The sequence below is a fragment of the Ovis canadensis genome, chromosome 7 (assembly GCF_042477335.2).
Source record: "Ovis canadensis isolate MfBH-ARS-UI-01 breed Bighorn chromosome 7, ARS-UI_OviCan_v2, whole genome shotgun sequence".
NCBI lineage: Eukaryota > Metazoa > Chordata > Mammalia > Artiodactyla > Bovidae > Ovis > Ovis canadensis.
Window position 1 is genome coordinate 98,492,327 of NC_091251.1, and position 71,226 is coordinate 98,563,552.

The window sequence follows — 71,226 nt, forward strand, 5'->3', positions numbered from 1 at the left end:
CATCAGGGTCTTTTCCAATGAGTCAGCTCTTCGCATCAGGTGGCCAAAGTATTGGAGTTTCAGCTTCAGCCCTCAGTCCTTCCAATGAACACTCAGGACTGTTCTCCTTTAGGATGGACTGGTTGGATCTCCTGTATATTACCATATGTAAAATAGATAGCCAATGGAAATTTGCTGTATGTCCCAGGGAACTTAAACAGGGTCTCTGTATCAACCTGGAGGGGTGGGATGGGGAGGGACATGGGAGGGAGGTTCAAGAGGGAGGGGACATATGTATACCTATGGCTGATTCATCTTGATATTTGACGGAAAACAACAAAATTCTGTAAAGCAATGATCCTTCAATTAAAAAGTAAATAAGTTTTTTTAAGTCTAAAATGGTCAAACAAACAAAAAGACTCCGCGATTCCAAGGCTGGGGACTTGAGTTCGATCTCTGGTTGGGGAGCTAGGATCCCACCTGCCATGGAGCTACTAAGTCCACGTGCTGCAACTACTGAACCCGTGCCCTCTGGAGCGCTCAGGCTACAACTAGGGAGTCTGTGTGCTGCAGTGAAAGATCCTGAGTGCAGCAACAAACATCTCATGGCTGCACCTAAGACCCGATGCAGGCAAATAAATAATTTTTTTAAAAACCCTCCTTGAAGGATCTCTCTGGTGATCCAGTGGTTAAGACTCTGTGCTTCCAACGCAGGGAGTGCAAGTTCAATCCCTGGTCTGGGAACTAACATGTCACATGCTACCCAGCACAGCCAAAAACAAAAATTGTTTTTGTCCTGAAAATACAGTCAAACTCCATAGCATAGCACTAAAGACCCTTCATTACTGCCCTCCACTCACCTCCCATCTCATCTCTCAGCTCTTCCTTCCCACCACAATTCCTCTGCAGGGAGGATCACACTCCAGCCTTGCTGGAGACTGTAACTTGCTGTCAAGACTTTTACATGCTTTTTTCTCAGCCACATATACCTCTCCTTCTCTACCGGGCCTACCCTTCCCTCTGCCTTCACCTAATTACTGCCTAACAGACCTTCAAGTTTCAGCCTAGACTTTCCTTCCTCAAGAAAGCATTTCCAGGTCTCTAACACCCACCCACCTACAGACACATGACTGCCCGCATCTGGACCACAGCCCTCCTTCTTTGTTTCTGAAACATCCTCGCTTACTCTGGGTTCGATACGGTCACGGTTTGCTTACTCATCAGTATCTCTCAGTATACTGTATACTTCATGCTGTTCCCCACTCTGTCCCCATCGCCCAGCGGTTACCCTTCAATTAAAAATAAATACTTTAAAAAAGTTATAACATGGTAAAAACAAACAAAAAGACTGCACAGCAAAGGAAACAGTAAACGAGGTAAAAAGACAACCCTCAGCATGGAAGAAAATAATAGCAGATGAAGCCACTGAGAAAGGATTAATTTCCAAAATATACGAGCAGCTTACACAACTCAATACCAGAAAAACAGACAACCCAATCAAAAAATGGGAAAAAGACCTAAACAGACATTTCTCCAAAGAAGACAGACAGATATTCAGAACCAGGATATTAACACATTCATTCATTAATAATTAATTAATGAGAAATCCTTCTTTCTGAAGAGCTCCGGTTCCCAAGGAAACCAAGCATAATAAAACCCAAACTTGCAGAAGCAGACAAGTAATGGGGAACTTCTTTGTATTTTGCAAAGGTTTATTTGCTTTACAAAATAATTCTGAAAGTGCCTTTCTTTCAGAGTCTCCCACATACTTGAAATCCAATTTGATTTGCAGTTGCCATTTAAAGAAAACCAGCCCTTACATAAAATTGGGTATTATTACACCTAATAATGAAGGCTCTGTTTCTTTCTGTGCTTCTGCTTCCTCCTCCTGCCTGCTCACATGATTTCTGCCTGCTATCCTTGACCCTTGGCTCTCCATTCTTTCCTACGGAATATTAGGACCTTCGGTAGTTATCCCATGCTAACGGTCATCAAACACAACAGCAAACTTTTTCCTAAAGGACCAGATAGAAAATGTTTTTGGTTTTGCCGGCCGTGGATCTCTGTAGCAACTGCTTGACTTCACCATTGTAGCGTGAAAACAGGCACAGAAATACCTAAACGAGTGATCACAGCTGTGCTTCAACAGAACTTTATTACAAAAAAAAACAATGGATAAAGACTGGGTCCTCAGACTTTAATTTGCCAACTCTTGAAATACATAACCTGAGTACAGACCCTCCTCTGAACCATGAACAGCAGCTGCCTTGAGTGGAGGACAACCTTGTCTTGTTCAAGGAATGGCAAGAGGGTCCGTGTAGAGAGGCAGCAGCCAGACTGAATTCACTTATATCCCAGTTCTAGCTGTGTGACCTTGAGCCAGTAACTTAACCTCTCTGTGCTGTTTCCTCATCTATAAAATGGGAATAAAAATAGCATCTCATAATAGCTGTTAGACAATTTGAATGTGTTTATACATGTAAGGGGACTTCCCTCATAGCTCAGCTGGTAAAGAATCTGCCTGCAATGCGGGAGACCTGGGTTCGATCCCTGAGTTGGGAAGATCCCCTGGAGAAGGGAAAGGCTATCCACTCCAGTATTCTGGCCTGGAGAATTCCATTGACCGTATAGTGCATGGGGTCTCAAAGAGTCGGACCCAACTGAGTGAAAAATTGAAATACATGTGAGGACCACAGAGCAATACCAGCATTTATAAGGGCCGTATAAATGGTTATAGGATAGTAAAGGGTCCCTCTGCCATGATTGCCACTAACGAATAGATTGTAACATGAATATTGGCAATAAAGAAGAAAATAGTCATTCCCTTAGTATTCGGCCATACCTTGCTCTGGGTGGCTTTCTCACTGACTCATTTTTTATCAAAATCACAGTTCCCTCCCCCCAGAGGCAGTCTCTCTTGCCCCACTCTGTGGATTGACTGTAGAGCCAGTTTACTGCCTACCTACTAAGTGCCTTAGGCCCACCTCCCAGCACCATAGCAGCTTATCTCACAAACTAGTAGCTTAAAGTACACTCTGGTTAGATGCTGATTATGTGGTTTTGGTTTGTCAATTGATTTTTGACAGTGGTGAAAAGACAATAAATCCTTGCTGGGGTTGGGAAGGAGAGAGGGGAGGAATAGTTAGGGAGTTTGGGGTGGACATGTACACACGGCTATATTTAAAATGGATAACCAACAAGGACCTACTGTATAGCGCGTGGAACTCTGCTCAGTGTTATGTGGAATCCTAGATGGAAGGGAGCTTGGGGGAGAATGGATACATGTAGATGCATGACTGAGTCCTTTGGTTGTCCATCTGAAACAATCACATTATTAATTGGCTATATGCCAATATCAAATAAAAAGGGTTTTCTGGTTAAAAAAAAATCTCCAATAAATGCAGAAAGGACAGTCTTTTCAACAAATAGTGCTGGAACATGTAACATCCACGTGCATTTGTATGTATATTGTATACTCTACACCTTATCTAAAGATTAACTCAAAATGGATCATAGAAAAAGTTCTGGAAATGGATAGTGGTGATGGTTATGAAACATTGTAAATAAAATTAATGTCACTGGATTATACACTTAAAAGGGTTAAAATGGCAAATTTGATGTTAGTATATTTTATCATGATAAAAAAATTTATGAATCATAGGCCTAAATGTAAAAGCGAAAACTATAGAGCTTCTAACATGAAACAGGAAAAAATCTACTTGACCTTGAGCTAGGTAGAGAGTTTAGATACGACACTGAAAGCATGATCCATAAAAGAAAAAATTGATAATTTTGATACGATTTGACTTCGTCAAAATTAAAATTTGTACTCTGTGAAAGACACTGTTAAGAGCAAGAAAGTAAACCACAGACTGGGAGAGAAAATATTTGTAAATCCCATTTGTGACAAAGCACTTATATCTAGAACACATCGGCACTTAATGAGAAAATAAACAGTCCAATCTAAAATGGGCGAAAGATCTGAACAAACAGCAAGAAGATATAGGAAAGGGCAATAAACATACGAAAGGATGCTCAACATCATTAGTCATTAAGGAAATGCAAATTAAAACCACCATGAAATACCACTACACACTTATTAGAATGACACTCAAAAGCAAAACTGGCAATATCAAGTATTGGTGAGAATTTGAAGCAACTGACGCTCATGTATTCCCTGTGGGAATTCAAAATTATATAGCTGCTTTGAATGACAACTTGATTCACCCACTGCCTTTTCCCCACCCTCTATTTGCTCAGAGCCCGTGAATAATATGGGCTTGTAGATGTTTATTTTATTCTTTGGGTTACAGCACAATGCTGTCATTTATTTTGCTCTTCAAATTCCAATTCTGGCTATGGGAGCTCATTCAGGTTGGCTCCTGAGCGCTTTCGACATGCCTCTCTTTTTTATTTTTGTTTTTGATCCCTTCCTTCTTTGCTGGCACCACAGAAATTACCCACCTTTCCAAGGAAAATAGAAACCTAGATCTGGGCACTGGCATGCTCATCACCGCTAAGTTGTCTCTGCTTCTGGTCCCTTTCAGTGGGTAAAGTTAGAAAATATATGTATGTATAATAATCTCTGCATAACACATGCATATTTTATATCCATCTATCTGTGTACATGTATTAGGCAAAACCCCTGAATCTACTTGTAGACCTCTGACTCCATTCCAGCATCACTCTTTGTGAGGGCATGATGCCCCCCAGTACTGGCAATTGCCAGTACTACCTTTAGACCCAGGTAAGCCATGTCTCTGTTCAGTGGCTATTTGAGATGCCTTCCTTCAAATTTTCTAATTCACCTGTGGTACCTTAGACCACATGGTACCGTTCAGGCAGAGCACCCAGAACTTAGACCAGGATCTAAATACTTTCTGGTCACCATTTTTCTCTTTTAGGAGAGAAATACCTCACTTTCTTATCCTCTGCACCAGTATGGGGGTTGACCAGATATGCCTCGGGTCTTCAGGACTCATGCCTACCAAGTTATCCTAGGAGGTGACCATTTCCTTTGGCCTGTTCCGTGTTTCTTTCACAGAACCACAGGAGATTGGACCGCTAGAAATGTTGTCATGCTGATTTAGGATAACTCAAATTGTTTATTTGAACAGAAGCTCTGCCAAAAGTATTTGCCCAGGACCCTCACAACCTAGGAGTGGCCGTGTCGACTTCTATTTTGTATTATACACGCACTGGAAGACCCAAGTCTTGATCATGTCTGCATTCCCCTCCCCATTGTGGTGCTTGTCTTAGTGCCTTATATGTAACAGATGCTCCATAAATTTTCAGAATGAATGCCTGGAGGAATGAGTCATGTCTCAGATTTACATATTTCTTTTGATTCAAGGTTCTAACTGTGTTTTCCCTACATGCATCCCCAGATATTCATCATTCTTCTGAGTGGCAAAGAGGGATTCTCACGTCCCCAAGCCCTCCAGTCACTGACCTGCCCGTTGATGTGCTGATAGTTTATCAAGAAGGAACAAACACGCCTCCAGATTCTCTTGACAGTAAAATGCAAGTGGGCTTCAACTCCAAGGCATGTGAAAACAGCCAGGCGTGGGAATGATGGTTGAATGGTTTCAAGTTAGGCAGCCCAGCAGTTTGAACAGTGCTTTGGCTGCAACCAATTGTAGTGATAGAACATATGTTTGTCGTGCTTTGCTTTTGATCTTCTGCTCCAAGGTTGAGGATACTCTCCCAAGGGGGAAAGAAAAAAGCAAGAAGAACTGGGAAGAAGAAAACTGACCTCACCCATCACTGAAATATTTCGTACCTGAAGCACAACCACCTTGAGAAAAGAACATGGCGGTGGCTCTTCACGGTCAACTTTTTAAGGGGCTTGGGTTTGGTCCTGACTCAGAGGGAAATAGAACTCCACTGATAGGGACCTCCCCACAACACCTGCACACTCACAACCAAGCCTGGGCTTGGCCCCAGTGGACATAAGAGAAAAGATGACTGCCAGGGTCACCAAGAGGGTGGGAGGCTCGCTGTTGCCACGTCTACCCACATGGATCACAATGACTGCATGAGGTCATGGAATGCTGAAGATGAAATGAAAGTGGGTCCTAAGTCATAAAGTTGCAGATGTGTGGGCATCCTTTCAACAGGGCTCCCAGGCACAGAGCTATACCTCTCTCCCTGATGATCCTAGGAAGCAGCTCCCACTCCCAGACAGAGTTGGGGTCAAATCCAGGCACATCCCACCAAACTCCACTCTCCCTGGGGCTTGCTGGGATGAAACGATAACTGCAGGCTCCCTGCCTAAGATCTGCCTGGGTGAGGGCAGAGTACACAAATTTTGAGACAGAGGTGAATGGACCAGTAGCTTCTTAGGGAAGCAGAAGAAGGGTGCCAAGAAGCTGGCAGCAGCCCCTGAGAGGGCCCTGGCACCATGGACAATGACGAACCTCTTGAGCCTGAGACAAAAGGTGAAAACGCGTCTCACCACTCAGGCCATTCTGGCTGCCTCAAGTGTAATGCCTAATGACCATGCAGACCCGGAAGCCCTCTTCCCTCTTCTCCTGGGACCCTATAGATTTGGGATAATGTGTGATGAGTGCAGGGTTGGCCAAACAGGGAGTGAGAGAGATGCATGCAATGCTGGGCTAGAACTAGCTCATACCAGCTCTGGATGACTTTAATTTTCATTCTGTGAGCTGGTTAATATCATGTTGGTAGTTGGGAATCTGCCACGTTGGGAATATTTACATCACTACATTGGCCAACAAATCAGGATTTTCTTTTTTCTGGAGAGCCAGTTCAACAGTTAGCAACATTCCACTGGTTGGATGGAATTCCAACATTGTGTAATGAAGAAATTAAGACACCATCACTTTTCGATGGCTATGTTTGATGGCTAAGCTGCTGTATGTCTTCGAAGTGTCAGACCACTGCTATTAATATTTCTACCCCTTGTCACACAGACCTTGACTTACAGACTGGGAAATAAATGTTGGAGCTTGGGTCTGTGGACAAGGGCTGAGAAAGACACAGATCTCTGTTGAGCTCATTTGGAACCCACTCTCTTAGAACCTGGGTGGTTAAAACTTGCGACCCCTGCCATGAATGATCAGCCCACCTAAAAGCGTAGATTGGTTGAATTCTGACAGGCCACCTGGTGGTGCAACCTGGCTTCCCCAGACCTTTGCATCCTGCTGACATGGCCATGACTAGCCCTACCTAAGTGTGTGGCTTGTAGGAAGGAGCCCAGGGCTGGTTCCAGATCAGAGGCCCAGTGACAGAAAAGTTCCATCTAGCAAGTGCAGGGGACTGGTGTGAGGAAATCCCAGGACTCATGTATTTAATCATAGCAATTAGTCTCAACCCCTCAACCCCAGGGAGATTTGCAAGCTCTTCCTTCTGCGTGGCCATAAATTTGGATTGGAAGGAAGAGAAGCTAGGTCAAATCCTTAGGAATCAAGTTAACCCTCTGGTTCCCTGAGACTGCTTCTGTTCCATTTTATTTTACATTTGACCCAAGTCACCTGCCCTGCCCCTTGCCCTCTGTGCCTGCCAGTGAAGAAGCCTCCACATTCGTATATGTCCTTTCTCTGAATGAGTAAAGCAGACCCTGAACCCCACCCAAGCCACGAAGAAGGAAAAGAGGGAGCAAGTAGTCAACGTCCAAGGCTGGCCCAACCCAGGGGCTGGGACAGGGGCAAGCCTCCTGGAAACATGATGCGCAGTTAGCACAGGAGGCTGCTCTGTGTCAGCGAAGGGAGGGCTCATAGGGTAAAGGCCCCCCAACAGGGCTGAGGGCACGCTTGAGCCACATAAGGCTGGGGTCAGTGGCTGCAGCCAAGACCCAGGTGGTCGACGAGCGAAACAGAGGGGCAGGAATGCCAGTGCTGGCCTCCATGGGAAAGGCCAATTGATGGCTTTCGTTTCCAGAATTAAGGAGCTGAGTTTTTCTTCCAGATGAGAGCGACAGTGTGTCTGCACCGCAGAGCAGTAACGAAACACTCTACTGTGAGGCCGAAGCCCCTGTGGTTGTTGAGAAAGAGAAACCAGCCCAGGAGAGCTCAGAGACAGATCTTGAGATCGAAGGTGAGTGTAGGCCTTTGAGGGGCGAGGGGTAGCTTGCCTGCCTGCTCAGAAGCTGCAGAAATCAGTCCCTGCCATCGACCCAGCCTCTGCTGTGGAGGGAATGTGGCTGTGCTCAGGCTTATGCCTCATCCTCCTCGAGACCAGCCTGGGTGTGGCGGTCGCCGCTACCCCATGCCCATTGCATCAGCTTGTCAAAAGCTGGACCAATAAAAGGGCAGGGGCTTCTGGTTTTCTGAATGTTTCCACAAGTGGCCTCTATATCACCTTTGTACCAGTTCCAAGAGGTAGGCATTATTTACCTGCCTTTTACAGGGGAGGAAACTGAGGTTTAGAAAGACTGTGCGAGTGGCCGAGAAGTCTGCCAGCGTCTGCTGACCCCATGTTCACCCCACCTGGTCCATCCGCCCTCCGTATGCCATATCCCAGGGGCCCCTGGAGGATTTGGGGCCCGTCTGGCATGCTGGAGACTTTCCTCTTCTCACAGGAGAGTTCTTGTTACCCCATTTTCCTTCAACAAATCCAAGCATGTCTGGGCAAGGGGAGGGGACTCTGGCTAAGGGTTATTGCAAACATCACCTCTACCCTCTCCTCCCTCCCGGTTCCCCCAAGGAAGGAGGTGCGGAAAAATAATGCTGAGCCAGAATAACGCTGGCCCCGCCTGATGCGCTGGCCTCAGACTCCCCAGACTGAACCCCTTCTCCTGTGTTCCGGAGCTGGGGGGTGCACTGTGATCAGTGGCTGCAGACACTCAAGGGAGGCTGTTCTGCCGAATTCAGCTGTGTGGCTCCCCTGAGCTGTCACCTCCCCCTCATAGTCAACCTACAACCTCACCCTCAACACAGACCTCCTCCTGCCCCCCCCACCCGGGGAATCCTGTTGTTCATTTTCTAAATTCTTTCCCACTTCAAGGTTGCTGCTGAAGCTGATTGCAACACCCAATTTTACAAGGTCAGAGGGGTGTCAGATAGAAACAATGGACATTGCATCCCAGTATCTGGCTTCTATCTCTTTCCCCCTCCCCACACCCATGGCCGGCAAGTGATAACACTGTTGCAAACAGCCTCGAAAATATAACTGTAGTGAATACAGCTAGAAGTGGTCAGCGGACTGCAACAGAGGAGAGTGAGTTCCAAGGACAAAGCTGGGGGTTACCTATCCTGCTTGGGCAAACAGGAACCTCTAAGGACTGAATCTGGGCCCCACAGTTCTGTGTTGGATGGAAACTCAGGGCTCAGCTCCTCCAGTTTCTACCGCCACAGCAGCTGGCTCTGAGATACTGAGGAAGGGGCAGGAAATCTCCCATGATGGCCCCCGAGACAGGAGCCCAGGCAGGAATAGCAAGCTGGTGGAGAGGCTCCAGAAGAGAGAGAAGAGGGACGTTACTTCTGCTTTTCCTGTACAACGGGCCATTTTGCACCCCAGGGGCCACTTGGCAAACTGGAGGTGGGGTGAGCGGGCAGATGCTACTTGAATCTCACAGGTAGAGACCAAGAATCTGGCTCAGGGACTTCCCTGGTGTAGTCCAGTGGTTAAGACTCCACACTCCCTGACCAGGGTTTGATCCCTGGTTGGGAAATGTCCCACAAGTTGCATGGTATAGCCAAAAAGAAATGTATGAAGAAAAGCATCCTGCTAAATGTTTTACATTGCACATAACAGTCCCTCACAGAAAAGAATGATCCAATTCAAAATGTCCATAGTACTGAAGCTCAAAAAACCCTCTGGTCTACAATCACCTGGAAAAGAAGGCCAATTTGTAGCTGTGCCTATAAAATCAACTTGCTTGCAAAGACGTTGTCCTTCCACCAACAAAGCTTTCGTTGTCCGTCTTAGAAATGTTTAGGGTGGGTTGGCCAAAGGCCCAGGGATGTGAAGGGAAAACAGATGCTGGCTTAGACCCCAGCTTGCCCTGGGAAGCCCTGGATCAGTGGAGCTTGTTCAATGAGGACAGGGTCGTGGGGCATTCAGAATCCAGGGAGGCCCGCCACCCACTGCCCTCTAGCCAGGCTGGTCTAAAGTCCAAGGAACTGAGCCCCCAGCCCCCAAGTGTATTTGTTTCCAATGGATTTGGGGGTCTTTCCATTCTTGCACATACAGAAGCCCACTGCGTCCTATTTGGGCTTTTTCTAGTTGGGAGTTCTCTAAATCTTTCGTAAAACTTTGTGGCTCACATTTTAACAGTGGCAATGAAACTAAAGGATTCCTAGGTGCACTAGTGGTAAAGAATCCACCTGCCGACGTGGGAGACAGAGATTTGGGTTCGATCCCTGGGTCGGGACGATCCCCCAGAGGAGGAAATGGCAACCCACTCCAGTGTTCTTGCCTGGAAAATGCCATGGACAGAGGACCTCGGTGGGCTACAGTCCATGGGGTCACTGCAGTGGAACTGCAGTGGAAACTCCCTCAACTGTCAACAAACCACCAGCTTTTTGTCTTGCTGGCCTTTCAAAGGTGTCCCCAGGTGGGCACAGACGGGCTCACACATCCTTAAGGTCACCCTTACACACCCTTTCGCAGTTGGCCTGGGAAGGTAGGGGTGAAGCACATCATTTCTTCCAGGTAGTTTGGAGTCTAAAGCCAGGGACCTTCTCTCTTACCAAAGAGAGATGTCCCCATGGGGTTTTCTGGAGTCAGAGTCTCCCACCACGGGCTGACCTTCCAGTTGGAGGAACATACACGCATAGGATCAGATCCTCAGGCAGAAAGGACACCAGTCAGAATCGAATGTGGTCTGGGTTAGCAGGAAGATAAGGCAAAGGAAGAAGAGAAACTCCACTTCTTCCTCTTGCATCTTTTTTTTGTAGATACCGAGAAATTTTTCACCACTGGACAAAAGGAGCTGTACCTGGAGGCCTGCAAACTGGTGGGCGTAGTGCCTGTCTCCTACTTCATCCGGAACATGGAGGAGTCCTACGTGAACCTCAACCACCACGGGCTGGGCCCCAAGGGAACCAAGGCTATTGCTATAGCCTTGGTGGTGAGCATGCCAGTGGGGGCACGTGAAGCCTGGCAGAGGTGGGGGCTTGAGAGGCTGCTGGGCCCAAGAGTCAGAGAGCCCTACCGTGGGACTGAGTTGCCACCTCTTTGCCCACCTTGCCCTAGGTTCTGCATGTTATTGTTGAGTTGCTTAGTCATCTCCAACTCATTTGTGACCCCATGGACTGCATCCTGCCAGGCTTCTCTGTCCATGAGATTTCCCAGCAAGAATACAGGAGTGGGTCGCCACTTCCTTCTCCAGGGGATCTTCCCGATCCAGGGATCAAGCCTTCATTTCCTGAATGGCAGGCCGATTGTTTACCACTGAGCCACCTGGAATCCCAGACTCTGCATCACTATCAGCTATTTCCCCAATAGGCATGGATGCCCGTTAGCTCCTAGGAAGGAGGTTACCAGAGACCCGGACCTTGAAAGTCTGTGCTCTTTCATATCCAGAAAGCAAAGGCACAAGGCTGTGGGCACTGGAAAAGCAACTGATCTGGGCTAGGGCCCGAATGCTAGTGCAAAGCACAAGACGAAATTTCAGCCGGGCCCCCATTCCAAAGCTCACCTTTGCGATAAATGAGTTCACTACTGAGCCATTCCATTCCATGTCTGCCTTTCCCAATATTAGGTGTAATTCTTCAAGATCACACTGCAGAGTGAATCCTGTTTTCCCACAGGAATAATGTTCTCGCTCAACTTGGCATGAATGAACAAGGACTTGACCTTGAGCTTAATAGATAGCGTTCCATATTTATAATTGATGGTATGCAAAACTGACTCCATCTCAGGAAAACAGACAATGTAACAGGTGTATGTCAGCATTACTCTGTTTGTTCACTTAGCACAGTAAAGAAAAACTTTGATTTTTTTTTTGAAGTACTCATTTTTGAATCTATAACAGCATTTGCACTTAGTGCATGCTCATTAAGAAGTCACTGAACGTGACCCTGGGGAGGAGGAGGGTAGGGAGGGAAGAGCAGAGAAAGAACAAAGCCATCTTGAAATTTATGGAGCGTTGAAAGACTGATTAATGATGTGTTAGGAATGCACCATTACCTCATGAGCTTCATGGGGAAAAAAATGGAATATAATGAAATCCACTCAGGACTTGGGCCACTTGGCTCTCAGGAACAGCAGTTTCTGTTTAGGGGGCGTTTTTCTTCTCTGATTCTCTGTATCACCCATTTGACAATTAATCATTGTGACATTCCCATGGACTGAACTTTTAATTATTACTGATATCTCTAGTACAGTTGAACTTCTCACATGTCGTGCTCTCCCCTGGCTTAGATGAAGAGCGCCCTGATAGGAGGGGTCATTTTCATACTTCTTGGGATCTATCCCTCCTCTGCCAATCTCCATGCCCCTGGACTTATGGGTTATGGACCCCCTGCAGAGGAGGGACGGTCTCTGTTTATCCCTGTTTCCTCGGCAGCTGGCACAGAGGGTGACAAATAGATACTCGCCCTTGTGAAATAAATGTGGATGGACTTGGCAATCGGGCCCACCCACTGCACCAGGCGCTGTGCTGGCCCCCAGGACGACTCTGAAAGTGGCCTTTCAGTCCCAGTTTCTGCTAAATGACACCTAGACTGGGAGGCCCCCTGAGCCATCTCACTTGCCTTTGAGCCCAGCTGAACTTTGCCACCACCACCCCCTCCCTGCAGAGAGCTGAGGCCAGGAGACACTTCCTGAGGCCCCGGAGGACCTCCCTGCGTGGCTGTAATTCGCTCTGTGACACTCTTCCTTCGCTTGGGACGAGAGCTGCTACCGCATCCTACTTCTCTCACGGCTCTGTGCACTTCGGAAGTGCTCAGATCCAAAGACGAGTCTGTTCTGTCTGCCTTTCTGCACAGGGAACGAGGTGGGAAAGGGAAGGACGGAAGTTCTGGTTAGAGCTAACCCCAGTCCCTCTTGCTGCAATGCTAGTCATTGCCACTTGCCTTGTTCTCTGTGGGAATGCAGACTAGCTTGGATGTAGATATTTATTTAAGATTTAGGTTCTAATACGTATCAGTACCAGAGGAGAAGGGTGTGGGGAAGAATTGGGAGATTGTCATTGCAGTGTATATACTATTGATACCATGTATAAAATAGATAACTAATGAGGCCATACTGTATTGCGCAGGGAGCTCTACTGAACGCTCAGTAGTGACCTACATGGGAAGGAACTCCTAAAAAGAGGGGGTATAGCTGATTCACTTTGCTCTACAGCACAAACTAACACAACATTGTAAAGCAATTATACTCCCATAAAAATTAATTAGGAAAGGATTTAAGTTCCAGTTCCCTCCAAAGAGCCTTGAGGCAACATCCTGTCAGAGTCCAGATAAACCTTAAGCCTAAACTAGAAGAGAGGCCTCTGAACAAGATGGCACAGGAGATGCGTTAGGCTTAAACACCGTTCTTAAATGTATCAGGGAGGCCTGGCATGCTACAGTCCATGGGGTCACAAAGAGTCGGACACGACTGAGCAACTGAACTGAACTGAAATGCATCACGTTCTCCTTAATCCTGGAGTAGGTCACAAGCCTCTCTCCTCAAGGCTAAATGGTTAAAATCTGTTCCCCTCACCCTCGCGCCTTCCCCTTTGCAGGACTCTGTTGTCATGCCCCCCTTCTAAATGCCCCCTGGGAATCCCTTGTTGGGGAGGGAGATGCCCAGAAGAAGCATGTCCTAGCAAAACTTCCCTGGTGGGTCAGTGGTGAAGAATCCACCTGCCAATGCAGGAGACACAGGCTCGATCCCTGGGTTGAGGAGGTCCCCTGGAGCAGGGAAATGGCAACCCACTCCAGTACTCTTGCCTGGGAAATCCCTCAGACAGAGGAGCCTGGCGGGCCGTGGTCCACCAGGGGTCTCAAAGAATCGGACACAACTTAGTGACAAAGCAACAACCAGGAAACAAAACTCATGGGGACGGTGGTTCCCCTGCCTTATTCTGTTGCTAGCCGCTCCTCCAGAACTGCTAGCCTGCACCTCCATACCCTCTGACATAGCCAGGACATTCAAGAGGGGTGATGGGTTCTGGGCAAAGGCAGGCAACTGACTCTGTCACCATCCATCTTTCTCTCTCCTCCTCCCCTTGTGGTGGCTGAAGTCCAACACAACTGTCCTCACGCTGGAGCTGGCGGATAACTGCATCATGAAGGAGGGTATCCTGAGCCTGGTGGAGATGCTGCAGGAAAACTACTACCTGCAGGAGATGGTGCTGTGCCCTGTCCTGCCTGTTCCTACCTCCACACTTAGGGTCTCAGAATCCACTCGGGACAAGCCAGAGACCCCTCCCCAAGCCCAGCCTCCAGGCTTTCTGCTATCAATCTGGGGGCTCCTCCCCACTAGAAGTGACTTCTCAGACGAGGGTCCACACCTAAGAGGCTGACCAGGGACTCTGCGTTCCCCATGGGCATAGGAAGCCCATATTTCCATCTGACCTCACGAGTCCCTAAATGGACAAACTTCTTTAGAGTTGCCTTAACGTGAACTTTCTTAAAGAAAATAAAGTCACGAGATAATTTCATAAACTACAATGCGTCCAGAGATAGATGATTGTTGATGGCTGGACACCAGCGTGAATGTACTTCAGCCCACTGAGCTGCACCCTTCAAAACGGTTAGGATGGCAAGTGTTGTGTTACGTCTATTTTACTACAGTTTTAAAACTTGAAAAAAGAAGGGGAAAAAATGACCAAGATAATAATGGCGAAGTTATATAAAGTCCCTCCCGCTAGCCTGAATGGACTGTGTCCATTTATACCCCAATTTCTTCCAAGTACAGTAATTCGTGCTTTAGGAACCAGTGAAGGGAATTACAATAATTGCTTACTCTTAATTTTGGTTTTCAATTGTTTCATACTAAACCCTCCAAATAGTTATCTTGGGTTTCAAAAAAAAAAATTGCAGTGTGCATATCTAAAATACCAGGGTGAAACTGGGGAGGGTGCGGGGAGTCTTTGAGATCAGCTTCAGAGAATTGAGACCAGCCTAAGGCCTCGCCTTGAAACATCAGAAAAACCAGGGGTCCTCTCCTCCTCCTCCTCCTCCTCCTCCTCCTCCTCCTCCTCCTCCTTTTAATTTCCCTAACCCTTCCAGTCCTTTGACCTGACACCTGCTCTCTCTACCCTAACCTTATGCCCTTAGGACAGGCCTCAAGTAAGCCCCCACCCGCCCCCATCATTTGTTAACCAGGGCCCTTTGGTGGGATTTATACACACAGAAGTGTTCTCTTGCCTTTTAGAATGTTTCCGACAATGATCTCGGCTTGGAGGGGGCCAGAATCCTCTCCGAGTTCCTCCAGAATAACACCTCCTCGCTCCTCAGTCTTCAGCTAGCAGGTGAGCCTGTGAGGGCTTCCCAGTGGGTACTAGTGGTGAAGACTCTGCCTGCCAATACAGGAGACGCAAGAGACCCAGGTTCAGTCCCAGAGTGGGGAAGATCCCCTGGAGAAGGAAATGGCAACCCCCTCCAGTATTCTTGCCTGGAGAACTCCATGGGCAGAGGAGCCTGATGGTCTGCAGTCCCTGGGGTAGCAAAGACTCGGACACCACTGAAGTGACTTAGCGCTCACGCCTGGCGCTTTCTGGTATAAAAGTTTGCATATTAACTGTTGTCAAGTTCATCAGTCTTTTACAGTTTTGATTTTTGTAGTCTTGCTTAAAAACTGTTTCCTACTTCAGATTTTAAAGTATTTTCTTTTATTTTCTTCAAATGTTTTTGTAATTTTTCCCACATAGATTTTCAATATATCTGGAATTTAGTTTTGTTCAAGGCATTAGGTAGAAATCGTACATGTTATTTTCACCTGGCTAAAATTCATAGCCAGGTGCCCAGCTTCATTAATTGAATAACTTATCCTTTACTGACTAACTTGAATGCCATTTCAACATATATTAAAGTGTGTGTTAGTCAGTCATGTCTGACTCTTTGCGACCCCATGGACTGTAACCCACCAGGCTCCTGTTCTCCAGGCAAGAATACTAGAGTGGGCTGCCATTCCCTTCTCCAGGGGAGCTTCCCAACCCAGGGATCGATCCTGGGTCTCCTGCGTTACGGGTGGATTCTTTACCATCTAAGCCACCAGAGATGTCCATCATATATTAAATTGCCATATAAATATAGATTCCTTTCTAGAGTCTCTATCCCACTTCATTTATCTATTTCTATGTCAACATTGTACCGTTTTAGTATTTGTTTAAAATATTAAAATTATAATATGCTATAATTAGTTGAAATTTATAAAATAGATCAAGTATGTAATATTCAATAGATTAGTTTTATACTTATATGTTTATATTAGATATTTTAATATGTTTTGAGCTTCCCCAGTGGCTCTGCAGTGCAAGAATCCACCTGAAATGCAGGAGACAGAGGTTCTGATCCCTGGGTTGAGACGATACCCTGGAGAAGGAAAAGGCAAGCCACTCCAGTATTCCAACCTGGGAAATCCCACTGACAGAACCTGGCAGGCTGCAGTCCATGGGACTGCAAAAGAGTCCTACATGACTTAGCAACTAAACAGCAACAATAATGCATTTAATATTTGAGTGGACAAAGTTTGACCTTTTTCAAAGTAATCTTGGCTATTCCTGGACAGTTTCTCCTGCAGGTGAATTTTAAAATCACTTTGTCAAGTTCTATTAAAAAAACTTATTGGGATGTTGGTTGGAGTTATATTTAATATTCTAGGTTAATTCAGGAAAGAATTGACATATTCAAAATATTGAATAGCTTCATTTAAGAACTTGGTTTCATCAGGTTTTTATTATGTTCTTCAATAAATTATTATAGTTTTATTTCATTATTAGTCATGCATATTTCATATTAGCTTTATGTCTAGGTCTTTATCATTTCATTCTTATGAGAATAGAGTGTTTTTTCTACCACTTTTTCTAATTACTTTATTCCTGGTATGTATGAGAACTATTAATTTTTGTACATTCAGCCTATTGTCAATCATTTTATTGAATTATCTTACTAGTTCTGACATTTTGTTAATATTCTTGGATTATTTATGTAGGTGATAATGTCTGCAAACAATGGAAGTTTTTGTCTCTTTGTTCCAATATTTATGGCTTCTGGAGAGTTTTTTGGTTGTATTGGCTAAGACCTCTAATATAACATTAATCCAGAAAGTTCTTTGCAAAAATACAAACTTCCCAGCCCTATGCCAGGCTGCTAAGTCAGACTTCTTTAGGGGGAAAGGCTAAGAATCTGTATTTTTCATCTATCTTCCAAACAATTTCTTACAGCCGAGGCAGGACAGGTAACAAATAGTATAAATACTATATATTTACTTATATATAAATACTTATATATTTGAGTAACAGATCACTTAAGTTTATACATAAGTTTATAGATTTTCATCTCATTTCATTGCACTGGTGCCAGAAACAACCAAGGAAGTATTTGTGTTTCAGTGGCTTCATTCATTCAGGATTCACTGAGCACCTGCTATGTGCCAAGCGCTTTTTGAGTGCTACAGATGGTTTATTAAACTTTTCAAGGAGAAATTTGGGGATAAGAATTTGTGTTATCTATTCCCCCCAAATCACCAGTGTTTTATCAGTGGATTCCTTAGCAAAGCCGGGGCTAGGATAAGACAAGAAAGGCACTCGCCTCAGCCACAGAACTTAAGGGGCAACAAAAAACTCAGTAACCAAGTAAATAACATCTTAAAGCAACATTTTTAAAAGCCAAAATTAATACAAAGATAAGTCCATGGGTGAAGAAAATATCAACACTTTAAATAAACCACAGAATCCCACAGGGACAGATTGGAATGAAGTACAGGGTCAGATCCTGCTTTTATTTAAACTCTGGTTCATCATAGATGTTTTCTCATTGATTTGTATTTTAAACTATTGAGCTGTTATTCATACCGATTACCAAGATTTTTGGCGCCCCTTTGATCTTGCACGCATGGTAAGTGACTCATTCATCTCTCCAGTCCCAACTCTGCTGCTTAGACTTGAATTAGCCTTTTTAGAACATCACAGAGTTTAGGCAGGGGTTGATGCTATCAGTGGATGCACAGGGCATGGTGTGCCAACTCCTGCCACTCCCTACACAGTCATGGCAGAGAGAGAAGGGAAGGAGCATTAAAGAGATGGTAATGAGCTGTCTTTCTTCGTGTGTGTTCTTCTGTGCCCAAACACTGCTTTAAGCATTTGCCCAAACCCCCCGCCCATCCAGGCTGCCACGTAACACGGAGCAGAGTTCCACGTGCTACACGGTCCTTGCTGGACTTGCCACCTTTTCTATGTCCGATTGTTCCAAAGGCAAGAAGCTGGCAGGACTAGATATGGAGGGTTAGGGAGCCTTAGTCTGAAGAGCATTGCTAATGCCCACCCCCCTTCACTGCAGGAAATAACTTCAAGGAAGAATCTGCAGAGCTGTTCTGTCAAGCCTTGTCGGTAAGAAGCCAGGGGTGCAGGTGCAGCCAGCCCCATGAGCGATGCCGCGGGGACACGGGTGGCTCTGAGCATCAGGAAGGAGTGAGGCCACTTACCTGGTGTAGGGAGCTGCTGAGTGTTCAGACTCCAGTCCTATCAAAAGCCTCAGCAAGTGGTAGGACTGTTTGGATGGTACTAAATTCTCCTAGCAGTCATCAACAGTTCTACAGGAAATGAACTGTCCTCTGTCTAAGAACACTAGCCTACTTAATTTTCAGCATACGCAGGCCCCCATCACAGTGTTCTAAGTGAGGCATTTGCAAAGACAGAGAAGACAAAAATCACCTCTCTCTGCCCTGTTTCTTTCTCTAGAACAATTACAGAATTAAATCACTGGATCTCAGTCACAACCAATTCTGTCATAAGGCAGGCGAGTACCTGGGGCAGATGCTAGGTGAGTCCTGCTGCGAAGGGAGAGGCCTGGAAAAGGGAGGGAAGTGTAGGGTAGGATGGCTTGTCAGAGCTCATCTCCTGTTTCTTTATTGTTATTGAAATTTTGGTTATAGAAAGCAACGTAAATGATACCCCAAATTCATTCTGAACACAGCAAATATCTGAATGTGTGAAGTAATTAGAAAAACATAGAAGTAACTTGTTTCTATGAGAAGTAATACAGAGAGATGACTTCAGGGAGGCTAAAGATTATTAACAGAAATGGGCACACACTGTAACAAACCAGTGGGCAGAAAGTGCAACAAAAACGATTCATACATTTGACAACAGTAAAGTTGAAAACTTTCAGATGATAAAAGAAGTTGTGGGGCAGTGATAGAAGACAAGCACTAGTTAGGGAGTAGAAATGTAGAACATTTGTAAAATATAAAAGATTACTGTTCAGAATACTGATGAAAGGTCCTCTAGCTCAATTAGGCAGTGATAAATACTCCCAGGAAAAAAAAAAAGAAAACCTGGCCAGAGCATATGGACAGGGACCAAAGAAAACCAAGTGTCCGCACTCTTCAGTAATTAACACGCAAAAAACCCCGCAAACAGACCTCCTTTGTCATCTAGCAGAGCTGTAACAATTTCCCATCAGAGAATATCAATGGCAGTGAAAACGAACAAAAAATAGGGACACTCACAAGTCCGCTAGACAAAGGCACTTTGGAGAACAATTTGAACAATTGTTCAAATTGGAGAACAATTACATTTAGTAATATATATTACGGAGAAGGCGATGGTACCCTCCTCCAGTGGTAGGACTGGAAAATCCCATGGATGGAGGAGCCTGGTGGGCTGCAGTCCATGGGGTCGCGAATAGTCGGACATGACTGAGCGACTTCACTTTCACTTTTCACTTTTCACTTTTCACTTTCATGCATTGGAGAAGGAAATGGCAACCCACTCCAGTGTTCTTAGCTGGAGAATCCCAGGGATGGGGGAGCCTGGTGGGCTGCCATCTATGGGGTCACAAAGAGTCAGACACAACTGAAGCGACTTAGCAGCAGCAGTAATATATTGGAAATGTATATATTCTATGACACAGTTCACCTCTAAAGGTGTCTCAGAGAAGGTCTCATGCATACAGAAAGTGCCGGGGTCCTGCGCTGGTGGTTCCAGGGAATTCGAAGGGGAGACGGCATAGGCAAGGAAAACTTATTTATTTAGAAATATAAAGAGAGATTAGGAAGAAATAGTATAGTAGGAAATTTTAGTGGAAAAAAGAAGCTAAATAACTTGTTTTATGGGGAAGGCTAATAAAACCTCAGGACAAGAGACTTGCACCATCTATGTTGGGCCACCGGTGCCCATTTGAATAGCGGAGGGTGCCCCACCTTAGGCTCCTCTCTCACAGATCTTAGAAGCCAGGGCAAGTAAGTAGACGTGGTGAGCCTCCCTGCTCCAGATGGGAATTCAGCCAGAAAATAGAGCAGGAAAAACACTGGGGAAACCAGTCCGGTGACTGACCCATCCTCTATTGTCCGGAAAGGCCTTATATACTTTTGATTTTACATAGAGATCAATGGATAATACAAAATTATGCAGTGTCAACAGCCCTGACTCTTATCGAGACCAGGCTTTCTCTCTACATACCTAGTTGTATACATAAGTCTTAGGTGATTTACATCATCTTCCGGCCAGAAGGCCAATTAACATTTTACAGCCCTTTTCTGATAAGGGTAATAGTGTTTTTCTTCCCAAAGTCTGGTGCCACTCTCAGAAAGCACTAAATAAAGTTACATTCTTACATAGCAAGGATACAACAATTTATAACAAGAAAGTGAAGTACAGTGATTTATAACAAAAAGAAAATTAACTCAAAACTCTAGTATTGCTAACATCAAAACTACTATATTCCTATTTCTGCATCCCATTTACATTGATTAATATCCTCCCAAGTGCCTAAAAGATAAAGGATATGGAGGCCTGGCAGCAAACATTAACTCAACAAACTCTTCATCAAACTAATTCTTAGCCCCCAAAGGCTCTATATCTTTAAGATGTTTTAAGCTTTGTGCCTCTCATGGTTGGGGGCTGTAAACAATCCACAAGTTGTAAAGTCAGTCTGACCGGTCAGATAAGTTAGAAAGCCATCAAAGTGGCTTAAGCCGAGACAGTCTTTTTATATGCAGGAGACTGTTGGAGCTCTGAATTAACTCTTTCCAGAGAAAAGGTGGTAATGTCAGAAGAGTATAGTATAGCAGACAGTAAACAGACAGAGTTTGGTTTCGGGGTAGATGCTCAGACAGAGGACCCCTTGAGACCTGACTCGCCTTGCCCATCAGGCCTCTCCGCATGACCTTGTCATGGGTGGGATCTCCCGTGCTGGCTCTCAGCAAGAGAGAGCTGTCCAAGGAGGTTCGTTTTAACAAAAGTGTTATAAAAGGGGGAGAAAAAAAAACAAACTAAATGTTCACTCCTGGGGAAATGAATAGAACCAGAGAGGACTTCTAGCAGTGGGGAGAGAGTGCTAATCTAGATGGGGAGGGGAGAGGAAACCGCCCAGGGAAGGTGGCTATTTGTTGAAACCTGAATATAAAAGAAGCAACAGCCGTTCTATATAGCTTTCCAGGAGAAAGCCTGTTTGAGGAACTTGGGGCGACAGTGTGGCTGAAGCGCAGGGGACAGGGGAGGAGAATGGAAGGGGGAGAGGTCGTCGAGGTGGCGGGCAGCCCCTCACGTCGAGCTGTTGGAGCCACAACAGCCACAGAGCCTGGGTTTCATTCAACGCACGGTGTGTCACAAAGGATGTGAGCGTGAGAATGATGAGGGACGGCTGGGAGGCTCAGACCAGCTCCGTGACTCCTACATCCGAGGAGGACAGGAGGGGAGGACGGAGGCGTGGTGTTCCAGACCAGGACAGGACCACAATGTGAGCTCAGCCAGGAGGGTCCCAGAGGAGATGGATTCAGAATATGCTCTGGAAGTAAAACCAAAAGGACTTGCTGATGTGAAGAGGGAGGGAAAGTGAGAGATAAAGATAGATTCATGATTCTTTAGTTTCAGTTCCTCGTGAGATGGAGGTGGTGTTTACTCAGGGGGGGATCTCAGGGAGTCACAGTACGGAGGGGCAGGAGTTAGGAGTCAAGGTGTCTGCTTTTGGCCAGGAAGGGCTTTCAATGCCCATTTGACGCCGACACGGAGATGTCAGGAAGGTGGTTTGCTGGGTCAGTTTAGAGTGTGGAGAACAAGTCAGAACTGAAAACATATTTGTGATGTATTTAAAGCCATGGCCACGTGTCCAGATGAGGTTGTCCAGGCGAAGAGTGCAGACAGAGTTGAGTAGGGGGCCATCCTACTGCCCCCGGGGTCACTCCAACATTTTAAAGGGTTGCAGAGGAGGAGGAGGAGCTGGAGTGGGAGTGATGAGTCAAATAGCAGGGAAAGTGAGGTACCAAGGAGCCACGTGGTGGGGAGTATTTTCAAGAATGGGGAGGTGGTCAGCTGGGTGAAGTACTGTTTAGAGGTCAAATAAGACAGTAAAGTGACCACAGGACTTGCCAGCGTGGAAATAACTACTGAGGGAGTATGCAAAACCAGCTGGAGTGGGCTGAATTGAAAATGAGATGCAAAGAAGTGAAAATGGCCACGTAAGCAACTCTAGGCGCTCTGCTGAGACGTGGCTGGAACAGAGATGGGTGGCGTGGAGTCCAGGAAGGTTTGCAAGGGTGGGAAATGCTGACCGGAGGAAGAGAAATAGAAACTGATGACGGAGAAGGCTGCTGCTGCTCCGACTCTGCAACCCCATAGACGGCAGCCCACCAGGCTCCCCAGTCCCTGGGATTCTCCAGGCAAGAACACTGGAGTGGGCTGCCATGTCCTTCTCCAGTGCATGAAAGTGAAAAGGGAAAGTGAAGTCGCTCAGTTGTGTCTGACTCTTAGCGACCCCATGGCCTGCAGCCCAGCAGGCTCCTCCATCCATGGGATTGTCCGGGCTGCTGTTCCCTTCTCCGTGATGGAGAAGAAGGAGGAGATAATCATAGGATCGAAGTCCTTGAAAAGACAGGAGGTGGTAGTATCTATAACAAAAATGGAGGGGCGGCCTGACAGCAGTAGGGACCCATCATTCACTGAAAAGGGGGGAGCCCAAGAGTGGGTGTGGGGGTCAGTGGGGCTGGGAGATAGCACTTTAGGAGGGTGAAGCTCTCTCACCCCATGGTTGCCGTTGCCTCAGCGAAGCAATGAGGCAAGATCTTCAGCTGGAACGGAAGGGATGGAAGAGCAAAGTGTAAATGAGTTATTGGGTATTTTGAGTCTCCCTTTGAAAACTAATTGCCAAACATTTTAAAATTAAATTTTAAAACAAATTTAAAATGAGACAAACTAACTTCTGTTTTAATATGGTTGTCACCATACTATACATGCAGCTTTTAAACAATTTCGTGCATTAAAGCCACCAAATATTAGATGATTACTATGTGACAGGTATCGTGCTAGGCTCTTTACATCAATCTTTACAAAAAAAAAAAAAAAAACCTTTGTAAAGGTTAACGTTCCCTTGTTATAGGTCAGAAAACAGAAGTAAGGGAAGGACAATTAAGCCAAAGAATCCGCCTCAATGTGGGAGAACCAGGTTTGAGCCCTAGATCAGAAAGATCCCCTGGAGAAGGGCATGGCTTGCCACTCCAGTATTCTTTCCTGGAGAATCCCATGGACAGAGGAGCCTGGCAGGCTACAGTCTGTGGGGTGACAAAGAGTCAGACATGACTGCCTTCTGTCTAAGGTCACATAGCTAGGAAGTGGTGAAAACAGAATTAAACTTTTAATTTTGTGGTCATTTAAGAGGAGCAGGAGTGTAAGGTATAACTTAAGTGGGGGACATGGCATAAAAGAGGAAAGAAGGGTAGGAAGGGACTGAGGGAGACAGGCAGGGAGAGAATGAAAGCAGGAGGAAAGTTTGTTCTCAATACAACAGAAGGTGGTGTGCATTTTCCTGAAAGTCTGTCCTGGTGGTTGACACAAGGGGAAGGCATGATCAGTACAAAGCACTCTGTCCATAAAAAAATAAAACAGAAAATCACATTTTCCTGGGCCTGAAGGCGGTTCCTCCCACTCAGTGTCCTTCAAGAGCACTTTAGTCTCTCTTCCCAATAGTGTTCCCAGCACATCCGCCCTCCCCAGAGAAAAATGACAATGGCGATGTGTTTAAATAGAATGCTCTCCCAGCCTTATGTAGCCTGTGATCAAAAGCATCTTTAAGTTTTCTTTTTAATTGCAATTTCGGTGCAAACCCAACTTCTAGACAAGCCTGATGTCGCCCCACTTTCACCTGGCTGTATCCCTAAAGTTCTCCTGGATGGACATTCCGTGGCCCCCACTGCTCCCATAGGTCTCCATGAAAATACCACGTGATAGAACTCGCCATGCCCACCACAGTCTTGCTATGTAAACAAGCCCTGTTTCCCATGCTGTCTCCATCTGTGTTAACGACTGTGTGATTTTCCACCAGGTGGATATCTGTGTTAGGCTTTGCCCCTCCCCTGTGAGTCACAAACCTTACTTTTGTAAGTGACGCCATGGTAAGCATCTACAAGTGTATCACTCATCTCACATACTATACGTCTCCCTAGGAAGAGTCTCAGGGGTGATAGTGCCGTGAGATGGAGCAAACAGATTTTAGTAGGAAAATGTCTGTGACCAGACAGTTCGGAGTGTATCCTGTGTTTGCCACCTGCAATGCACGAGTATCTTACTAGGTTGCTGTGGCGTTGGGAATCACCTCGTAATTTTGTGTTTAAATGGATAACTGACAAGTTATTGCCTCCGTGTTCTGCTTTGCATGAGGACTGAGCCCCCCCAGTTTCATGGATCTCAGGCCGACCCGGAGCCTGGGTTCTCCAGGAGGTGGGGGATGCTGAGATGATGCCCTCCCCTCCCTCAGCCATCAATGTAGGGCTCCAGTCGCTGGATCTGAGCTGGAACCACCTCTACATCCGGGGAGTGGTGGCCTTGTGCAACGGTCTCCGGGTAAGCCTGCGGGAGCAGAGCCAGGGTTGAGCCCGGGTGAGGAGGACCAGGCCCTCCGTCCGCCGTCTTGAACCCCTTCACCATTGAGGTCGGTGATCTGAGACCTCCTCAGGCACTCTTCACAGCCAGTCTGCCTCCCACAACTCCTGAACGCATGACCTTCGTTAGTACAAACCCCTCCCAGGGAAACTCACCCTACTGGGGCCTCCTACGCACCTCTGGGGGTAACTTCAAAGGGGCAGCTTAACTCGGGGCGAAGGGAATGACCTTCACCCAAAGAGAATGCGCTCTGAGACTCTGAGCCCAGCTGGGAGGGATCTGGAAAGATCTGGCCATCTCTCTCCAGGGAACCACTGAGCACTCTGTCTGGAAGTCAGCCAGGGTCAAAAATGGGGGCCCGTTGGCTGGGTGAGTTGCCTGCAGCCTTGATGCTGGCACTGTTTTCCCTTCTCCCTGCAGTCTAACGTGTCGCTGAAGAAACTCGACCTCTCCATGAACAGCTTTGGGAACGAGGGGGCTGCAGCCCTAGGGGAGGTCCTCAGACTCAACAGCTACCTGACCTACCTAGACCTCAGCAGCAACAACATCACCAATGACGGGCTCTCCAAAATCAGCAGAGCCCTGGAGTTGAATGAGAGCCTCAAAGTTCTGAAGGTAGTCTTCACCCAGGCTGGGGGCAGGACAGCTTGTGTGTACATGTGTGTGCCTCCGTGTGTGAACTGTGCATATCTGTGTGTCTCTGCACCCAGGCATGTGTGCGTCAGCAGGTGTGCGTCTGTGTATGTGTCCCTGCGTCCCTGTGTGTTCTTGCACGTGTGTATCTGTGAGGGGGGGGGGAGGGGGGGCGGAAGTGGGTTGGGATGTTGCTGGAGAGAAAAATCTACATTCTTGGCTGGCTTTGTTCTGTAAACTCAGTGTCACACCCTCCGCTCTCACCTGGCACAGGGTAGCAGTTTGTCTCTTAACTGGTTTTCCTTTCTCCCATCTGGGTCTCCTCCAGGTTTTTTTTCTTCACCAAGTGGCTTTCGGGATCTCTGTTCCCCAACCAGGGACTGAACCCGGGCCCGGGGAGTGAAAGTGCCAAGTCCTAACTGCTAGACTGCCAGGGACTCCCCTCCTCCAGTTTTTCTCCGCACTGCAGCCAGAGTGTGCATTTTGAGTGTAAATCTGGCTTCTAACCCCACCCCTACCTACTCTTCTCCAGCTTGAACCCCACATCCCCCAGGGCCCCCTTCACTCAAACCCAGTTCTCCCCGAGTGTGCTTCAAGTTTACCCTCCCCCCAACTCCTATGCTCCAGCCGATGCCTCAGAGTCCTGTTTTTAATTTGATTTTTTGGCTGCCCGGGGTCTTCACTGGTGCACAGGCTTCTCACCGTGGTGGCTTCTCTTGGTGCAGAGCACAGACTCTAGGCACGTGGGCTTCAGTAGCTGTGGTGCAAGGGTCTAGGAGCTCCTTGACATGTGGGATCATCCCAGACCAGGGATCAAACCCGCTCCCCCTACCTTGGCAGGCAGCTTCTTAACCATGGGCTTCCCTGGTAGCTCAGCTGGTAAAGAATCCACCCGCAATGCAGGAGACCCTGGTTCGATCCCTGGGTTGGGAAGATCCCCTGGAGAAGGGATAGACTACCCACTCCAGTATTCTTGCGCTTCCCTGGTGGCCCAGCTGGTAAAAAAAAAAAAACAAAAACAAAAAAAAAAAAAACAAAAAAACGCCTGCAGTGTGGGAGACCTGGGTTAGATCCCTGGGTCGGGAAGATCCTCTGGGGAAGGGAAAGGCTACCCACTCCAGTAGTCTGGCCTGGAGAATACCATGGACTGTATGGGCCATGGGGTTGCTAAGAGTCCTGAGCGACTTTCACTTTCACTTAACCGCTGGACCACGAAGGGAGACCGCAGGGGCTTTTTCATCTCCCTCCCTGCAGGACCTTGCCTACGCCACTTGCTCAGCCCACAGTGCTCCCCCAACTGGCCTCAGTTGCTGGTCTGCCTCGGAACACAGTGGGATCCCCAGTTCTCTAGGGACCCCCAGGGAACACTCAGATCCCGTTTACCCCTTCTCCCAGAACTCCCCGCAATGCAGGAGTTTCTCTTTATATCCTCGTTCTGGGTGACTTGTCTGTCACCCACTAGCATGAGAGCTTCCTGAGGACAAAGACGTATTTGGGTTTGGCCATTATTATATTCCCTGTACCTAGCAAAGTCCTGGGTGGTTTACTCACTAAGTCGTGTCCAACTCTTGTGATCCCATGGACTGTAGCCCACCAGGCTCCTCTGTCCATGGGATGCCCAATGAATATTTATTAAGTAAATTAATGAATATATATTTCATTTTAAATTAATTTGTTTATAGATGCTAATTTATAACAGTGAAGCTCCTGGGAAGTTGGCAATTGATGAAAAATGAGGCCTTGTATTAACAGATCCCCTTTCTGAGGCTCCTACCTTGAGCCAGGTTCTGTTTAAGTGATTTGTCTCCTTATTCCTGGCCCAGCCCTACCAGGTGGGCTCTAGTAGCCCCACTTGTCAGATGAGAAGACTGAGGCTGTGTGACTTGTTGGCTAGAAAGAGGCAGAGGGAAGTCAGCTTTACCTGGCTTTCTGCTGCAGCTCCAACTCCCACAAGATACGTGGGTGACTCGGGGGGACCACAGACGTGGGAGTGCTGGTGAAGAAGAATAGGAGTTAGGAATCAGTGAAGACGAGCTGCCATCCAGGAGGGCAGTTGCCCTAGAGCTGTTGCGGTGACAAGAGGGAGTCAGGTTCTGACCGGTGCAAGTAGCTTGGGGATGGCAGACCATCCAGGTGGCCGCCTAGTGACTGGGGAAGCTGAGAGGCTGGCCTGCCTGGATGGGCACCGAGTGTGATTCAGACAGGAAGGATGGACTCAGCCTCCAAGGACTCAGCCTTGGGGGCCAATGAAGCCAAGGAAAGTTCAGAGAATCTGACTTCTAAAAGACTAAAAAGCTGCCTCAGCAAAATGGCCACGAAGATTTTTTTTCTGGTTAGTGAAATATAGATGATTTAAACATTTTTTCTACTGCTTTTAAATTTTCTCTGCAATGACCAAATATTTTCATTTTAGATCCTTGTCATGCTTGTCTGTGCTTAACCCAGTGACTGGCATGTTGCAGGGCCCCAGTCAATGTTTGTTGGATGGATGGATGGTCAGTGAGATGGACAAGTGGATGGATAACAGACAGACAGACAGGGAGGTGGGTGCTTACAGAGAAATCTGGAAGACATAGACTGTAGCGTGACAGGAATGTATGGAAGCCGTGCTCTGAACCAGCCTGTTCTGCCCCCGTCTCTGCCTCCTTCTGCCTTGCCCTTCCTCCCACAGCTTTTTCTGAACCCCATAAGTATGGATGGTGCTCTGTTACTTATCCTGTCCATCAAGAGGAACCCCAAATCCAGGATGGAGGATATTGACATTTCTGTAAGTCATCTGATGGTTCACTCACACTCAGGGAGCCTGCCAGTTACCATGGCCACCGCGCCAGGTGCCAACAGCTCTGGCCCTCAGGGCCTATGTGCTCCAGGAAATGAAAAAAAAAAACACTCCTTTTGGGGTACAGTTCTGCCCTTCTCCAGGGGTCCTTTCCATCAGTTTAGCCAATCGGTCAGTAACATCATGGTATAAATTTGCCCAATCCTGGGAACCTGGGACCTGCACCCCCAAGAGTGGGCCTGAGGACAGAGATGAGGAACACCAGAATCAAAGGTGGCGGACCCCAGAACAGACCTGTCTGCAGTCAGCTTTGTCGATGGATGGCTCTGGGCCTTAGAATGCTTCCACAATCACAGGATTTTTAGAATCTGAGTATGAAAACACGTCCAAATCTGTGTTTTCATTTCATGACTCAGTCTACTCTAATCAGAGTAGTATTTGAGTGTTAAAAAAAAAAAAAAAAACCTTAATGGAGGCGGGAAGCTTGAGGAGGTGACTCCACTCTGCGGGTACTCCTGAATCATCCCAGAGGTGGGAGCTGTTGCCAGCAATATCCTATACTTGTCCACCAGTTTATACTGTGTGTTCTTTTTAAGCCCCAAAGCCATTTTATAGGCGCCAACTCGTTTAGTTCTACTCTGGGAGGTAGGTAGAATGTGTTCATGACCTAGGGATGCCAAGGCAAAGTATACAAAGCAAGTGACTCAAATGATAGAAATGTCTTTTCTCACTGTCCTGGAGGCTAGAAGTTCAAGGTCAAGGTGTTGGTCAGGTCGCTTCCTCCAGAGGACTGTGAGAACGAATCTGCTCCCTGCTTCTCTTCTAGCTCCTGGTAGTTTGCAGGCAATCTTTGCTGTTCCTTGGCTTGTAGAAACCTCACCCTGGATCTCTGCCTTCACCTCAGATGTCGCTCTCCCTGCGTGCGCGTCTGTCTCTGTATCCCAGTATTCCCTTGTTACAGGGACACCAGTCATGTTGGGTTAGGGCCCACCCTAGGGACCTCATCTTTAACTTGATCATCTGCAAAGATCTTATTTCTCAATAAGGTCATATTCACAGGTACTGGGGGTTAGGATTTCAGCATCTTTTTTTGTGGGGGATATGATTCAACCCATGACCAGTTCAGTTCAGTTCAGTCGCTCAGTCATGTTCGACTCTTTGCGACCCCATGAATCGCAGCACACCAGGCCTCCCTGTCCATCAGCAACTCCCGGAGTAACTCCAGGAGCTTCAGCTCTGAAGATCAACACTGGGGTAGAAATGGGCTTTTCAGGGCCTTTGGGGACCAGTTGTGTAACCCCACAGCCGTGCCTGTCTGTCACACACAGACACCAGCCTCACCTTCTGAGAGCAGAGTGAGATGACAGGAGGTGACAGGCCACCAGCACCCAGCTAGGACACCTGATCCAGATCACGTGGGAAGCTCACAAGCCAAACCACCAGTTCTAGCAAAGGAGAGCCGTCCCGGTCTAGGAGCAGCACTGCAGAACGAGCTGGAAAAGACAACACGTGGCTTTGCCTGGGGGGAGCCCGCAGGTCTGGGAGATGGCATGACGGCAGCACCCGCCGCCCAACAGGTCCCCTCTCTCCCTGCTGCAGAATGTGCTGGTGTCCGAGCAGTTTGTGAAAATACTGGATGGCGTGTGCGCCATCCACCCCCAGCTGGACGTGATATACAAGTCAGTGCAAGCCCTCTCGGCCAAGAAAACCCTCTTCACATGGACGAACCCCGTGAAACTGATCCAGGTGAGCCCTGCTTCCCTCTAAGAGCCCCCAGGGACCCCTGGAGAGAGCTAACCTTTGGCTCAGCTCCCAGAATTTCTACTCCCCCAGAGCGGCGGTCCTGTCTGACAAGGGACTTCTCAGCTGCAGGATATCCCCTCTGGCTCTCAGATCCATCAGCAATGCTTCCTGACTCCCAGAGGAAAGGAAGTGCTTGAAACTGGCTAAAGTGGGAGGGGCGTGGAACAGGATGATTTCTGCCAGCTAGGCTCCTCCATTGCAACCAGAGACAAGTCACTATAGTGCTCTGTGCCTCAGTCTCTTCACCTGTAAAATGGGCATAATAATAGTACCCACCCCAGCAGGGCTGCTGTGAAGGTTAAATTCTATACTTCACATGACGGACTTAGAACAATGCCTGGCATGTGACCAGCACACAATTCACAGAGGCTCTTTCCAATAGCTGGTAAGGATGCAAAGACATCCTGTGGTCAGCGTGGGTATTTGGTGGCTTCAACTAATGAGAAATCCGTTAAGTCTTTTATATCTAGAGGTCACCTGCTCCTGGCTCCAGTCTTAAATTGTGTCTGGCAGTCGGAGGAAAAAGATGTAACAGGAGCAATAAAACTCAGAGAGTGTTAGAGCTGGAAGGGATGTTATAGCTTCTCTGGTCCAATGGCCTCACAGAGCAGTGACTGCCCAGGCCTGGAGTTTTCACTGCCGGCTCTGCCCTGGACATGCAGGTGAGGGGCGTGCTGCTGGGGGCAGGACTGTTACCACCCGGGGCAGCAGGAGCTGGGAGGGTGCCCTGCAAAGGCAGTTCCACGTGGCACGTGCCACTGGACCTCTGTGCCTTGGTTTCAGAACCAAACAGGAGAGCTCTTAAACATGAAAATTCTCACTGTAGGAAAAGTTCTAGAAAGCAAAGCAGTATAGGTATCTTTATATCTTTATGAGTGAATCGATGTCAGGTGAACAGAGGAGAAATTTGTTTTGCAAGAAGAGCGGGAATGGAGTTATCTAGTGCAAAGTGCCCTTGCTCCTTGTTTTAAAACAGTATAGAAAAGGAATCCCGAAGGAGAGACCCAACCACACATACAATGTAAGCCGTAGGCCTTCCCCTCAGGGGCCCAGCAGTCTGGCTGGGAAATGGGATAGACACAGTCATTTCCAATAGAAAAGGTCAGATGATAAATAATAAACAAGTGACCAAGGTAGCAAGTATCAGTACAATCCAAACTAGAGGTCACTGCAGGACTGGGCAAACAGGAAAGGAGGCTTCCTGGCAGAGGCGGGTTGGGGCAAGGGCCCTGACACGCAGAAAGGGTGCAGGTGAGCCCCAGAGGGAGGGACGGAGGGAGGGGGACTCCCACCAGCAAAGGAGCAGACAGGGAGTTACTTGCAGTGTGTCTGGAGGGGTGGGAACAGAACCACCTGGCTCTGGTCTCATAGGGAAGCCTGGGAACCAAGGCTGCAAGGGAAGGCTGGGGCTGGACATGGCAGTCCTCAGACAGTAGGCTCAGAGCTGGGTTTGAAGTCAGGGAGCAGGGAGCCAGGGAGAGTTGTTGAGCAGAGGGTGTGATATGAATCCAGCAGGACTGAGGGAGAGTATTTTTGGCAACAGGGAGAGAGAAGAACTGAAGGGAGTAAATATGAATATGAGAATGGGAAAATCAATGAGGACACACTTGTAGTATTCTAGATACAGAACGGTAACTTGGCTGAAAATGACGATGGGAGTGGAGATACCCTTACGGAGCATCTCCAGGACTTGGTGAGTGGTTGTGTCTGCGTGCGTGTGTGCGTGTGTGTGTGTATGTGTGTGTATGTGTTGGGAGAAGAGAGACCTGTGGGAAGAGGGGAGAGGTGAAGATAACTCCAAATTTCAAGCCCAATGGACTTAAAGAATGATGGTAATGTTGCCAGCAATAGGGAAGTCCAGTGGGGAAAAGAAGCTGCCCCTGCCCCCTCTTCCCACTCTGACTTCATCCCTCCCATTTCAGCCCCATTGGATCTCTCCCCATTGCTTCTTGCATCCCTTAAAGTCAGCTCTGGGTCCCTCTGCCTGGAACACTGCCCCTCCTGCCCTCTGGGTCTCACCCTCTCCTCCGCACTCCCTCGGTCTGCACTTGAGTTTCCCTTCCTCGGGCAACCCTTCTTAGGTTCCCTGGCCAAGAGTCAGTGCCCTTGACACACACTGCCCCAGCCCTCTGCTTCACCCTTTCACCACAAGACTGAACTCCTCCAGGGCAGGAGCTATGTTAGGTCTTGCCAAAAGCACCTCCCAAAGTGACAGGCCCATCCGCCAGTCAAGGCTCTTAGTTGCGGACCACAGAATCCACTCCACTAGGTTAAGCAAAGAGGAATCGATTACCAGAAAGGGACTCCAGAGACGTGAGAGGGCTGAAGAAAAGCCTCCACGTTTAGATCCCAGAAGACACCCAACCAGGAATTGCCTGTGGAATCAGGAAGCCACCCTCCCAGCTGCCAAAGCACTCGGGTCACACATGCATCTCACCAAAGGGCTTGGTGAAACCATCTCGTTCCTACCCGCAGCCTCCAGGGGGCTTGCGGAGGGCCGGTCTTTGGTTTTCCAGCCTCTGTAACACATTATAGAGGTGGGTAAGAAGGAACTAGAGTGGGTGTAGCTGCTGCAGCCCTCAGTAGCAGGGATCACAGAATCCAGCTGACTCAGACTCGCTTCAGACGTGTTGGATTGAGGTGTCAGTGGGGTTCAGCATGCACTAGCGAGCAGCTTCTGGGGATGTGGAATTGGAGATGGGGGTCCAGGATTCACCCTGGGGTAGGGTGGGGTCAGCGGAGCACAGCAGAGAGGGAGATGCAGGGAGAGGAGAGCAGGGACCTGGGAGTGATCCCCGAGGAATTCCTCTGTGAGCAAGGGAGTCTGCAGAAATACCTGTCGGCACATCTGCCTTCGGGCTTTTGAGAGTCAGAGGGAAAGAGAAACCAGAAGATACTAAAAAGAAACCAAAAGAACATTTAATGATACTGGAAAGGAGCTCACAATATATTAATACAGTGCATTTTATTAAACAGTATGTACGGTAGAAAGATGTTAGATAGATAGGCAGGCAGATGAAAAAAATCTACATCAAGATGTTACCTCTGGGCGGTGGGATTGGACTATGGGTGATTTTTCATTTTCTTCTATTTATCTAAAATGACCTTAAAATGTGAGTAGCTACTATCTTTGAATGGAAAACAATGACATATCATTTTTAAAATACTCTAACACAGTACGTCTCCATATGAGGATATTTGGATGAAATAATGAGAATCCTATGAATTCCAGGAGCCTGTTCCACCCATCCCACTACATGGTTCTGGTTTGGTCTTTGGGTCTCTGAGCTGACAACAGCCCTCTCGCATCCACAGAGCACCATCTCCACTAGTCTTAGCAGGGGCGACCTCAAAACCAAATAATGCACATGCATGTCATCACCGCCCTATTCCCTCCACGCTGTGGGAGCTCAACAGCCTAGGAAACAATCCTTCCGCCTTTGGGATGTGCACCGGCAGGACAGCCTGCTCAGTGTGGGTGGGACAGACACACGGGAAGCATCGCGTGCGGTTCTGCCAGGCCTCGGTCTGGGCAGGTAGGGGTCGGAGGTGGGGCGGGGGACAAGGGCAGGGGTTCGTACAGATGTTACAAGGCTCTTGGTGGCTCCTGCTTCTCCCAGAGCTACGCAGACCAAAACAAAATCTCCGTCCTGGACTTCTTCAGGAGCCTGAACCCCAGTGGAGAGACGATGATGCCTGTGGGCGAGTTCCGGAAAGCCATGATACGGGTAGGTGGCTGCCTCGTGGCTGCGGGCACTGGGTGTGCGTGTGTGCACGTGTGTGTGACAGAGACACGCACAAGCATTTCACAGAGCTTCCCCCTTGGCTGTGAGAAGCCAGCTGGTCCATCTCCTCTATCGAGACCCAGAGGGACAACTAAGCCTCCCTCCATCACCCCCTGACGTCATTCTCTACTGCATGGCTGGGTGTCACTGGTGACCCAAGATGCTGCCCGAAGACACACGTTCTTCATCTTCAAGGTCTTTCTCCCCATTGCATTTGGCTCCTGGGCAGATTTTACAAAGGAGTAGGATAAGAGACCACATCCCAGTGCCCCGGTATCTTACCTTAGGCTGTATCGTCTCGGCCGAAATCCCACACCTTCACGTCTAGGATATGATGGAGGTTCTGAGGAACCCCTGACATGCAAGCATGAACAGGTCTGGTTCCAGAGCACCCCTAGGAAGGATGGGCCCTGCAAGAATAGGACTTTGTGGAGGTCCAGAGGAGGCGGGATAGGACCCCCGGAGCTGGGCCTGCAGTGAACAGGGCTGGCTAGACTCGGTACCAGGACCCTGTGGAGGTCCAGAGGAGGCGGGATAGGACCCTCGGAGCTGGACCTGCGGTGAACAGGGCTGGCTAGACTCTGTACCAGGGAGGTAAGGATGAACTTCCCATGCTGCAAAGTCACCGCCGCCCACTCCACCTAGACTCCCACCTCCTTCCCCCCGACCCAGGGCCCTCCAGATTGAAAAGAAAGGCTTGGGGTCCTGGGCAGTGACCCCCGGGTGTCGGGGGGCATTTATTCCCACCCTGCAGGGTGTGTGAGTTCAGCTCCCTCGGATCTCTCAGTTGCCAGCTGTGGGCCCAAGGGGAGTGAGTGAAGCACTGTGGTGTGTGTGTGCGTGTGTGTGTGTGTGTGTTGGGGAGGTCGGGGGTGGGGAGCAGAGAGCTCCACTGACCTTGCATGTTCTGTCCACCTCCTCAGCAGAACAAGGTCCCCATAAACCGGTACCAAGTCAGGGAGCTGATAAAGAAGCTGGGCGAGAAGACAGGCATGGTGGACTTCAGGTCAGCCTGGCCCCGCTGCTCAGACCTCTCGGGGCTGCCCCTCTGGCCCCCGGAAGGCCCGCAATTCCGTCTAAGGTACCCTGGCTCCAGGGGCCATGCTGGAGCGATGGGGACACACGGAGCAGAGGGCGAGGCCCTGGGGTGGGGACAGGGTGTCAGACACAGAGACGAGAGGACAGAGGTGCACTGGGGAACCGTGGGTCATTCGAGTCTGCTGGAGGATAGGCAGCCAGGCAGGTGAGATCTCCTTGAAGAGACCAACAAGGACCTTGACAATGGTCATAACAGTGACCAACATCCATGAGCCCTTACCACGCACCAAGTACTCCACCAGTCAGCAGACGGGTGCCCGGATTCTCACAGCACCCAACAGGCACTATTGTGCCCCCCACCCTACTGTGAGGGATGAAACGGAGCTTCAGCGAAGGAAGGCATGGAGCCAAGGGCTTGCGGCCAGGAAGGGGCAGCTGCAGCCTTAGGACCCAGGTCTGCGTGGTCCAGGCACCTGCTTCCCTGTGCCAGACCTCCAGGCTGAGGCTGCAGGACGTGCTGGTCTGCACACGGCCCTGCGGCTGCGTGTTTGGAGGAAGCCCTGAGGAGCCTGCCGGAGGAGGCCCCTGTCCAGCCCTGGCCCACGGCCCTCCCCCTGCCCGGCCCTGGCCCACGGCCCTCCCCCTGCCCGGCCCTGGCCCACGGCCCTCCCTCTGTCCCCCCTGGCCCACGGCCCTCCCCCTGTCCCCCCTGGCCCACGGCCCTCCCCCTGGCCGGCCCTGGCCCACGGCCCTCCCCCGGGACCCCTGTCCCTGCCTCCGTCAGTGCTCCTCATGCTTGGAGGAGCCGCTGCCACTGCTGTGATTCGGCTCTAACAGTGAGGGTGAGGCTGTGTGCAGGGCTCTCAGTCTCCAAGTCTTTGAATGGGGTGATAACCAGAGCACCCGAGAGAGTTTCATAACAATCGAGTGGAGACGATGTACATGAGGGGCTGGCACGTGATGCTCTTGGTCAGGAGCGACACCATCATCCAGCAAGCATCGCCCCAGCAGGGTGGCTCAGGCGTGCCCCCCACCTCGACGGCCCCCCACCCCAACCCGCCCTCTCTAAAGCGCCACCTCCTGTTCCTTGGGACTGGTGGGAGGAGCCCAAGGCGGAGGGCTGGAGGTCAGGCCGCGTGGCCATCGAGAGGCGGAGCTGGGGCCTCGGGACCCAAGTGGGAAGCTCTAGCTGGCACCTCGAATTCCCCTGCGGTCAACACACCGCAGCTCTGTTAGTTCCGATTGAAGAACAGAGTCATCTTTCTTTTCTATTGTTGCTTGAAATTATCATTTTTTGTTACAAATCATATCTACTTGTAAAAGGTCTAAGTCCACAGAAGTGCCATAGGGAGAAAATGAAGGCACTCTCTCACCGGCCCCCATAGCTCCCGCTGCCCCCAGAGTGCGCTTGTGAGCAAGCCCTGGTGCATGCTTCGGGAATTTTTCTCACATACTTGCAATCAAGTGTGTGTGTGTGTGTGTGTATGTGTTCTCCAAGTGTTAAAAATATGGACTCTGGGCCCGGACCACCTTAGTTCCAAGCCCAGCTCCACTCCTGTGGAACTGGGCAGTTTACCCAACCTCCCGGTACCTCAGTCTCCCCATCTGTATATAGGGCTGGGAGCTTTCAAGGATTAAATGAGTTAAAGCCTATGAAGCACATAGAACACTAGCTGGCATGTGGTGGACTCACAGTATTTTACTGTTATTTGACCCTCACACACACACACACACACACACACACACAGAGTTTCTTATTTATCATAAATAGAAGCATACCAAGGCTTCCCTGGTGGCTCAGATGGAAAAGAATCCACCTGCAACGCAGGGTACCCAGGTTCAATCCCTGGGTCCGGAAGATCCCCTGGAGAAGGACATGGCAACCCACTCCAGTATTCTTCCCGGGAGAATCCCACAGACAGGGGAGTCTGGTGGGCTGCAGGCCATGGGGTCGCAGAGTCAGACACGACTGAGCATCTAACGCATGCACAGACCGCGCTGTCACAGTCCCCTGGCCTTGCTCTGCCTTACAGGATGGTTTGGTGAACTGTCCACGTTAGTATCTTTAGACCTATCTCAGCCTCTTCAACCGCCGCATGGTATACCACAGCGCAGAAAGAGACTCTGACCGACTGTTAGGTTATTTCCAATGTTTTGCTGCCGCAAGTAACAGTCACCAACTTTCTTTCGTATGTCGTGTCTGCACACCTGTTTGTCTACCGTGGGTTGGGTGGCTCAGACCCAGGATGAGCACGTCCACATTCTAAAATCAAATCTGCTGCCAAAGCTGACAACGTAAACCCACCTTCATCCCTGTCTGGATGCTGAACCTCACCTCGGGCATTGCTTTGCCAAGATGAGAGATGGGTTTACACGCGGTCTTACTGGGGTTCGAGCCTGTCTAAACACTCTCGGCAATCAGCCACGAGGCTGCATCAGTGCTCACCGTTATCCCCTTACCTTTCAATCCAGTTTCTTGAAAATGATGAGGTCGTAGCAACACGTCTGGTCTGGAAAGACGTCTCGGCGACAGAGAACTTCTGGCACATCGGCTGGTGGCAGGGGAGGAGGCGGAGAGCTGGCTGAAACCTTGGTGGACACACCCCAAGGCCAGGGCTGTGAGCCAGCCAATAAAGTCTGGCTTGGGTCTCTGGGCTGCTGGTGGCCTGCCCTTCCCCTGGGAGCACCCTCCAGTTTTAGGGGGCCGGTCCTTGGCAGCCTCATCAAGAGCCATGAGACAGATTGGGAGCGGGTGGAGTTGCTGGGCGACAGGATGAGAGCAGTGGAGGAAAGGTCAGCGCACGCAAGCAGTTGCCACCGTGCTTGTAAACTGTGTCTAGGGGGGATGGCTGAGACTCGGGAGGAAGCGGCAGAGGCAGCAGGTGCTCAGGAAGTGAGGACAGGGCCTCTGAATGCACAGGCCAGGGTGTCACGTGGAGAGAGTCCGGGCGGGAGACGGAGCAAGCTGGCATCTAGTGTAGCCTGGCATCCAGTGTAGCCTGGCACGGCCTAGCCACCTGACCTTGGACCCACCTGAAAAGTGGGACAGCTGAAACCAAAGATCCCCCGTCGGTTCTAGGGATCTGCCATCCTGCATTTCTTTGTAAAATTCCTTGGAAAACTGGGGAGGCATGAGGAGCTTAGCAAAAGAAGAGCAGGTGTAGCCAAGAACAGCATGTGTTGAGCCGGCGGGGGGAATGGGTGCCTTCAGGGGTTTTGATTAAACCTGCCAGCCGCCTCTGGGACAAACAAGGGCAGGAACTGTCCTTTGTACCTGTACAGTGCCTGCTTATAGTAGGTGCTCAATAAAAACGAGAGGGTGAGATAAAAAAACTCATGCACTTGGCAATTGTTTGGGGCAAGAGAGGGAAAGCTGGGAGAGTCTGGGGGTGCCCAGGGACCCACACTTTGGAGCATCAGGGAAGTACTGGAATGGCACCTGGGAATCAAGGCACCAGCCCTCGGGGTTCCCTTTACTTCTTCATCAGGAGTGGAGGTGATGGTAAGCCCTTTCTGCACGTGCGGTAAAAGCATGATCTGAACATCTCTGTCCCCCTCCCCACAGCTTACTTTCCCCTCCCTTCCCTCATTCAGAGTCTTAGCCTAAAGTTGAATTTCTATTCATTAGACTGTTGTGTGGGCTCAGAGTCAAAATTAGGATGATGAAAAGAAAAGAAGGCAATAGAAGGAGTTTGTGAGCTGAAACTCACATCTATCCCACCCATCAGGGTATGTAGATATATTTGACTCCCCAAATAAATCGGATTCACTTGAAGTCAGGGAGCTTGCCTTTTAAGACTATTATGACCCTTGAAATTCTCCATCAAGTCCATGCTCATAACTGAGCATCCAGTAATTACTGGTGTCTGGGTGGAACCCTGAGGATTATGAGGCTATTACATCAAAATTTGCTACGGACTGTAGACTGGTGTTCATTCATTGTTTGGTCGCTCAGTCATGTCCAACTCTTTGCAACCCAATGGACCGCAGCCTGCCAGGCTTCCCTGTCCTTCACTATCTCCCGGAGTTTGCTCAAACTCATGTCCATTGAGTCGGTGATGCCATCCAACCATCTCATCCTCTGTCGTTCCCTTCTCCTCTCACCTTCAATCTTTCCCAGCATCAGAGTCTTTTCCAGTGAGTCAGTTCTTCGCATCAGGTGGCCTAAGTACTGGAGCTTTAGCTTCAGCATCAGTCCTTCCAATGAACATTCAGGACTGATTTCCTTTAGGTTGGACTGGTTGGATCTCCTTGCTGTCTAAGGGACTCTCAAGGGGTCAATGAAAACAGCAATGTTTTCTCAAAATGTTTTTATTCACCTTTTGCCTAAAAGAGAAAAGGCAGCACATTTTCTTATCAAAGTTATTCCTGCGTGTGTAGTTTTGGAGGAATGATGGACATCCGGGACCCTCCAGCCCACCCCTTGACACACACTCCCATCACAGAGGCCCAGCTGAAACCCTGCCTGCAGCAACTCTGGAACCTGCCCAGGTGTGGCGTAGTTCCTGCCTATGGCCACTAGGTGTCAGGTCAGCTTCAAAAGTCCACCTGAGGCCTGTTCAATCAGCTTGCTTTGTGGTCCTTGCTCTGCCCTTTCTGTGACTTCCCAAACTTCTGCCCCCAGGAGCCTGGCATGATGTCAGAGCCCCAAAGCGTCCAGCAGCCTGATGCTTGGACAGACCTGTCCTCATTATGAAGCAAAGTCACTCACATCGACCACGCACCCTTGCGTGTGTGTGTGTGTGTGTGTGTGTGTGTGTGTGTTAGTCGCTCAGTCACGTCCGACTCTTTGCAACCCCACGGACTATAGCCTGCCAGGCTTCTCTGTCCATGGGATTCTCCAGGCAAGAATACTGGAGTGGATTGCCATTCCCTTCTCCAGAGGAACTTCCCAACCCAGGGATTGAACCCTGGTCTCCGGCATCGTGGGCAGATTCTTTACCATTTGAGCTACAGGGAAGTCTTGCACCCTTGTTGTGAGGAAGAAAGTCAGGTGCTCAGTACAAGCTCCAGAAGCATTCAGGCCCCCACCCCCAGCCAGCCCACCTTGGAGCTGGGCAAGACCTGAGAAGAGCCCCACTCCCTTTAGGGAGCACTACACAGGAACCCACCCACTGACGAGGGGCTGACTCATGCTTTAGCAGCTTGCCATGTCAGGAGGCTGCCGGCAGGAGGACCCCAGCAGAAGCTGAGGACCAAAGTAGAAGGAGAGGGGCCAGGCAGGAGTGAGAGAGGCTGGCTGGTCAGAGATGGCCAGGCAACAAAGAGGGTTAGCTGAAGTGCAGGGACCCAGGGCGTGCCCTCCTTCCATGACCAACTTCAGTTCAGTTCAGTCGCTCAGTCATGTCTGACTCTTTGTGACCCCATGAACCTCACGCCAGGCCTCCCTGTCCATCACCAACTCCTGGAGTTCACCCAAACCCATGTCCATTGAGTCGGTGATGCCATCCAACCATCTTATCCTCTGTCATCCCCTTCTCCTCCTGCCCTCAATCTTTCCCAGCATCAGGGTCTTTTCCGATGAGTCAGCTCTTCACATCAGGTGGCCAAATTACTGGAGTTTCAGTTTCAACATTAGTCCTTCCAATGAACACCCAGGACTGATCTCCTTTAGGATGGATTGGTTGGATCTCCTTGCAGTCCAAGGGACTCTCAAGAGTCTTCTCCAACACCACACTTCAAAAGCATCAGTTCTTCGGCGCTCAGCTTTCTTCACAGTCCAACTCTCACATCCATACATGACCACTGGAAAAACCATAGCCTTGACTAGACGGACCTTTGTTGACAAAGTAATGTCTCTGCTTTTTAATATGCTGTCTAGATTGGTCATAACTTTCCTTCCAAGGAGTAAGCATCTTTTAATTTCATGGCTGCAGTCACCATCTGCAGTGATTTTGGAGCCCAAGAAAATAAAGTCAGCCACTGTTTCCACTGTTCCCCCATCTATTTGCCATGAATAGCAAATATTCATGGACTGGATGCTGTGATCTTCGTTTTCTGAATGTTGAGCTTTAAGCCAACTTTTTCATTTTCCTCTTTCACTTTCATCAAGAGGCTCTTTAGTTCTTCTTCACTTTCTGCCATAAGGGTGCTGTTATCTGCATATCTGAGGTTATTGATTTTTCTCCTGGCAATCTTGATTCCAGCTTGTGTTTCCTCCAGCCCAGTGTTTCTCATGATGTACTCTGCATAACTTAGCTTTGCTATTTTTTTTATTATGAAAGTATGATAATACATTTACTGGAGACTTGGAAAATACAGGACAAAGTTACTTGCAGTTCCACTATATATTACAATTATTTTTTAAGTAGATAAATTAAGACTTTTAGTTGGAATTTCAATATCAAACTCTCAAAAATTAATAGAATGAAAATATAGAAAAGTAGGATATAGTAGACCTGAAAAGCACCATGAACCAACTCAACATAATTAAGATTTATACAATTTTCACACAACAGTAGGATACAAATTCCATTCAAGTTTCCATAGACTATAAACTAGGAGACACTGGAACACATCCAGGGACATGAAACGAGGTGCAAAAACTTCATGGTCTGAAGGTACTGCAATCATACAGCCTGTTATCACTGTGGAATTATGTTCGAAATCAATATCAAAAGATATTTGAAAATAACACACATATTTTCAAGTACGATGTGACATTTACCAAGAGAAATCTTTGACTTAGCCATCGAAAGCCTCAAGAAAGTCAGAAGACCGAAAAACCACCAAGGGTGATTGCAGAGAAGAAAAACACCTAAATGAGAAATTAATATCAAAGATACTATTTTAAAAAACATGTATTTGAAAATTACATGTCAACTTTTAAATGATGGGTGTATCTTAGAAACCATAACAAGGAAAATTAGAAAATATTTGTAAAAATGAAAAGAGAATTTACCAGAATTTGTTGCATGCAGCTGAAGCTGCTCAGTGCAGCTAAATACAATGTGGAATTTTGAATAAGATTCAAAAAGCAAATAGTGGACACCAGCATAAAATTTTATGAAGTTTGAACAAAATTTGTGCTTTAGTTAATAAGTGTGTGTGTGTGTGTGTGTGTGTGTGTGTGTGTTAGTCACTCAGTCGTGTCCAACGCTTTGTGACCCCATGGATTGTACCCTACCAGGCTCCTCTGCCCATGGGATTCTCCAAGCAAGAATACTGGAGTGGGCTGCCATTTCCTTCTCCAAGGGACATTACCAACCCAGGGATTGAACGCTGGTCTCCCTCATTGCTGACAGCTTCTTTATCATCTGAGGCCCCAGGGAAGCCCATCACAGGTTAATGTCCTGGGTTTTTTGTTAGTTTTGGCTTGTTTTTGTACGACATAGTATTTCTTTATATTCTCAGAACTGGATTAGAAGTTTCAAGCCTCATACAATTTTTTTTTAATCACTAAGATAATAAGCTTTCCAGACTTTCAGCAGTAATATTAAATGCCAAAATACATGTAACTATATCAAAGTTTTGAGTGAATATAAATTAGCAATTGAGCATTCTATTCATACTAAGTCAAACAAGTAGAATCAAAATGTCATAAATTTTTTAGCTTGGCAAAAATTAATATATTTTCTAAAATATATGTTTATATTATATACACTACTATATATATATCAGTTCAGTCCAGTTCAGTCACTCAGTCATGTCCGACTCTTTACACTATATATATACATGCACACAAAAGCCTTTCTACCATGCTTGATAAAGGCTTGAGAAAGAACAACAACCAAAACAGAGATGGAGGATCTTTTACTTTTATCCAGTTTGTTTCACTTTTTCTATTTCATATTCAGTGCCCTCATTTCATTAAGTTTATGGTTTTCAGTTTCTCCAACTCAGTTTGGCTTTGTGCATGAACTCTGTTTCAATTTGTATTGGAGTTTGGTTAATTTATACTGCTGAGATAGTTTCAAGTGTACAGCAAAGTGAACGAGTTTACATATACATATATCTACTCTTTTCTAGATTCTGTTCCCTTATGGATCATTACAGAATACTGAGTAGAGTTTCCTGTGCTAAACTGTAGGTCCTTATTAGTTATCTATCTATCTATCTATATAGTTTTGTATGTATATCAGTCCCAAACTCCCAACTTTTCTTCCTCCTTTTTTTCCCCCATGGTAACCATGTTTGTTTTCTGCATCTGTGACTCTTTGTTTTTTAAATGAGTTCATTTGTTCAGTTTTTTTAAGATTTCACATATAAGCAATATCATATGATATTTTCTTGTCTGACTTACTTTGCTCAGTACGACAATCTCTAGGTCCATCCACGTTACTGCAAACGTCATTATTTTGTCCACTTTTATGGCTGAGTAATATTTCAGTGTATATTTATCATATCTTCTTTATCCACTCCCCTGTCGATGGACATTTAGGTCGCTTCCATGTGTTTGTTATTAGAAATAGTCCTGCAATGGACATTGGGATGTATGCATCCTTTTGAATTGTGGTTTTCTCCAGACACATGTGCACTAGCTGTTTGCATCCTCTCAGGAACCCTGCACAATGAGGTCTGTGGTCATCCCCATTTTATAGCTGAGGAAATACAGACATGGAGAAGTTGAGCATTTTCACCCGAAGCCTTCTGCTTGTAAGAAGCAAGGCTGAGATTCAGACCTACGTCAGCTCTGTAACCTTGAGCTGGTCACTCAGCCTCCCTGAGTCTCCATCTCCTTATCTGTTAATAGCATGATAATGGTACCCACTCCCCCACAGAGTTGCGTGTGAAACGGTGAACCCCAGGCCTGGCACAGGAAGTCCTTAATATAAGCATGCCTTCATCACAGCAGAGTTCCTCTCCTCCGAGAGAGGGCTACAGGGAGCTAAAGGTCCCGCAGGCACCTTAGGGGCCAAACCGAGCAGCCATCTTTGAAACACCCAAGTACTGGGTCTTTGAAAGACCACGGGAAGCATTCCAGTCTCAGGATTTGGTTTAACCCTTGAGTGAAATCAAAGGAATATGTCCAGAATCTTAAGAACTGAGGGGAGGTGGAAGGGCCAGGGACCAGGAGCGTGCTGTGGGCAACACAGGGGATGAGGTGGACATCTGGCCTTTTTCTTGGTTCCTAAGATCTGAAGTCCCTTCCTGGGCTGGGAGGGTCCCACCTCACAGGCTCTGGGAGGGACAGTTGGGACTTGTAGCTTGGACCTACACAAGACACGCGCACTCTGGGCTCGATTCAGTAGCTGGCAGCCGAAGAAGCTTAGGCCACAGAGCCCTCCCTCTGGCATCTGTGTCTGTGCGGTTGGATGGAGCTCCTGAGCTGTGGTGGGGAGGAGGGGATGGTTCTGAGTGCTGCCCACAGGTCAGCGGTGCCCGCTGCAGCCTCTGTGTGACCGTGCTGGCAAGCTGTGGTGTCCTCAGGGGACCAGGCTGCCCTGCCAAGTGGGGACCTGGCTTGGGATTGGTTTTGTTTGGTTTCGTTTTTAAACAAAAGAAAACAATGATTGGCAAGGCAAGCCTGTGTCCTAAACACTGACCTTGAACTAAAGGGAAACGGTTACCTTGAACTAGAAGAAAGAACAGCGCTCCTTCGGGAAGCAGACATTCTGGAGAAGAAGAGAAACCGAGGGCGGTGGGGTGGGGTTGGGGAGCGGCTTCCGGGGCTCAGCGGGACCTTTTAAGGAGGGACAGTGTTGTGATCCTGCGAGACCTTTCTGCTGTTTTGCCACCTCTTAGGGAGTCTGTCTTAGAGAGTCCCTTGGAGGGCAAGGAGATCAAACCAATCAGTCCTAAAGGAAATCAGTCCTGAATATTCATTGGAAGGACCGATGCTGAAGCCCCAATACTTTGGCCACCTCATTCGAAAAACTGACTCCTTAAAAAAACAGATTCTGATGCTAGGAAGGCAGGAGGAGAAGGGGACGACAGAGTATGAGATGGTCAGATGGCATCACCAACTCAATGGACATGATTTTGAGTAAACTCTGGGAGTTGGTGATGGACAGGGAGGCCTGGTGTGCTGCAGTTCATTGGGTTGCAGAGACAGGACTGAGCGACTGAACTGAAGCTGACTGGCTTGATGTGCCTGGGATGAATGGAACCAACCCTGGGGCGTGCACCCACGTGCTATGGTATAATGTGAAAAGGACAGGTCTTTCCCCAGCTCGTAGCACGTGCTTCAAAAAGCCCTTGGAATTTCCTGAGTGAGGGGAGTGCCTTTGTCATGCTAATGAGGGGTCTCAGGGTGGGCCCCACCTGGATAGCTTCCTGGATAGACCACAGGTGTGAGCTGACCGGTTGTTCAGCCAGTAGAAGAACAGGGAGCTGGAGAGTGAGTCACTCATTAGGCAGTGTTCAATCAGGCCCGCCTCCACCATGAGAAGTAATGAAACCCCAATGAAAACGCTGGACACCGGGGTTCTGGGGAGCATCCTGGGAGGTGCCCCAGAGTTGACGTTAACTCCATTAACTGCATTGCACCTGACCCCAGGTGCAGCAGAAATGGAAGATGTGTACGCAAAGACACATCTGAATTACAGGGCATCGTATATGTACTTGAACGTGTCCACGCCCAACAGGAAAGGCTTGCCTGTGTACCAACCCGTAGACCCGCCTGCCAGCATCCGAACAGCAGGGTTTCAAAGCAGCCGCTCCTAGGGGTGTGCCACTCTCCCGGCTGTACCTCGATCCGGCCAGCAGAGGGCGCTCCAATCCCACAAGTCCTTTGACTCGGTACCGCGGTCTCAGCTCTAAGGCAGGGTTGGGGGAAAACAGAAAAAGAAAATAGGATTCCAGACTGGCTCAGGGAAATCAAATCCTTACTGTTGTTTAGTCTCCAAGTCGGGTCCAGCTCTTTTGAGATCCCATTAACTGTAGCCTGCCAGGCTCCCCTGTCCTTGGATTTTCGCAGGCAAGAATACTGGAGTGGGTTGCCGTTTCCTTCTCCAGGGCATCTTTTCGACCCAGGGATCAAACCCAGGTGTCCTGAATTGCAGGTGGATTCTTCACCGCTGAGCCACCTGGGAATTCTTACTGGGTGCCTGCAAAAAGGCAACAATGCAGCTGGCTTCAGCAACACAGGAGTGGCCTGGGTCAGAACCCTCAGTCTGCCCCCTCACCGTCTGATGCAGGTTCTTGGAGCCTGAGCTTACAAACCAGGGGCCCTCTTTGAAAAAAACAAACAAACAAATTTACAAATATAATGTCAGGCATAGTACACTCATCCCAGACTGGACCATGAGCCCCTGGAGTCTGGGCTGAACTGTCCACACATAGATCCCCACGCTGAGCACCATTCCTGGGGCAGAGCAGGGGGGAAACGCAGAGATACTCAGTGGATACAGTCAAAGATGGGAGAACGAGCGAAGCGGTCCCTGCCCTCAGCAGCCCCGCTGTGGGGTTTCCTGAGAACTGTTCCCACAGACACGCTCCTGGGCACCCTGGCAGTGCCCGCTGCAGGCGCATTTTGGGTGAATGCCCGCAGAGGCTCCCGACAGCAAGACTGACCCCGAGCTGCGGCTCCAGCCAAACGGTGGAAGCAGAGACCCCAAGGGCACTGGGAAAACGGGGGACTGGACACCCGCTGGGGGATCCATAGGGAAGAATCCACACGGTGTTTCTTCCAGAAGAGGCCCCCCTGGTGACACACTCCCTGGGCCCCCAACCTCACGGGGACGGACCCTCCCAACTGCTGCAACGCTGGCCTCACAGAGCTGGGGAGGCGATAAAGCAGCCAGGAGCCAGCCAGCTTGGGGAGGGGAGCTCTGTGAAGGAGCCTCAGTGGTGGGGACCCTGACGGAGGGGTGGAGAGGGTGACCCCACTCTCAGTTCTGCCCCCCTCCCAGTCCCCGGCCGATGCAGAGCCGCGCCTGGCCCTACTCTGGTCCAGCAGAAGCACCTCAAGGAAACTGGGTGAGGGGCAGGCCAGCAGGTAGGGGTGCAGGCTGGGCATCCTGCTGACCCGTGTGGCACTCCTGAGGCAACCCCTTCCCACCTTCCCTTGTTCTTTATGGGGGGCTCTTACCACGTGCCAGGCCCTGTGTATGGCACCAGGGTCAGACAGAGCCTTGAATGTCGCCATGGGCCAGGTGTGAATTCAAGGGGCAGATCTACTCAGGGACACGGGGCTTAAGCCCGATCAGAGAGGCGGACGTTGATCAGACAGGCATGCCAACAGGGCCACTCTGAAGACTGCGTGGAGGAAGGGCAGCTGGGGACAACGAGGCAGCCCTGAGGCCTAGAACCAGCTTCCCAGCTAATCTGACTCTCACTGTGACAGTAACATTGAGACCTGCCGCCTACGGCTTTTGTGAGACTCAATGGGACCCCGCACACAGACGGCCCAGGACCCCTGGCCAGGTCCTTGGTGCACCCTAAGCGGAGGGTGGCGGGCTTTCTCATCCCTAGGCCAGTGGGAGTCTGGGGGTGTGGCTGCAGTCAGAAAGGGCTCGCCCAGGCTGTGGCGGCCGGGGCAGAGGAGCGGCGGTCAAGCCCACCTTCCCTCCCGACTCGGCCTTTCCCTGGAACCGGAGGGCTGGCTTCCCGCCTGCTCCCTGACCTTGGCCAGCCACCGCCGCCAGAGCCCAGCACAATTTCCAGGTCAGTACACTCCTGGATTGGGCCCCACCGTCCCCCAGGGGCAGTCATCCTGCCAGGGAGCGGCTGAGCCAGCCGCTGTGCGGGGGAGACCAAGAACAAAGCAACCGGGCTTGGCCAGGCAGATGCCAGGTCTGCAGCTGGTGAAGCCACCGAGAACCCCCCGCCCCGGCTCCACCCACCATGCAGGGGGGATGGTCCTGACGGAGATCTGAAGGCTAGGGTGGCAACTGCCCCACCGCCGAGTCCTGCCCAGAGCCCTGGGCCGCTGAGGGGAGCCCGGGCTCAGCCACCCCCACCATCCCTCCTCCCACCATCGTGGTGGGGGAGTCCCCAGGCCCTTCCTGCTGCCTCAGTTTCCCCAAGGAGAGGCCAGGGTGGGGCATCACTGATAACACTAATCACAGCATGAGATGTGAAGGAGCAGAGGTGGGGGTTGGGGGGGAGGTCTGGGGGAGCCCTGCTCAGATCTGCCTTCCAGCCAAGGTCCAGGAGACAAACGGGGTGGAGCCTCAAGGGCCAGGACTTCCTGGGAGCAGGCTGGTTTTATGGGTGCAGCCTGTGCGGTCACACGGGGTGGGGGGGTTCCATAATTAGGAAGCCCTGGGACTTGGTTTCCTGCTCTGCTGTCACTGTCCTCAGACTCCTAACAACTTTCTAACAGACACAGCCCCACAGACTCTGTGGCCACTCCTGCCCGACACTGGCACACCAAGAGCCGTCCCATCTGGGGGACAGAACTGGGGGGTGCTGGAGCAACCGACCGCCACCTCCCAGCCCCTAAACACTCCAGTGACGATGGAGACACCAGAGGCCTCCTCTCAACTTTAGCCAGGTGGAACCTGTGATTCTGGAGGGCAGGGGAGATACAGAGCAGCCCTGAGCTCACCAGGGGCAGGTGAGGCCAAGGTCAGGGGAGAACTCACCCCTCCCCCTCTGCCCCCTCCCCATCTCCCACAGTAGGGGAGGGGGAGCCCTGACCATCATCAGAGGGTGCTGCGATGCCTAGGCAGGTGGGCAGAGACACGGGCCCGAGGCGGGAAGGCCGCAGCCAGCAGGACCAGCCCAGGGCCCCCGCTCTGGCCTCCGGTCTCCAGCCAAGAGGTAATTCATAAATTCCTCCAGAATGCTGCCCGAGCCTGCCGGCCTCACCACCCCAGCCTAAACCCGCCCCCCTGGGCCGCCTGACTCCTGGTTTCCACTTGCCAGAGCCCAGTGGCTGCTCCCACCCCCTCGCTCACAGCTGGTCCAGGGTCCGGGAAACCAGCTGGCAGGCAGGGAACTGGCCCTGGCTTCCCTGGCTCCACAAAAGAGGGCAGAGAGGAGGCCCAGCCCGGTCTGCGGGGTGGGGGAAGAGGCAAGACTGAGCCTTGGGGATCTGCCCGAGGCTCAGCCTGGAGCCTGGCCCAGTTCTCAGAAGCCAGCCCGGCGGAGTCTTGCCCTTCCTGGCAGAGGGCTCCAGGCAGGAGCCAGGAACCCTGGGCGGGCCCTAACCCAGCACCCCAGTCTTCTGTGCCCAGAGGGTGAGAACTGGGCTACCCCACCCCCACCCCAGGCTCCTTCCCCAGCATGTCCCAGGATCCCAGGATTGCTCACCCCCTCCCCATTAAGACGCAGATTTTCTCAGGGAGGCTTGGAGAGGCCGGAACCCCTGGCAGCATTTCCCCTTCTTTGTGTCTGCGGGAAGCTATGGCCAGCCAAGCTCAAGTAAGACCCAGAGGAAAGGGTGAGGGAGGGAATTCAGTCAAACCGGCAGCGAGACTTGCTTCTACAGGGGAGGAAGTGAAGGGAAAATCGCTCAGTCGTGTCCGACTCTCTCTGTGACCCCGTGGACTATACAATCCATGGAGTTCTCCAGGTCAGAACACTGGAGTGGGTAGCCATTCCCTCCTCCAGGGTATCTTCCTGGCCCAGGGATCGAACCCAGGTCTCCCACATTGCAGGCGGATTCTTTACCAGCTGAGCTACGAGGAAAGACTTAGAGGAAGGAGACAAAAGTGTCGATGAATTTACTGGTTTCAAAACCACGTCCCGGGCGGGTTTTGCTACCAGGGCCACCAGCATCAAGAAGGCCCCTCCCGGGCTGGAGGCCGAGGGCACAAAGCAGGTCAGAGCTCCGAAGTAAGAGCCCAGCATTGCCACTGACCGGCCACAGGAGCCCGGGCAGAAGGCAGCAGCTCTCGTCTGCTGCTTCCTTACCTGTAAGGAGGGAAATTGTCGCCCCCTTCCCAGGGGCGCTGTGGGTGTCACTATGGATCCTGGGGGGCTGGGCACCATGCCTGGCTCGGAGGGTGCCCCGCGGCCGGCATCGCCCTTTTCCACGGCGGTAACTCTGCCCAGCCCTGGCCCGAGCTGCGTCCCCCACGTTCCCATGGCCCAGGAGCACTTCTGGGCCTGGTTCTCAGACTCGGGGTGTCAGCAAGCTGGAAGTGGACAAGGCCTTCCTGGGAGAGGGCTCCTGAGGCCCCCTCAGGGACACTTGGCCTCCAGAGTGGTGGAGCCTGTCTCCCCTCATCACCTTCCCCAGTACCACGGCCAGCACCAATTCCGATGCCAGGTGAAGCTTCCCTGAAGGACCCCATGCTAAAGCGTCTCCCTGCAATGCAGGAGACCTGGGTTCAGTCCCTGGGCCAGGAAGATCCCCTGGAGAGGGGAATGGCAACCCACTCCAATATTTTTTGCCTCGAGAATCCCATGGACAGAGGAGCCTGGTGGGCTACAAAGTCCATGGAGTCGCAGAGAGTCAGACATGACTGAGCAACTGAACAATAACAACATTGAAAGAATCCAGAAATACCCTGGCTCACGTCCAGGTTTCCCAAGTCTACAAAGCTGCAGAACACCCGTCTTTGCCCCTCATCTCCTTGGAGAATAAGAGGGCCCCCCTCTACAGCCGCAGGGCCTTTAAGTTCTGAAAGTCAAGCACGGCCCTCATGGCCAACCCTGGAAGAGGACCCCACCAAACGCTCCTGCATAACCAGATGCCCCTCCGCCTCCACTGCCTGCTTCTCAGAAACCCCTGAGCAGAGCTTCCCCTCAACCGTATTCCCCTCCTGCCTTGACTTCTCTGTTTCTGCCTGAGGCCTGACTCTTGGCCCCCGACTTTCAGCCATGAACTCTAGGCCTCTACCCCTCTAACCCCTCCCACCTGTCCCCCCCCCCCCCCCCCCAGTCTCCCTGACATCAGACAGCGCCGCTGGCTTTGCATGTGAAGCTTGGAAACAGCCAATAGAATGAGCGTTGTCATCCCCTCGGAGGTTACAGCATTCACATGTGGCTGCTGGAAAGTACAGACAGACAGATTGCTGGCTCCTTGTTCCCCAACTCTGCAGGGCCTCCCCAGGGGCTGGGCAGGAGGGAAACAGGCTCAGCCTCGGAGGTCCTGAGGTCTCACCAGGCTCCGTGATTCAAAGACAGCCAGCACCTGGGAGCCGGGTGAGTCTATGGCCCTACAAAGAACGCGAGCCCTTAACTCAGCAGCTTCACAACCTTGACCTCGCTGGTATTGGCAGCCTTGACCTCACTGGTATTCATTTCTTCCTCTATAAACCGGGAACAATCCCGCCTCGCAGGCGGAAGTGAAGAGTGCTGTGTGTACTGTTTGAGCCATGGTGGGTTCGTGTGTGGTCAGTTGTCAGTTACGCTTCATCACTTTTACGTGCACGTGACATCTGTTTTTCATGCAGAATTGAGTTGACGTGTTCGTGTCTGACAAGGTTTGGAAACATGGATGTTCAATATGTGCTCGGTTTCCCTGAGCTGGGCACCACGAAGACATACAGTCCCCCATGGACTTCTCTCTCTCTCCTTTGCCAAGAATGAGACAATGCGCTTTGCAGGCAAGCACTGCTCGTCACCCCCACACAGTCCCTTTGCTCCAGGAGATCCGTGGAGATCCCAGGGTGGTCCCAGGGATGGACTGGAAGGCTGAGCCTCCTGGGATCCCCAGGGCAGGAATTCCTGGGCAAGGCTGGACTCAATTTCCCAGAAACATGATTCCACATTCCTTACCCTCTGACATGCAAACATGTAAATTTTCTTTTTCCCATTACTAAACTTGACTTTTGTCATAAACCACGTTCACCCTTCTATCATCTCAAAGAATACAGAATTTAATTTGATAACTTCCAAATAAACTTAGCCACTGCAGTGGCTTCTAAATTGTTTCGTGATTAAACTCCATTACAATCAGGATTTCCCTCATTAACCTCCTCCTCTCTGAGGCTGATTCTAACTTTGGGAGTCCAGGCAGTTTCCCCAGATTGGTGTGTTGGAGTCTGTGGCTCAATCTTGATCTACCCTGTGTAGCTCATACGCTGTCCTTTGGCCTACCACGCACACACGCACACCAGGTCCCTCCAGCCCCTAGCCCGGCCTCTGCATCATCCTTGCCCCTGCAGAAAGACCTAGGGGTGCATTCCCATGGAGGGGTCTGGGGACTCCCAGTGGGGTTGCCCAGGACTCCATGTTGTTCAGTCACTAAATTGTGTCCTCCTCTTTGCAACCCTATGGACTGCAGCACTCCTGGCTCCTTTATCCTCCACCATCTACCGGAGTTTGCTCAAATTCATGTCCACTGATTCGGTGATGCTAGCTAACGATCTCATCCTCTGCTGCCTCCTTCTCCTCCTGCCTTCAATCTTTCCCTGCATCAGGGTCTTTTCCAATAAGTCAACTCTTCGCATCAGGTGGCCAAACTATTGAAGCTTCAGCTTTAGCATCATTCCTTCCAAGAAATATTCAGGGTTGATTTCCTTTAGGATGGACTGGTTTGATCTCCTTGCAGGTATTTCTCCTCCCAGCCATCTTGGTTCCTGCTTGTGGTTCATTCATCCCAGCATTTCGTGTGATGTACTCTCCATAGAAGTTAAATAAGCAGGGAGACAATATGCAGCCTTGTTGTACTCCTTTCCCAATTTTGAACCAGTCAGTTGTTCCATGGACTGACTGTCTTCCCAAAGCTACAGCCAGAAATCAGCCACTGGTCCCTTTACTCTTAGTTACTCAAATATAACCAGGGCTTCTAGAGTCTGGCCCCCAAGCATTCACCCAGCCAGGGCGGAGGTGAGAAGATGTACACTGAGTTCGCCACCCCATGCCCAGCCGTCTTCCTCCCTGACCTGGAGACCTCCTCTATCTTGGGTGATGGGGAAGGGGAACAAAGGGAGGTGGTAATTAGTCTCGCCTAATCTATGTCCCATCTGTAACCATTAAGCAATGTAGAAGATTCAGGTCTGGCGTCCAGATTCATCATCTCACAGTTCCAAGCCTGAGAGGGGTCCTAGGCTTGGTGGTCAGCTAGGACTTGCCTGTTGTCTCACTGCTTCAGGGAGAAGAAGAAGTGTAAAGCCCTCCCACGAGAACCACTGCTGTGGTCATAACCTACAGCGTCCTCTGCTGGGAGCTGGAGCCCAGAGCCTCAGACAGGAGGGCCCAAGAGCCACCTCCTTTCTCTTCCAAGGAAACAGAGATGATGGTCGATCTCGCCGCAGCCCCCATAGACCAGAAAGAGCTCCCCTGTAGGCTGGCTTTCCGCACTGTCCCTGGTCTAGCTCCTTTCAGAGAAACTCAGCTTCAGCCTGCTTTGGCTCTTCCTGCTCCCCACTCACTCCTGCCTGCACACCCTGCTCCAGAATACGAGCTTCCAGGCGGATAGACTAGGCTGTACCTGCCTCTAACACCCACCACCAGTGTGACTTCATCGGGCCACATACAACTTTCAGCTTCAGCTTGCTTATCTGTAAAATGGGAATAATAGTCACACTTCCTTCCTTGGGATGTGAGAATGAGATGAGAGGATGAGTGTCAGGTGCTGAGTTCAGCGTCTGAGGTCAAGAGTCAAGAGAGGGCAGTAATTTTTATTTCCATTTTATTTATCATCTTGCCCCTCATAGCAGGGAAACGAGCTGATACACCGCCCCCAACAGAGCCTACTGGGCAGGCACTAACCCAGGAGAGGGTGCAAACGCTGGGTCCAATGACCGGCCTGGGTGGCTGCGCTTTCCGGCACTTCCCAGAAAGAGGACCCACTTTGCCAAGCTGTTTTAGGGGCTGGAGAGAGAGACCTTCACCAACGAGTAAACTCAGTACAAGAGCTGTTTACTGAAGCACCTTCCAAAGAGGACGGGCTGGTCCTGCAGGTGTTTATTGTTAGAGAGGGGTCAGCAGCTCAGGTCAGGCCAAATTCCCCTGAAGAGTAAAAAGAAACAGGCTCGTTCCTCTACCCTGCCCCGCCTCCCCCGTCCCCACAACCTTCAATCAGTCTCGCCTTCAAACTGATGTCAAACAAATAACTTAAATAACACAGTGTGAAGGCATTCTGAATTATTAATGGGCCAGGACGCCGCACATCCCTGCCTGGGCCTCCTGCCTCCCCAGGGGCTACTCTGAGCAGAAGCATAGAGAAAAAGTTGGGGGAGAAGCCCAGAAGTGGTAGGGGTGGGGTGGGGCTAGGAAGCCATGTCTCCGAGGCATCCCCTGTGGCCATCTTCTGTGAGGTTCCGCCTCTTGCCTTCTGAGGCTTTCTCTGGAACAGAGGCTACTCAAAGTGCCATCAAGGGCCCTTCTACAAACCGCTTGCTCAGGTCCAGGGTGGGACAAGCACAGAAAGTGTCTGCAAACATTTAGATGCTTTCCCATCAGTTCGGCAAAGTTAATTTACAACAGCTGAATCTAATAATAATACAAAAATTTTACTTGTATTTTGTACGTCTCTTGTCCATTTCATTTTTTTTTCCAGGTAATTCTTTTGTGTTATGTTTTACAAAAGAAGTCGGCCATTTTTTAAAATGTTATTGAAGTCTAGTTGGTTTACAATTTAATTTCCGCTGTACAGCAAAGTGACTCAGTTATGACATATATGTATATGTTCCTCTTCATAGTCTATTCTATTATGGTTTATCACAGAATCCCCAGTGGCTCATTGGTAAAGAATTTGCCTGAAATCCAGGAGACGCCGGTTCGATCCTTGGGTTGGGAAGATCCCCTGGAGAAGGAAATGGCAACCCACTCCAGTATCCTTGTGTGGGAAATTCCATGGACAGAGGAGCCTGGCAGGCTACCATCCACAGGGTTGTGAAAGAGTTGGACATGCCTTAGCAACTAAACAACACTGAATACAGTTCTCTGTGGTATACAGCAGGACCTTGTTTTTATCCACCTGATGTATAACAGAGTGTGACTGCTAACCCCAAGCTCACGGTCCTTCTCTCCCTCATCTCTCCTCCCCCTTGGCAACCACAAGTGTGTTCTCGATGTCTGTAAGCCTGTTTTTGTCTCATAGCTCAGATTTCACACGTATGTGATAGCATATATTTGTCTCTTTCTGACTTACGTCTCTTAGTATGATAATCTCTAGGTCCATCCATGTTGCTCCAAATGGCATTATTCCACTCTTCTTTATGGCTGAGTAATATTCCGTTGTAAATACGCACTGCATCTTTTTGAATCATTCATCTGTCAATAGACATTTAGGTTGCTTCCATGTCTTGACTGCTGTTGTGAACACAGGGGGATGTATATAGATTTTATCTGTGTATATGCATAGGAGGAGAATTGTTGGATCATAGGGAAACTCTATTTTTAGTGTTTTGAGGGACCTCCATACTGTTTTCCATAATGGCTGCAACAAGTTACATCCCTACCCACGGGGCAGGAGGGTTCTCTTTTTTCCACACCCTATCCGAGCACTTGTTATTTGTAGACTTCTTAATGGTGGTCATTCTGACTACGGCCCACCATTGACTAGAAATGACAAAGAAAACAATTGGCCCTTGACTATAGAGAGCTGGGGAAGCACTGCTCCAGATGCCTCTTCATCATGGTCTTAGCAACCCTCCCGTCAACAAATTACATTAAAATGTGCTGCTTAGAAAGACTGCGTAGGAGGCGCCAAAGGCCCCTTCCCAGGTCAGCTCTCCTACCTTAGTTGTCCAGCTGGAAGCGTCCCTCCTCCATCAAGCCCCCACTGCCATCAAGTTCCTAGCCCTCTCTCCTGCCCCAGAACCCATAGGACTTTCTGTCTCCACCACTCATTTGACAATTTAGCTAATAAAATATAATAATAATAATTGAGGGCAAGGCTTTGTACTGTCACATTAAACACACGTCCTTTGTGTCTGGCCTCTCGAGGCTACTTTGCAGCCTCTGTTGCAGACACTTGCCTGCTGTGTGTGGACTCCTCCACTCCCAGCTGTGAGGCTCCTGGGCACCAAGCCTACCGTCCACCCTCCTAGGGCCCTCCACCCTTGCTGGGCACCGCAGATGGCAGCAGACAAATAGACAAATATACCAGTAGACCCAGCAGCCAGATTTGCTGGAGGAGACTTGGCAGCGGGTGGGGCAAGGGAGGAGCAAAGGAACTCCCTTCTCTTTGTTCAACATTTATTTCCAAGCACCAGGGCTGTTTTCTTTTTGTTTTAAAACATGCTGATTTTTTTTTTTAAGCCATAAGGTAAAAAATGGGAAACCTCAGAGAGTAGACAACCCGCAGCCTCAGGACCCCCTCTTCAGAGCTCACCACTCCTCCCCTCCCATCAAGATGTGCGTGTATCTACAGGCACTTTTGTGTCCTTCTCTCCTATAATTCCAGGGATGCCCGTATGGAGCCTCAGGTGCAGGTGCCGACCTGCTGGGTCAGACTCACCTGACACAGATCTGGGGCCAGGCCCTGGCAGGGTTTATGGGAGGACACCTGGGAACTGGCCTGTCTCTAACTAAACTGAATAAACTCAGCTTGGGACTCTCCGGTGAGCCTAGTGCTCCAGCAGTTTGTTGACTCCTCTCTAGTTACAAGGGAGGAAACTGAGGCTCAGCGAGGGGAACTAATTGAAGTGAGTGGCAGGGATGGGGTGGGTGGGGGTGGGGCGGGGCTATGTTTCCCATGGCAACAGGCCTTAGGGCTTGTATTAGTTTCAAAAGTGAAAGTGAAGTCACTCAGTCGTGTCCGACTCTTTGTGACCCCATGGACTATAGCCTATCAGGTTCCTCCGTACATGGGATTTTCCAGGCAAGAATACTACAGTGAGTTGCCATTTCCTTCTCCAAGAGATCTTCCCAACCCAGGGATTGAACCCAGGTCTCCCACATTGTAGGCAGATGCTTTACCATCTGAGCCACCAGGGAAGTCCATTAGTTTCCAAGGGCTACCCTAATTACCACAAACTGGGTGGCCTAGGATAACAGAAATTTCTTCTCTCCCAGTGCAGGAGAATTTTATGGAATTGAATTTTATGGTGGCTCAGAGGTTAAAGCGTCTGCCTGCAATGCGGGAGACCTGGGTTCGATCCCTGGGTTGGGAAGATCCCCTGGAGAAAGAAATGGCAACCCACTCCAGTACTCTTGCCTGGAGAATCCCATGGATGGAGGAGGCTGGTGGGCTACAGTCCACAGGGTCGCAAAGAGCCGGACACGACTGAGCAACTTCACTTTCACTTTAAGTGCAGGAAGCTGGAAGTCTGTAATCGAGGTGCCCGCGGGGCCCTGCCCCTCTGAAGCCTCCAGGGGAGGATCTTTCCCTGCCTCTCCCAGCCTCCGGAGGCTCCCAGTGCTCCTTGCTTTGAAGACACATCCCTCCAGCCTATGCCTCCGTCATCACACCGTCTCTGTGCGTCCTCTCCTCTTCTTAGAAGGACACTAGGTGCTGTGCTTAGTCACTCAGTCACGTCCGACTCTGCGACCGCATGGACTGTTGCCCGCCAGGCTCCTCTGTCCCTGGGGATTCTCCGGGCAAGAACACTGGAGTAATCTTTCCAACCCAGGGCTCGAACCCTCCTGCATTGCTGGAGGATTCTTTACCTTCTGAGCCACCGGGGAAGGCCCATGTGGGCACGAGAGTGGATTTAGCCTCACCTTCCCAAATCTGCATCCCAAGTCACTCCAGCCATGTTGGACTCTTTGCAACTCTATGGGCTGTTGCCCGCCAGGCTCCTCTGTCCACGGGATTCTCCAGGCAAGAACACTGGAGTGGGTTGGCATGCCCTCCTCCAGGGGATCTTTCCTACCCAGGGACTTATCCTGCGTCTCTTACATCTCATGCTTAGCAGGCATGTTCTTTACCACTAGCGCCACGTGGGAAGCCAAATCTAGGATAGTTTTACCTTGATATCCTTAACTTAATGCATCTGCAAAGCCCCTATGTCCAAATATGGTCACCTTCTCATGTTCCAGGTGGACATGAATGGGGTGGGTGGTTATCCAACCCTCTACCAGGCCTTCCTTCATAAACAGCTCCACAGGCAGACCGAAGGGCTGCTTTGGGCCCCCAGCCTCAGAGGCTCCAGGCAGCCTCAAACCTGGGGGTCGGTGGACGCAGAGGGGCAGCTTCAGGCCAGGAGCTGCGTATCCAAGTTGCTTCCCTGTGCCAGGCTGGCACCCACCTTCTCCATCCCACCACCCCACAGCTGCTATGAGTGTGAGCTGCTCTCGACTGACTCCTGAGAATTGCCCCAGCCTACTGGAGCTGTCTGGCCGGAAATGCTGATTGTTTCCAGACAGGAGCAATGATCGGATGATACCGGAATACATCGGGCCAGTCTCCGTGCTTCAGGAAGGGACAAACTCCTGGTGCCATTCATACTCCCGAGCTCCTCGTGGGACCAGCTGACACAAAACCTCTACCAAGCCCACCTGCTTGCCAAGCATCCTCCCTAGCCACTTGCTTCCCTTCCCTGCTTACATTTTCACCTGACCACCTCGGGCTCTGCTTCTCAGCAACCTGCCCTAAAAGAATGGGGGAGCGAGGCTGCCTGTAACAGCTAGGGAAACAGACTGGAAGGCTCTGCTGCCTTCCTGAGCCAACAAACCACCCAGTCATCCCCCTCACTCAGCCCTCCCTGGCATTCACTGGGAGAGCACACCGTGGGCACCGGGCACCCCCAGGGGAATGGGGAGGGGTGGAATGGGAGCGACAGAGGAAGAAGGGATAAAGTAAACAGGTATCACCATGGAGCTTGTATTATGGAAATAAAACACTCAGGCATGAGCCAACTTGACAGTAATTACAGAGGACATGTCAGCATGGCTGAAACCTGCCAGCAGCTCTTGGTTATCTCAGGGACAACTCGTAAAGGGTTTCCAAGCAGGAATTCATTTCTAGGTACTCCCCACCCCCGTCTTGGCCATATTCTCTTGCCTAAAATACCAAGAGGTGAAGGTCAACAGGGCCAGCTACAGTCCATCTGCCACAGACCTCAAGGGCTGGCTTAGGCACTTGTTCGTTAATTGGTTGGTTGGTTAGTTAGCTAAAGAAAGAGAAAAAATGGGGCAACCCAGGCAGAAAGACAATATTGACTAGGCCTAAAGAGAGCCTGGCCTGGTTAAGGAAGTGCCAACAGTTCTATACGAAGGTGGGTGAAGAGGATGCCTGGAAATGAAGCCTGGGCACTGGGCAGAGAGACACCGGGGGTGGGGGGCGGGGGGCTTGTGCACTAAGCTTTAAATTAGGGCTTTACCTTCAAAGTTGTAGATAGGTACAGGATTATAAAAGGAAAATTATTTGAGTAGATTTTCATTTTCAAAAGGTATCTTCGACATTGGTTTGGACAGTAATTTGGGATGCGGCGTATACATTATCTACTGCCATATAACGGTGGTGCTGGTGGTGGCTTTGTCGCTCAGTCGGGTCGGACGCTTTCGATCCCAAGGACTGGAGCCTGCCAGGCTCCTCTGTCCATAGGATTTCTCAGGCAAGAATACTGGAGTGGGTTGCCATTTCCTTCTCCAGCTGCCACATAATATATTACTTTACAACTTAGTGGCTTAAAAAAAACGAACATTTATCATCTGACGTGGTTTCTGAGGGCCAGGAATCTGGGAACAGACTAAGTGGTGGTTCCTGGATCAGGGTCTCTCCTGAGGGTACAGTCAAGCTGTGTGCAGGGCTGGAAGATCTGCTGCAAGACGGCTCACTCACAGGACGCTGGCAGAAGACCTCACCTCCTCCCCGCATGGGCCTCTCCTTCTGCGTGTGCGCTCACTCAGTCATGCCTGCCTCTTTGTGACCCTATGAGGACAGGTCCTCTGTCCTTGGGATTTCCCAGGCGAGAATATTGGAGTGAGTTGACATTCCCTTCTCCAGGGAACTCTTGCCGGCCCAGGGATTGAACCCAGGTCTCCTGCATTGGCAGGCAGATTCTTTACCACTGAGCTACCTGGGAAGCCTCGAACCTTTGCTTAGGGCTGCTTATAAAGTAGCAGCCAACATCAGAGCCAGGGACCCAAGATGGGATGAGAAGGAAGCTGCAGGAACTTAATCACGTCACTTATGCCATATGCTGCCTAATTCACTCTAACAGATATAGACACCTCTGTCCTTCTCCATGAAGAGAATGGTGACTGGGCCTGAAGAGGATGGTAGAGTTAGAAGCCTTCTTGGCAGAGTCTGGACAACAAATCCAGATGTCAAAAGGTCTAGCCCCTTTACTTCGGATCTGTGCCCTCTAGGTAGCCACAGGTGAAGAATAAGAGCAAAGGAAGCTAAGCCAGGTAGGGATCTTTCAAAACGGTAGCCAGTCCCAGTTGAAATGAATAGTGACGTCATAAGCTTTTACTTGGTAAGCTAAACTGAGTTTATACTTCCTAAAGAGCCCAAAAATGTTCCCCCTTTTCTCCAGGAGAGGTAGAATGGTCTTGGAAAGACTTAGAGGGTTTTGACCAGGTGACTGGGCATCGACATCAGAGTGTAGCCTTCAGTCAGAGAGTGAAAGGGGGAGAAGCACCCCTAACATAGAGACTGTCTGTTGCTTTAGCCCATCCAGCATCCAATTCTTCTTCCTGGTGGGACTCCACCCCCTCTCTCAGCCCTGGAAAGACTGAGCAGTCTGCCAGGCTCCAAAGAGGAGCACATGACCCAGGTCTACCCAAGGAGAACACTGGGTGTCCTTGACCACCATGATTGGTCAGAAGCAGGCACGTGACCTAAGCTGGGCCAATCACAGGCCTCCTCAGCAATTTTCCTTGGAGGAAAAACTGCTGTCTCATAGGCATGGGTAGCTATGATGTAAGTCTAAGGTTGCTGATGGCTGTCTGGCCACCACCAGGCAAAAACTGGCTGAGAATGAAGCTTGCTCAGGGATAAGCAGCAGAAAGTGAAGGAATGAACAGGCTCTTGATGACATCATCTGTGCACCTGGTCCAGACAGACCTGAAAATAGCAACCTCTAAGACTTTAAGTTAACTGAGTCAAGAAATTCCCTTTTGAGGGTCATATGGCACTTAAAATTGAGAAACTTTTGAAGGGTACACCTCTTGGGAGATAGCATGATAGAAGTGGGAGATCTGGAGGGAAAAATCAGTATAACCAGATTATCTAATTCAGCCATCTCATCACAGCCAACCTCTGTGATTCTCCTTCTGAGGCTATCCCAGTCCTGGGAGTTGTTTTATCAAGGCAGGCTTATTCCCTTGCCCATGCATGTGGAAAAGAGCCCACTGCACAGTCCTTCAAAGACTCATGATTAGGAGGGTCATGTGATGGTGTAACTGAGTTTCGTGCATGCCCAGCTATGCAAAGCTCATCTGGTCCAGCCCTGACCAAATCCAAACATTGTCCCTTCAGTTGGCCCCACTTAGTATCGTTCAGTTCCTGCTCAAACTTTCCCATGGCAAGATCTGCCCCACCTCCTCGTCAACTTTTCCGCTGAGGCCAAGAACCAAGAGCATAGCTCGAAGTTTCTCCATCTTGCTAAGCCAGTTTCTGTTTCCCTGAAACTTCTGCAGTCCCTGGCAACACAGGAAAGTTCTAAACCCTCTTCCAAAGGCATGTACAGAGAGTGCTGCGTCCCATTTCACTAACAGGGATTGGGTTCAGCTGTGTGAAACAGAGACGGACCGTAGCAGCTTAAGCGAATGCAGAGATAGCTACTTCTTCACATTATACTAGGGCCGGGCCGCCCGGAGCTAGTGTAACAACTCGGTGAGGTTCTTGATGTCCTTCTAGCCCTCTACTCCACCACCCTTAACTAGTAGTTTTCATCCTTGTCGTTGCCTCAGAGTTGCAAGATGGCTGCTGTATCTCCAGACCCCAATCCACACTCCAGGCAGGAAGAAAGAAACAGAAAGCAACGAGAAAACAAAGCTTTCCCAGAGGCATCCAGCAGACTTCTCCTTTCGTCACACTGGCTGAAATTGTGTTGCAAGGACTACACTAGCTGCAAAGAACTATAGGATATGTCTTCTTTGTTGAAATCTGGACTCTGCTGCCGCAGCTAAAATGACTGCTGTTGATACAGGAAAAGGCGAGAGTGTGCATTGGGTAGACAACCAGAAGTCGCTTCAAAGGCTTTCTCTGGACAAAATTCTTCTATTGAGAAGCAACATTGGAACAAGGCCGATGCCTTGACTTGAGGGGATGGGGGTCGGATAGACCCCCCAACTCCAAGTCCTGCCTGACCCCTTCCTTTCCCAAATGACTCTAGAAGATATTCTTAAGCAATCTGAGCTCCTGTTTGCTTGTTTCTTAAAAAGGATAAATGTGCTTTTCTCAAGGGTTTCTGGAGTGATTAGAGCATCTCCATGTGAAGTATCTTAATACTAAGACTCAACAAATGGTAGTTCTTTTACTTCCTGTCATTGCCCATCATGTGACATGTTTCTAGTCCTTTCCTCCTGGACATGCTCCCAGGATCTGCTTTAATGTCTTTTCCGAAAGGTAATCCCAGTGTAAAACGTAAAACTCTACTACGCCTCCATGTGGAGCACAGTGGGGATGCTTACCCTCCTTGCTTTGGGCATCGTACTTCTTACTCACACTCCCTCATGTCTCTGGTGGTCTTGTGAGCACATGGTAACAGCAGACGTGGGGAGCTTTGCATTCACATCTCCCCGCCTTGGGCTCTTGGCCCATCAGCAGTAGGCCAGAAGGAGCTAAGCAGGGACCTGCATTCAGAGTCAGCTTTATTAAAGCAGAGCCGGATGCAGAACTGACAGGACTTCCAACTCCCTTCCTCAACCCTTTAGAACCCTGATGAAACCTCCAGTCACAGGCAGAAAATCTGGAACCCAGGGAGCGAGGGCCTGGCTGAACCCAGCCACGGAAGAGGACCTGCTTAGGCAGACTTAATCCAGGGTGCCCAAAGCTGGAGCTGCTCCCCCACCACAGCTGACCATTGCCCATCCCAGGAGTGTCATGCCCTCCCCAGACTATCCAATCACTTTGGAGGAAAGCAAGAAGGGTGGTGAAGGAGGCTGCAGGAAGCCAGATTATGTTCCCCCAAAGATGTCTGCCTACCCACTCCAGTATTCTTGCTTGGAGAATTCCATGGGCAGAGGAGCCTGACAGGCCATAGTCCACGGGGTCTCAAAGAGTTGGATATGACGAACATTTCACTTTCAAGAATGTCCACATCCTAATCCTTGGAACTTGTGAATGTGTTACTTTATGTCGCAAAAGGGACTCTGCTGATGTGATAAAAGATCTTGGAATGAGAAGATTATACCAGATAATGCATGGGCCCCTACGTGTTAATAATCACAAGAGTCCTTCTAAGAGGGAGACAAGAAGGTCAAAGCCTGAAGAAAGAAAGAAGATCAAAGACTGGAAGAAGGTAATCCCATTATTCCATGGGACGATGGCAGCAGAGGTTGGAGTACTGTCCCTTGAAGATGGAGAAAGGGGCCACGAGCCAAGGAATGCTGCTCTCTCTGGCTCACACAGGTCACTGTCTGCATCACCTCTCTTGACATTCCAGCTTGGTGTGGAGTTTTCTATCTGCGTGTCTGTCTGACTCTGTCATCAGAGGGACAGCTCCTTGGGGACTGAAGTTATCATAATTTCTCCTAAAAGTCTGAATAGAATTAAGCCAGGCCCTCCCCATCCCAGACTAGCACTACTGAGTGTCTCTGCTTTCATTTCAGCCCAGCCCAGCTATTCACAGCTCATCACTCCAAATGGGAGCTCTCCCACTGCATCTTTGACAAGCTCTGGTTCAGTGTCCTGTCTTGGCCATCAATATAAGCGTCACCCTGGATACCTAGAGTTTTATTTGCATACCTATAATCCAAGTCCTTCCCTCGGAGTTTTGAATCAGAACCAAGAGGTTCCTGCCCACATTAGTTGCTCCTTTGAAGAGAGGCCATGTTGCTTTCACTTTACCTTTTCTCCCCCGTGTTCTGTACATCCTAGAAAAACAGGGTATAGGTGGAGAGTGAGAGGCAGGAAACAGAGACGGGAGGAGAGACTCTGTGCTTCCACAGTGCCCCATTCCTGGTTTCAGTACATCCTTGAGGCCTAGCAGCAGGCCTGCCCTGGAATTTTTGAGACACTTCTGAGGTCTTTCCAATAGACTTCCTGTTTTGCTTAGCTCAGCCAGAGTTCATTTCCATCCATCATAAGCAAAGAAGTCCTGAAAAATTTGGAACAGAGCGTTGGCACATCATCCATGTGGTACGTTCCCAAACCAAATACGGTAAAGCCTTGCTTACCCAGAGGTCACGAGTGTGTCCCCTTGCCCAAGCAGAACACTATGGAAAACCCGGACGGAAGAAAGAGGGCCTGTTGTTCTGTCCTCCTGGCTGTGAGGTGAGGCCAGGAGGAGACAAATCATGGAGCAGGGTGGAGCTTGGGAAATGGCCATGGACTGGAATGCTGGGAGCAGAAACCAAAGATGCCAGGATCCAGCGGTCAAAGAGGACAGGCAAAAGTCAAAGAGGAGAGGGCCAAGGGCCAAGCTGGTGGGAGGAAGCCACCCTTCCGGCACCAGAGAGCCCCGATGAATGTGCTCTGTGAATGGACACTCCTCCTGAAGGCCCAGGACCACCGTCCCTGGCATCTCCCATCTTTGCTAGAGTCACTGAGTCCTGCAGTGAGTCCCCGAGGCCCAGCCAGGCTGAGTCAGGCTCCTGAAGCTCATGCACTGGCCCCATGAGTTGTCCAAGGGGCTGGATTCCACACATCCTTTTTATTTAGGAAGCACTTAGTGTTACCAACTAGGGTTCTTGACCTTCCTCAATCAATAGAAATTGACTAGAGGCCAGACAAGAAATTCGGCCAAGGCTTTACTGGGGCCCCAACTGCAGCAGGAAGAGCGAGAACAAACGACAAGTTCCCTTGCTTGCTTACGCCCTGCTCCCCAAGGTGAGGGGAGGCAAGCTTGTTCCTTATGTGGGTTAAGTGTAGGACTGGGCCCAGGGATCAGGCCAAACGGCTGGCTTAGATATTCTGCCCACCCCTCTGTGCTGCTGTGTGCAGGGAGCATGCTCAGCACCTTGCCTTAGTTTCTGACACCCTATTTTTTGCTCCAGGCTCCTCAAAAGTGGCCATTGGGTTTTTTTTATCTCTTTGTATCTTTTGGATCCAGAATTTGCCCCAAATGAGTGTGCATGGAGTTATTTTTAGTCCCATACAGTTTCTTTGTATTTCATTGCTCTAGGAGAGGTGTGTCTGGGTACAAGCTCTGCAGCATGGCAGCAAAGGGTCCCAGGCCCCAGCCTGTCTCACTAGCAAGCTTGATTAACAGGTTTCCCAGCCCACGCTGGATTGGAAATCCCCAGTTGGAAATGGGGAGAGATGCTATTAGAGAAATCACAGAGGCAGTGGCCAGAAGCAATAAGCCACAGCGGGGCTTCTCCGCCTCATCACAAATGATGAGCTGTCCTGTGCATCGCACGACATTTACCAGCATCCTCTGCCCACTAGATGCCAGTACCACTCCCTCTATTTGTGTCAACCAAAAACGTCCCCAACATTGCCACATGTCTCTGGGGGACAAACTCATGCCAGGCAGAGAACCACTGTGCTACAAGAAAAGAGTAAGAAACCATTTTAAAATAGTCACAAGAACGACACCAAGGCCAGTTAGTTAAAGGGGCAGAGCCCAGCATCTTTCCAGGCCCTTAAAGGTGAGTCCTTTATGGCAGATAGTCACACCATGCTTGCCACTGACCCAGAGCTGTCCTGGCCTGCTCTCCTGCCCCTCTACCATGCTGATGGAAATCCCCCCAAAGTGCCAGAGGGGAGCTGACCATCCCATTTAAGAAGGCCAGTTCTCAGAAAGAAAGCAAGGGGTATGTACCCTCAAAGGGTGACAGCACTCCCTGTGGAGGACAGAACGGGAGATTTTTCTCCTCTCTTTAGCATCCTTTGCCAGTGCTTAGCAGGCACATAGTAGGCCCTCACTAAACTGAAATGAGTTTACAGTTTTAAAGGTTTCTACACTGACTGTAAAGAAAGCTGAGCACTGAAGAATTGATGCTTTTGAACTGTGGCTTTGGAGAAGACTCTAGAGAGCCCCTTGGACTGCAAGGAGGTCCAACCAGTCCATCCTAAAGGAGATCAGTCCTGGGTGTTCATTGGAAGGACTCATGCTGAAGCTGAAACTCCAATACTTTGGCCACCTGATCTGAAGAGCTAACTCATTTGAAAAGACCCTGATGCTGGGAATGCTTGAAGGCAGGAGGAGAAGGGAACGACTGAGGATGAGATGGCTAGATGGTATCACCAACTCAATGGACATGAGTTTGGGTGAACTCCAGGCATTGGAGATGGACAGGGAGGCCTGGCATGCTGCAGACCATGGGGTCGCAAAGAGCTGGACACGACTGAGCGACTGAACTGACTGCCTGACACTGACTCCATAAGGTTTTGGGACCCTGGAAAGGACAAGATCCTCTCAATACTTGCAGGCCTATCTGTGATTCAGCCTCCCTGCCCAGACCCTCCCTGCTCTCCCATGACCTTTCCTACCTTCCCAGTACCTTGATACCCCCCTCTCCCCTGCCCCCATCCCACCCTGCCCTGTGCTTATCAGGTAGGTCCAGAGGAGGTAAGAACCTCTTAGCCCAGATAGAGCCCTTCCGGTGCTGCAGACGACCACATACATAGGGTGTTTGAGGTGGGCAGCTCATGCCCCTTCTCCTTCCCTTAAAAGGGTGTGGAGGATTGAGAGCTGGCCCATGGAGCCCTGATTTGTGATGAAGTACTGCAGTCCAGGGGCTCCCCAGGTGGTGCAGGGGTAAAGAATATCCCTGTCGATGCGGGAGACAGGGGTTCGATCCTTGGGTTGGGATGATTCCCTGGAGAAGGGAATGGCAACCCACTCCAGTATTCTTGCCTGGAGAATTCCATGAACAGAGGAGCCCGAGGGGCTACAGTTCATGGGATCGCAAAGAGTCAGACCCGACTGAGCACACGCATCTGGAAGAGGTGAAGGGTGGGAAGATTTGCATCATGGGAGTTCCCAAAGTCTCCGCCCTAAGAGAGCTGCTCTGAAATCGGGGTCAGCTGGAAGAAGCTGGCCTGCTCATGAGTCTAGGCCCCACTGGGTGCTAGTTTCCGGCGCAGAGTGCATGACAAACTCTTGTTCCTGGAGCCAGAAGCCAGAGACACCGAGAATGACAGTCACGGGAATACCCTGGGACAGTCTTTCAGGCTGGCCACGATGAACCAGAAGCTCTGGAGCAAGAGGCAGAAGGGACAGCAGAGAAAAGGATGAGGATTCACACTGAACACACACTTTGGGGCACACACGTCTCAGGCATCACACCAAGTGCTGCGTCATAGGTCAACCTGGGGTTCTTCAAAGCAAAACCCCAGGGCATCAGGGCACTAGACAATTCAGGGGACAGATAGATCAACAAGCCGAGTCTCAGAAAGAGGAGGTGATTTTCCTGATATCACACAGCCATTAAATAGCAGAGCCAGCATTCAGACAAGGTCAAGAATGAGGTACAGAATGTCCAGCAATCAATAGACTGGTTATATAAATAATGGTTTATTTATAGAACACTGGGTGGCCATTGACATTTCTTGGTAGAAGAATATTTAATGACCTGTAAAGATGTTTAAGATATATAGCTGACTGGGTGGTAGGGCAGGGGGAGGCAGGTTACAAAACAGCATGTGCAAATGGGTTGTTAAAAAATAAAATGGAACACAGGGGTGTGATTTCCAAGGAAAAAAAATCAAAATATTAGCAGAGATTGTTTCTGGATAACAGGAGAAGGTGTGATTTCTATTTCTGTGACTGTCCATTTTTTCTTACAACAATCATTTTATAACAAGGACAAATCTGACAGAGCCCACGCAGTGTTTTTCAGAGTCCAGACCAACACTGAAATGCAGGAGCCCGGGGCTGAGTGGACGGGAGCGTGTAGCGGGAAGCAAAACCCTTCCTCAGAACACTTGGACTTTTTCTAGATCAGGCAGCAGGTGGGGCTGGGTGCCTGCCTCTGCTGGGGGTGCACCAGCCTGGCTCTGCGTGCCCACATGATTGAGGCCCACTCTTGTGGGCCTGTGCTTGCAAAGCAGGTGGGAGAGGGCAGAGGGCAGTGTTGGACCGGGTTTATCCTGGGTGTGTCTGGAGGGCAAGGAGAGAGCTGCGGAGAGTTGCTTCAACATGTGCCTCTGTGCCAAGTCTTCAGTTTAGAGGGTAAGGGTGAGACAGGCTGGGACCTGGGACCCTTTGCAACAGAGCTACAACGCTTGCACCGGGACACACCTCTGCCTGAGCAACAAAATACAAAGAAACCGCATGGGACTAAAAATAACCCCACGCATGCCGCGGTGGGGGCAAATTCTGACCCAAAAGATACCAAGAGATCAAAACACCCAACTGCCACTTTTGAGGAGCCTGGAGCAAAAACAGGGTGTCGAGAACAAAAGCAGGGTACTGCGAAATCCCTGGCACAGCCTAACGTCTAAGAGGTGGCAGTCCACCCAGGTCAGCCCCAGGCCTGACCCCCGGACACATTCCTACCTTCAACCACATGAGGGACAGGCTCAGTGGGGAGTGGGGAGCAGAGCAAACAAAGGAACCTGTTGCTTCTTCTCTCTCCCCCTGCTTGAGCAGTTCAGTTCAGTTGCTCAGTCGTGCCCAACTCTTTGCGACCCTGTGAACCGCAGCACGCCAGGCCTCCCTGTCCATCACCAACTCCCAGAGTCCACCCAAACCCATGTCCATTGAGTCAATGATGCCATCCAGCCATCTCATCCTCTTTCATCCCCTTCTCTTGCCCTCAATCTTTCCCAGCATCAGGGTCTTTTCAAATGAGTCAGCTCTTCACATCAGGTGGCCAAAGTATTGGAGTTTCAGCCTCAACATCAGTCCTTCCAATGAACACCCAGGGCTGATCTCCTTTAGGATGGACTGTTTGGATCTCCTTGCAGTCCAAGGGGCTCTCAAGAGTCCCAACACCACAACAGTTCACCACTCAAGAGTTCTCCAACAACACAGTTCAAAAGCTTCAATTCTTTTGCGCTCAGCTTTCTTTATAGTCCAATTCTCATATCCTACTGGAAAAACCATAGCAGGGGCCCCAATAAAGCCCTGCCTGGATCGTCTGGCCTCTGATCATTTTCTGGTTGATTACGGAGGCAAAGAACCCTGGTTGGTAACTGGGTGGGGTGGGGGTGGGGGTCTCCCTCAAAAATCACAAGAGTGGTCCCGTGAGCTCAGTCACCTCGAACTTATGAGCCGCAACAACACACCTGTAAACGTTTAAAAATACCATGTAATACTTCAATAACCTGCAAGTAAATTTGTTGATAGTATAACCTACCTAGAAACATAATATGTTTGTCAACCTGATGCCTTAACTGATGCCCTAGAAAGGAAAAAAAAAGTTTCTAATAAAACAACAAGTATTTCAATAGGTATTTCAGACAAGACTACGGTACAAGACGATATCCACTCACCTCCGCCACCCTCAAAGGTACAGGAAATTTCCAAAACGTTCCCTAGGGGAGAGTCAACCCAGAGGACCACTGAGTAAACACCACTGGCATATAGTGAGCGCTTTCTCATAGCCAAGCTCTCTCTCTCTCTCTCCCTCTCTGTATATGTATATATGTGAGTGTGTGTATATATATATATATATATATATATATATTTTATATATATATCAAAGTCCTCTAATATATAGATGATCTAAAGTCGCCTTCCACTGGAAGGACTGATGTTGAAGCTGAAACTCCAATACTTTGGCCACGTGATGTGAAGAACTGACTCATTTGAAAAGACCCTGATGCTGGGAAAGATTAAGGGTGGGAAGAGAAGGGGACGACAGAGGATGAGATGGTTGGATGGCATCACTGGCTCAATGGACATAAGTTTGAGTGAACTCCAGGAGCTGGTGATGGACAGGGAGGCCTGGCATGCTGCAGTCCATGGGGTCGCAAAGAATCGGAAACGACTGAGTGACTGAACTGAACTGAACTGAAAGTCACCTAACCTTCACAACAGTATGAGGTAGATGCTCTCATATACCCCATTTTAGATGAGAAACAGAGGCCCAGAGAGGTTGAGTTATTTGCCCAAGGTTACCCAGCTAGTGGACGGAGGGGTGCTGGGATCTGAACCCAGGCAAACCAGCTTTCTTGGAGGAGGAGGTTCAGCCTGAGGGAAGTGAGTCAAAGCTGAGGAACACGGCCCCAGGCCCTCTAACCTGCAGTGTTTCTCAACCTCAGCACCGCTCATAAACTCCGTTCAGTTCAGTTCAGTCGCTCAGTCATGTCTGACTCTTTGCGACCCCATGAATTGCAGCACGCCAGGCCTCCCTGTTTATCACCATCTCCCAGAGTTCACTCAGACTCACGTCCATCGAGTCAGTGATGCCATCTAGCCATTTCATCCTCTGTCGTCCCCTTCTCCTCCTGCCCCCAATCCCTCCCAGCATCAGAGTCTTTTCCAATGAGTCAACTCTTCGCATGAGGTGGCCAAAGTACTGGAGTTTCAGCTTTAGCATCAGTCCTTCCAAAGAAATCCCAGGGTTGATCTCCTTCAGAATGGACTGGTTGGATCTCCTTGCAGTCCAAGGGACTCTCAAGAGTCTTCTCCAACACCACACTTCAAAAGCATCAATTCTTCGGCGCTCAGCCTTCTTCACAGTCCAACTCTCACATCCATACATGACCACAGGAAAAACCATAGCCTTGACTAGACGGATCTTAGTCGGCAAAGTAATGTCTCTGCTTTTGAATATGCTATCTAGGTTGGTCATAACTTTCCTTCCAAGGAGTAAGCGTCTTTTAATTTCATGGCTGCACTCACCATCTGCAGTGATTTTGGAGCCCAAAAAAATAAAGTCTGACACTGTTTTCACTGTTTCCCCATCTATTTCCCATGAAGTGATGGGACCGGATGCCATGATCTTCGTTTTCTGAATGTTGAGCTTTAAGCCAACTTTTTCGCTCTCCTCTTTCACTTTCATCAAGAGGCTCTTTAGCTCCTCTTCACTTTCTGCCATAAGGGTGGTGTCATCTGCATATCTGAGGTTATTGATATTTCTCCCGGCAATCTTGATTCCAGCTTGTGTTTCTTCCAGTCCAACGTTTCTCATGATGTACTCTGCATAGAAGTTAAATAAGCAGGGTGACAATATACAGCCTTGACATACTCCTTTTCCTATTTGGAACCAGTCTGTTGTTCCATGTCCAGTTCTAACTGTTGCTTCCTGACCTGCATACAGATTTCTCAAGAGGCAGGTCAGGTGGTCTGGTATTCCCATCTCTTTCAGAATTTTCCACAGTTTATTGTGATCCACACAGTCAAAGGCTTTGGCGTAATCAATCAAGCAGAAATAGATGTTTTTCTGGAACTCTCTTGCTTTTTCCATGATCCAGTGGTACACTGGGCAGGATAATTCTCTGCTGTGGGGGCCATCCCATGCAGAATAAGATGTTTCAGCAGCATCTCTGGCTTCTCCCCACCAGAGGCAAGGAGTACCCCTCCATAGGCAACAACCCAAATGTCTCCAGACATAGTGAAATGTCCCCTGGTGGGCAAAGCAAGGTCAGAGCC

At 49.6% G+C, this 71,226-nt stretch overlaps 1 protein-coding gene across 1 annotated transcript; it reads left to right on the top strand.

Annotated features, from left to right (window-relative positions):
* The first annotated feature begins 6,081 nt into the window (after positions 1-6,081).
* LRRC74A (leucine rich repeat containing 74A) lies at positions 6,082-35,774 on the top strand. Its single transcript, XM_069597529.1, has 14 exons — positions 6,082-6,419; positions 7,909-8,037; positions 10,842-11,014; positions 14,117-14,224; positions 15,253-15,349; positions 18,378-18,427; positions 18,779-18,860; positions 24,789-24,874; positions 25,334-25,528; positions 28,218-28,313; positions 29,925-30,071; positions 33,749-33,856; positions 34,837-34,994; positions 35,450-35,774. Exons 1-14 carry the CDS (start codon positions 6,383-6,385, stop codon positions 35,772-35,774), a joined length of 1,791 nt encoding a protein of 596 aa, XP_069453630.1. The 5' UTR covers positions 6,082-6,382.
* Positions 35,775-71,226: the final 35,452 nt, after the last annotated feature.

Excerpts from the sequence above, each read along its gene's own strand:
- LRRC74A (XM_069597529.1), top strand. The coding sequence starts at position 6,383 with ATGGACAATGACGAACCTCTTGAGCCTGAGACAAAAG. Across the intron at positions 18,428-18,778 it reads TGTTCTGTCAAGCCTTGTCG|AACAATTACAGAATTAAATC; the intron begins GTAAGAAGCCAG and ends TTCTTTCTCTAG. Across the intron at positions 24,875-25,333 it reads CCTTGTGCAACGGTCTCCGG|TCTAACGTGTCGCTGAAGAA; the intron begins GTAAGCCTGCGG and ends TTCTCCCTGCAG.